Source organism: Sarcophilus harrisii, chromosome 2 (assembly GCF_902635505.1).
Source record: "Sarcophilus harrisii chromosome 2, mSarHar1.11, whole genome shotgun sequence".
Classification (NCBI taxonomy): Eukaryota; Metazoa; Chordata; class Mammalia; order Dasyuromorphia; family Dasyuridae; genus Sarcophilus; species Sarcophilus harrisii.
In genome coordinates this window covers 553,169,588-553,241,676 of record NC_045427.1, presented here as the reverse complement: position 1 = coordinate 553,241,676, position 72,089 = coordinate 553,169,588, and positions in this window count along the sequence as shown.

The following is a 72,089-nucleotide window of genomic DNA, read 5'->3' as shown; positions in this document are numbered from 1 at the left end:
CCATACATAGGAGGTTCCACCTGCTCTCCACTGCCTCTTGGAATCTCTAGCATCCTTCAAGACTCAACTCAAGAATTGCCCCACATACTACTGTCCTCTCCTCTAAGGATGTTTTTATTTTGCATATACTTATAGATGTATATTTTATTTATTTAAACTCTTTGAAGGTAGGAATTATTTTCTCTTTTCTCTTTGTATCCCAGTACTTAACATAAATCTTGGAATATAATACATTTATAACAAATTGTATAAAATTTTTAAAATTAATTTTAATTTAAATTAATAAATGCTCATTGATTGATTGGGTGAGAAAAGGCAGAACATGAACTGGACTTTCATGGACCTCTCTCATTTTATAGATGAGGAAATTGAGGTCCATGGGATTTATCTAAGTTGCCCAAATTCACATAAGGAGTAAATATCAGACTTAGAGTTTGACCAGGATCTCGGGTTCATAATTGTATTCTCTTTGTACTCTGTAACACATTACATAACACTTCAGGTTTACTTGTAGAACCAAAAATACAAGTCACATACAAAAGGATAATGTGATTACCATATTAGTATGCATAACATTAGAGTATTAGCATATAAAACAAAGACTAATATATATAACTAATATCTAGTTCAGCTATAAAATATAATATCACATGTTGGTAGTTAAATAGAAAACATACATTAAATTTTCTAAATCAGGACTTCTTAAACTGTGACCCCACGTATAAAAGTATATAAAACAAGGATACGAATCAAACATTTATTGATAATAAATCATAATTTCATTGCCTCCATATTCAGTTATGAGACCCCATATGGAACCATATATGGGCACAGTTTGAAAACCTTTGTTTTGAATAAAAACTGTCGTCTGACTATATGACTATATGAGTAATCATTTTCCATTTTACTAAATTAACTTAGCTGGCTCTGACCTCTGGATGGATTAATCCTGTCCAAATATTCTGTTATTCCACTCTGGCCTGCCGTCCTGATCTTGGATGCCATACTTTATGGATGGTCTGGCTGGGTATTGCCATTTCTGGGCAGTGTGGATTACCCACTAGTATCCAGGAAAGGGGTATGCAGACTCAGTCTTCTCCATTTGTTTTGATAGTTTCTTTTTGGGGTAGGATTGACTCAGTTGGTATCTCCTGACTTCTGGTAGGCACAAACACTTGTTTTTCTCCTCTTATGAATCAACTTGTACTAACTTATTACCAAGCTATAAGGGGCTGTCTCAAATTAGTGGAGAGGTTGCTTTTCATAGTTCATTTAATTAGCCCTCCATCATTCTTGTCTTCCCTTATCTCTTCACTAGGGAATGGGGGAGCGTTGGGGGTTTCAGAGCCCTAATCATTCTCTATTCTATATTCTATAAATATTCGATTTTATATTCTATTCTATAAACTGGCAATTTCCCCAATTTTCAGTTACTTGGCAAGGGAAAACTAATACTCCAAAATGAGATAAAAGTTGTCCATCATCCCACAGCTAGTAACTATCAAAGATGGGGCTCCAAAATCAGTACAAAATTCAATGGAAACAATATTGCACAGCCCTCTATTTACCTTGGGCAGGGAGCAATTGGTTTTTAGAATGAAGGCAGCAAAATGAATTGTGGATTATTATTACCCACTGCATCTGAAACAGATATAGCCACAAAGAAACATGAATGTTATTTGTTTTGGTTCCATCTGGCAGTTACAAGGACACAAAGGAAAACTGTGGAGAACATGGTTAATCAATTGGGGACCATTTAATTACAATGTATACGGTGGGTTAGAGGGAAAATGTTGGAGGGCAAAATCTCTTCATTTATTTCTAACATTGTGCTGAAATCCAATGGCCAGTAAGTCAGAAGCTAAATGAATTTTTGTTCTCATCAAACACGATAAACTGCTGGTTTTTATTGATGCTGCTGCAAAATTGTCCAAGAGACAGCTGACTGTAGTGGATCTGGGGTTGTCCTGAAAGATGGAAGAAGACATGGATTTGAATCGGCTCTGTATACTTATTAGCCACAACTGAGAACAAATTGACAATTTCTTGGGGCATCCATTTCCTCATTTATAAAATGGGAATGATGATACTCGAGTACCAATCTCCTGGGAGGTGAGATTCAAGAGCAATAATGCACAAAAAGTGTTTTGTAAACTTCAGATCGCTCTGTAAATATAAGTGATTCTTGTTTTTATTGGGAAGAGTGCTGGACTTGGAGATGGAGGACCTGAGTTCTAGGATAGTCCCTGGCATTTCACCATTTAACAGCTCTGAAACTTAGCAACTATAGGAAACTTAAGGGCAGCTAAAGCTGTAGCACCGAGACCAATGTAAAACTGTGAAGTCAGCAAAATCTGTCTACATTTGCTTTGCACCCTGTCTACTTTTCTGTCCAGTTATATAATTTCCAATGAACCAATGTAGAAATAGTCACCAGAGAATGAACGAATAAATGTCTGAGGGCAAAGGCAGCAGGAAAAAGAAAGTGAGAATAAAGGGAATGATTCTTCCTTTGCCCCATATTCTTTTTTTTAAATAAAAAAAAAATTAACTTTTTTGCTAAGGCAATTGGGGTTAAGTGACTAGCTGTCACATAGCTAGGAAGTGTTAAGTAATTGAGGCTAGATTTGAACTCAGATCCTTCTGACTTCAGGGCTTGTGCTTTGTCTATTACACTACTTAGCTGTCCTTCCCCATGTTCTTTTAAAAAAGAGATTTAGAGATCAGTTCCCTTATTTTACAGATGAGGAAATCAGTCAAGTCTCAGTTTCTTGTGCAAAATAAAATATTGCTATAAAATTATACTTATATTTTGAAGAGTTCAGAGGAGAAAAGCACTCTGTATGTTATTAAGATTGTATGTGAATGAGAACTGTTCAGTGTCCCTTTTTCTTGGTTTTGGAGAGCTCATTCAGCTTCAGCACTGTGCTTGATAAGTCACCAGATAATAAACTGCCATCCTGTCAAAGTTCTCCAGCCTTCCAGCACACTTTCCATTTATAGTCTAAATATAGAAGCTCAGCCTCAGTGATGCTGTTTGACTCTTCTTTAGGATCATCTGTACCCTGCAGCTTTGACAGCATAGTTTTCTGCCAGATGGAAACATTCTTTGGTCCAAGAGAGCTGAGGCTGAAGCAGAGAGAGGGACAAGTTGTGAGTAATAGGTATCATTTAAATTAACTGAGTTAACAATCCCACAACCAGAGTTGGCCCTCACCAAAAGTATGAAATCAACAAAATCTGTCAGTATATCCCTTGCATTTCTCTTATGTTCCCAATCCAGGAAACTTTTTTCTAATGAGCCACTCTTCTACAAGTGATTTAGAAATCAACTCTCTCATGTTATAGAACCCAATTTCACATAGACACATTTGTGTTCTTACTTTTTGCCTGTAAAGATATCTCTTACTCCTCTCTCTCTCTAACTCCCTATTTGATGTTGACAAATTATCTTACCTCTTTATATCTCAATTTCCTCATTGGTAAAAATGAGGAGGTTGAACTCAATTACCTCTACTTTAGGGAAATATGATACATGGATGTCAGGATGGGAGTTGTCAGTCTCATTATCCCTTACAGCTCTAAACATAATCCCATAAATAGGCAGGATTTATGCTTGGACTAAAGAATGTTAGCAGAAAATAAAAGCTAAAATTTGAAGACGAGAACTGTTTTGGTTATTAAATTATACTTATCCTAAATGGGGGTATAGTCTTAGTTATAGCATTATCTTTTCCTTGAGTACCTTGAGGATCCTTAAAACTCCCTTGCAGAAACTCTTGTCTGTAATAGGAATAAGTGGATATGGAAGTTAGTTCTGAACCTGCTAATCTAATCCAAAAACATGCATTAAGCATTTTCAGCGTCAAGGCACTAGGTGCTGAAACACACAGACAGAACAAAAAAGCTTCCTGCTTTCAAAGAGATTACATTCTACTTGAGGAATACATGTTGATAGATAAATGGCACTGACAATTAAGAGTGTAGGGTTAGGCTTGAATTTTGAAGAAAACTAGAGATTCTAAGAATTGAGTGAGGGAGAAGGATAATTTTTTTTTACTATCTCTAGTTTTATTTTTTAAAAATTTTCAATAGTATTTTATTTTTCCAAATACATATATAGTTTTCAACATTAAAAAAATTTTTAATAGTAGCTTTTTATTTTCAAACATAGTTTTCAATATTCACCAAGAAAGGTGAACTTAACATGGACAGCAGATAAAAAGAAAAAGATGGGAAATAGGATGCTGAATTAAGGTTAATAGACCAGTTTGGCTAGAAAATAAAGTCTGTGATATAAAATTAAAGTTTGGTAAATCTAGGAAACTTCTTTAGGAGGCAACTGATTGACTTAGTGGTTGGAGCTCTAGGCCTGGCATCAGGAAGACCAGATTTCAAATCCAGCCTCAGATACTTCCTAATTGTGTGATCCTGAGCAAGTCATTTAATCTCTATTTGTCTTAATCCACTGGAAAAGAAAATGGCAGATCTTTGCCAAGGAAACCTCATGGATTCTATGGTCCATGGGGTCACAAAGAGTCAAAAATGACTGAAAGAATAAATAAATAGAAATGCAGTCTAGAGCTAGTCAGTAAAGTACTTAAAATGCTTAGCCAAGGGATTTCTATATATCCTGAATATAGGAAACAGGTAAATAATGGTGGTAAATCATGTGCTTTAGGAAGATTATTTGGACTGCTCTGTAAAAAAAAGTTTGGATAGGAAAAGACTACAAGCCAGGAATCCAAGTAGGAGGATATGACACTTAGGTGAAAACTGATGAAGTCTTTAAGTGGTAGCCACGTGAGGAGAGACATGACTGTTAGTGATGTGGGAATAGAATCTATAAAATTTGATAACTGATTAGATATAGGGAATAAGAAAGAATAGAAGAATGAAGGGTAATTTAGGGATTACAAATTTGAGTGACTGGAAGGTTGGTGTTGTTTGTACTAGGAATAAAATAATTTGGAAAAGGGATAGCTTTAGGAATGATAAGAAGATAGAGAGTTTAATTCTGAACATATTGAGTTTGAGATGCTTGTGAGACCTCTGGTTAGAAATGTCCTGCTGAGGAATAGATTAGTTGATCAGTGGAATAGATTGGGTTCAAGGGATAAAACAGTCAACAAATATAGCAACCTAGTCTTTGTCAAACCCAAAGATCCCAGCTTTTGGGATAAGAACTTACTGTTTGATAAAAATTGCTGGGAAAATTGGAAACTAATATGGCAGAAACTAGGCATTGATCCATACTTAACGCCGTACACCAAGATAAGGTCAAAATGGGTTCATGACCTAGGCATAAAGAATGAAATTATTAATAAATTAGAGGAACATAGGATAGTTTACCTCTCAGACCTGTGGAAGGGGAAGGTCTTTATGACCAAAGCAGAACTAGAGATCATTACTGATCACAAAATAGAAAATTTCGATTATACCAAACTGAAAAGCTTTTGTACAAACAAAACTAATGCAGACAAGATTAGAAGGGAAGCAATAAACTGGGAAAATATTTTTACAGTCAAAGGTTCTGATAAAGGCCTCATTTCCAAAATATATAGAGAATTAACTCTAATTTATAAAAAATCAAGCCATTCTCCAATTGAAAAATGGTCAAAGGATATGAACAGACAATTCTCAGATGAAGAAATTGAAACTATTTCTAGTCATATGAAAAGATGCTCCAAGTCATTATTAATCAGAGAAATGCAAAATTAAGACAACTCTGAGATACCACTGCACACCTGTCAGATTGGCTAAGATGACAGGAAAAAATAATGATGATTGTTGGAGGGGATGTGGGAAAACTGGGACATTGATTCATTGTTGGTGGAGTTGTAAACGAATCCAACCATTTTGGAGAGTAGTTTGGAACTATGCTCGAGAAGTTGTCGGGCTGTGCATGCCCTTTGGTCCAGCAGTGTTACTACTGGGATTGTATCCCAAGGAGATTATGGAGAAGGGAAGGGGACCTGTATGTGCACGAGTGTTTGTGGCAGCCCTTTTTGTAGTGGCTAGAAACTGGAAACTGAATGGATGTCCATCAGTTGGAGAATGGCTGAATAAATTGTGGTATATGAAAATTATGGAATATTACTGTTCTGTAAGAAATGACCAACAGGATGATTTCAGAAAGGCCTGGAGAGACTTACACGAACTGATGCTGAGTGAAATGAGCAGGACCAGGAGATCATTATATACTTCAACAACAATACTAGATGATGACCAGTTCTGATGGATCGGGCCATCCTCAGCAGCGAGATCAACCAGGTCATTTCTAGTGGAGCAGTGATGAACTGAACTAGCTGTGCCCAGAGGAGGAACTCTGGGAGATGATTAGAAGCCATTGCATTGAGTTCCCAATCCCTATATTTGTGCACACATGCATTTTTGATTTCCTTCGCAGGTTAATTGTACAGTGATTCAGAGTCTGATTCTTTTTGTACAGCAGGGTAATGTTTTGGTCATGTATACTTGTTGTGTATCTAGGTTATATTTTAATGTGTTTGACATCTACTGGTCATCCTGCCATTTGGGGGAGGGGGTGGGGGGGGTAGGAGGTGAGAAATTGGAGCAAGAGGTTTGGCAGTTGTTAATGCTGTAAAGTTACCCATGTATATATCCTGTAAATAAAAGGCTATTAAATAAAAAAATTAAAAAAAAAATAAAGTTATAGCAGAAAAAAAAAGAAAAAAAAAAAAGAAATGTCCTGCATACACAGTCAATATATAACTCTAGACTTTCCTCTTAATTGTAATCAGGTTTCTCATCTGTATTACGAAGATAGCATACTGGGAAGATAAAATGCATTCTCAGCCAGATTTTTTTGATGTTGAAGGTTAAACTTGTAGGATCTTAGAGGAAAAAAAAGCTCATTGAGATGAAGCTTATAAGCCCTTTATCTTATAGATGAGAAAATAGAAGATTCAGAAGAGGAGAATAATTTGCTTGAGATAAAGTCAGAAGTCTCCTCTTGGACCAATTGTGACCAAAAGTCACCTGCCCCGTGTCCACTTCTCTCAGGGTTTTAGACAGTAATACAGATCACTGTAATTACAGTCATTCTTTTAGAGCTCTCATGAATCACTTGATCACTTGGATTCTGGAGTTACCAAGAAGCAAATCTGACTTAAAACCAGTTGTGGCTGGGGTAGGGTAGGTGTGGTAGGGACTTCCTAATAATTAAAGGTAGGGGTAAAGCTGGAACTTGCTATTTCATTGAGATAGACTTCCAGATGATGAAGCTGCTTCTCCAAATACAGGTCAGCATCTCCTTGTCTACAGTGTTACTTTAGGCATTGAGAAAGTAAATAATATGTCCAGGATCACAGAGCATAACTTCATTGAGAGACTGGAACTCATTGGAAATGACTTTTTTCTCCCTAAAGGTGAGACAGCAAAGGCTGAATGGTCATGTAGTGTGCTTTGAAATGTTCTTTTCCAGTTGTGAATTGGAATAGATGGCCAAGAAGATCCATGGGCAGCTAGGTGGTACAGTGGTCAGAGTGCTGGATCTCAAGCCAGAAAGATGTGTTCAAATCCATCCTTATATACTTACTAGTTATATGACACTGGGTAAGTCACTTAAATGCTGCTTGCTTCAGTTTCCCCATCTGAAAATGAGAATAAAAATAACTTCTACCTCCCTGGGTTGTTGTATGTATCTAATGAAATGATAATTAATTATAAAGTTCTTAGCACATTAATAAGTAGTATATAAATGTTGACTATTATTATTATTCCAACTCTGAGAGGCCAGTATCCTGGGTTTCTGAGAAAATTTAATAAAGAAAATCTTTCTCAGTGGAAAGGTAGGGCACGTGGGAGTACTCAGGAAACATGAACTGTTCTAATCTGCTTCTAAATAATTATGGAGATCCTAAAAAAAGTTATTTCATGTTTCTGTCCCTCAGTTTCCTCATCTGACAAATGAGAAAGTTGGACTCAATGGTTTTTTAAAATAATGCTAACTCTGTATTTCTAAGTTGATGATCTCTATTTCTGTGCTTTTTAATTAATTTCACAAGAGTTACTGTAGTTTCTGAAAGAGACCAGTTCCCAAACTGACTTCTAAGAAGTTTTCATTCTGAGAACTTCTGGCATCATAGCTCCAGAACACCATGACTACCTTTAGGAAGAATGCAATGTAAGTATTACCACATTTCTCCCCATTATGTAATCATGTTATAGATTATGTAACCTTTTACATGTGTTCTGATAGTAAATACAACGATTGAAGAAAAGAACTAGGATTTCCAATTAGCTTCACTTTAATCAAGTTGTGGATTCTGAAGGGAATATACTGGCATGTATATTTGCCAAGATCTCTGTAGTCAATCACCATGGGTGCTCCTGGGAATACAAAAAAATAAAACAAACCTTCATGAAGTTTATTTATGTTTTAAAAAATAACACTTCTTGAAATCTCATTCACTAAAGTCCTTTACTTTGGTCATGATACTTCTGTTTTTTAAAGCTTGCTTTTGAAAATGACCTGGGAATTAGCATGCTTCGTTATTTTAATGCCTAACATCAGAGTATGTTCGGGAACTATTAATAGAAGTTAGTAACCTCAAAGATTTTCAAACCATTGGCTTTCCATAACTGCATTTTTATAGCTTGGAGAAATGACTAATTACACTTCAACTAAATGCCCCTTTCTTTGACAATTGCACCTGTCACTTTACTTACTTTGTGTTAGTTTTCTTCAGCAGAAAAGGTATTTTTAAAGATCACTTATTTCTCTTTCTACAGCTAAAGGCCCTTTTGCTACTTTTTTTTTCTTGCTGACATCTGCATTGGTTCTCAAAGCCCCCTCAAACACCGTATGCTGTGTTTGAAAGCTGCAGGTTATTTTCCCCTTAGGATCTATGCATTTATTTCTCTGGTCTTGTAATTGACTTTAAAATGCACATTTACTTGTGCTAATAAAATTTTCTTCCAACTAGATGTTTTCCTGCATTACATCATATCATTAAGCACTTGAATCCCTGAGCTTGAGTTTTCCCCAAGGATTATGGGAAATTTGTGGCTGGCTCCATGAAGTGAGCTATTATTCTGCACAGGGTTTAAAAATAATTGTACAAAACCACAGAAACAGCTTGCAAGTGATTTAGACCAAATATACAAGTTTTCCTCCTGTGTCAAGGAGACTGCTTTACAATAAGGAGAAAATATGAAATTTTGCATTTGGAGAGTTGGTGTGAAGATAGAGGAAATGGTCTAAGCATTGACTTACTCCTTTGTGGATATGAAAGGAGAAAGGTGGGAAATATTTGAGAGAGACAGACAGGAAAAAATAGGAGATGTTTGATTGTTTTCTATCCTGATACAGAATGGTCAGAGTAAGAGAAACTTGAAAAGATTGTTGAATTTGCAAATGAATAGCTGGTAATATTATTGTTGCCTGTCTGAGCTTTTGGCTTGCAGTTTCAGCATTTGAATAATTCTAATGCCTATCTTTCCAAAGAGCAAAACCTGCAATTATAACATACTTACTATTACTAACTGCTTTGGTCATGCCTTCATGTTCTGAACAGTTGGTATTGATTAACTAAGAAAAAGGCAAGAAGTAGAAATACTTTTCTATCAGTATGTATTTTTAAAAATAACATTTCTTTATTAAAATAGATGAACTCAAGTAATATTAACAAATGTCTGTTAAATGATAATATAAATACAATAAACTTTTAAAAGATGGAAAATCTAAAGTACCCTTTTGGTACCTCTTACCCAAATCTTTAACTATTATCAATCAGAACAGACTATAGAGGAAAGCATAATGAATTTAAAGTTAGAAAATTGTATTTTAAACCCAGTTGTATTATTTACTATCTGTATGACCTTGAATAAATCATGTCATCTCTGGATCTCATTTTATATTGAAGTCAAAGTGGACAAGTGTTCACATGAAAAAATGTCTGTAAGCTTTGGCTCTGGGCTTGAAATTGATGTCAATGTGAAAAAAGACATAGTATAGGCTACTTGGCATAACCCATCAAAGGCACCTCCTTTTCCATGGGACAAGAATTCATATTGATTTCCAAGGCCATTTCAGAGAAAGAATTTCTTGATTGTGGTAGATTCCTAAAAATAACTCCTAAGTGCTCCTAATGCCTTCTCAAATTTCTGTTAAAATAATTGTAGCTCTGAGCTGCACTTTGATCCATCACACAGATTGCCATATATTCTCATCTCTGACAATCAGTCTGTATTTGTCACTGTTGAAATAAAGAAACATGCAGATAGGAACCTAACTTGAATAGTCTCTCTTGTGCCTCTTCATTCCCTCAAGTCAATGGTCAGGTTGACCAGATGACGCAAATTACTGCACATATATGAAATAAGTTGGTTACAAAAGATTATCTAGCAAGAATTCACAGATAACACATTCTTTTATATTTAATGGGAGTGAGCACTGATGAAATAATAATTGGAGTGATCACAGAATCACAAGATTTCTGAATTGAAATGGACACAGTATTCATTAAATTAAAACTATCCCTATCTTTCCCCACAAGAATTCCTTCTACAACACAACCAACAAGTGGCCATTCATCTTTTACTTGAAGAACCCATTCCTTCCTGAAGCACTTGCAGATAGTTCTCCTTGGTATGGAGATTTTCCTAATCGGTATGAAGACATTAAGTCTCTTTGAAACTTCCATTTATTATCTCTTTGAGGACCAGAGTAAGTTTAATTCTTTTTACATGAGAGATCTTCAACAGCTTGGAGACACTGATTACATATTCCCCCTAAAACCAAGGTTAAATATCCCATTTTTCTTCAGCTAATCCTTACACGGAATTAATTTAAGGCATTTAATCATCCTTGTTCTTCTCAAAGTCTTTGTGTCTTAACATTTATTTCTCCTGTTTTCATCTCAATGCAACATTTTCTGGATGCTGCTCCATCTAACTTCCCTTCAATTCTTTTAAACCACAAGAGTTAGACTTTGTGAGGAATTATAGATTTGGGCCCAGATGGTCTCTTGCAATTAAGGTTGTAGGGACTATCATGTAATGTACAGAGTACAGAGGAGGAAATGTGACATCATCACATCCATCAATTATGAAATGGTTTTCTTCAAGGAAGGACAGCATTAGCAGCAGCCTCAGAGGCATTCTCTCTAATGCCATATAGCACTGACCTTTCAGATATACTTTTTGAGGACTCACTAGAACCATGAGGTGCAGGAATAATGGTTCTTCCTTGGGTACTACAAATGCTGAAGTGGAACCACCTGCTATTTCTGCACCCACTGGAATAGCCCAAAGGCAGTCTCATCAATGGGTGATTTCCTCTTTGATGGTTAAAAGGTTTTGTCAGCAGAGATAGTCAGTGGTGTTTTGTACAGATCTTGAGGTAGTGCTATAGTGTAAACTCAATTATTTTATTTCCATTGGATTTCTTTGCATTTCTATTTTTTTTTGTGTGTTACTAGGCAGCCATGCTAGGGATTGTTAATTAGTTTGACAAAAACACACCATTAGGAGAAACAGGGTCATGGGGATAGTTTATGTCTTGGATGATTGGCTGAAAGCATTATAAGCCTGTGTGCATTTTTGCCGATTGCTAACACAAAAGGTACTATTAGAATGTAAAGATATAAAATACAGTCAGAAAGACTATAACTTCTTCAATCAGAAAGATTGAAGAAGAAAGCAGATTGAAAAAGATTTGCATGTTGCTATCACACTGATCTTAATTCTTTAGTCAAGCCCTGATTTCATAGATATAAATGTTTCTTTTATGGGGTCAGATCTCCAAATATCTGTAGCTTCACTTTCTATGCAATTCTTTTCCATCCATTTCTTCCCATAAATCTTTCATAGTCAATCACTGAACATTCTAGAGGATTCCCTTTAGGTATAGGTACTGGAGTACCACTTGAACTATTCACCATTATCCCTACTTCTCACGACATGATCACTTCACCTCCTTTGTCAACCACACAGTTTTGAATTTCACCTTTTATGCACCCTCTTATATGCAAATTGTCACTAGAATTATATTGCAGGCTGCCAATATTCACCATGAATATGCCTTTTAGTAGCACCTGTTATTTTGATTTTGTGGAAATTATGATGTTTTTTGATTTGCAATCCTTTAGCGTCACTGAAAGAATGTTAATGTTTAAAAGATGTGATTTTTGTGTCAGGGAATAGCTTGGAAACATGAAAACATGGTGCATTTCTCTCAATACAATCCATTCCAATCCATTCTTCCTATTTGATTTTAAACTCAACTTATCATCTACAATATGTGTGGATATTTGTGTATGTTGATGGGTTAACTTGATGAATGACCTATCTAAGTATATATCCTTCTCTGAAAAATAGATATGTTTTAGTTGTTTATTTTTCCTTTATGTTAGAGTAATTTTTTTGAGTGATCATGGATGTTGTTGAGAAGATCCTAAGTATTCTGGGGCCAAAGCTATGGACATACTACTATCTGAAAATAGTAGTATCTAGAGACTATTGCCAACTGTGGAGAATCCTCTTCCATTTAAACTTTACCCAGAATATTCTCCATGACAGAAGCACTTTCAGAAGAAATTTTTGGAAATAATACAGTGCCTTGTCTTTATTTTTTATTTGATATTGATTGGTAAAGGGTGATTGAAAAACTCATGTTTGTGATTACATCTCTCAGCTGTATCCATCTATTTAGGAGGTAACAGGTGTTGCAGTGGATGGAGCACTTTGCCTGGAATCAGGAAAACCTGGATTCGGATCTAATTTCAGCTGCTAATTATTAGGATGACTCTACGCAGGCCACTTAACCTCTGCCTTAATTTCCTCAATTATAAAATGGGGATAATAATAGCCTCTACTTTAAAGAGCTGTGATGAGAATAAAATGAAATAACATTCGAAAAAGCTCTTAGCACAGTACGTGGCACATAGTAAGTTCTATATAAAATTCTTTCTCCTCCATCTAGGGATTCTATATAATATTAACATATTTATGAGAAAGATTTTATTTTAGAGGTGATTCTGTAAGGCAGAATTTTGCCTGATCAAGTTAAATGCTTAAAAAATTCAATAAATGATAAATATAGCAGAATCTGTATTCTGTACTCTGTTCAGCAATGTTAGGGTGATATGATAGCTGTCTGCAAGTATTTTATAGGTTGTCCTGTGAAAGAGCCATTCTACTTGATCTTAAAGGGAAGAATTAGAAACATTGGTTGGAAGCTACAGAGATTTAGGTTTGATTTAAAAATCTACTAATAATTAGAATTATCCAAAAATAGAATAGGCTATTTTGGGTCATAATGGATTCCTTCTCAATTGAGATCTTTAAGCAAAGGCTGAATTACCATCTGCACATGTTCTTGTAGAGGGAAATATTAGTCTGGTATGGATTGGTCTATGAACCTTATAGCTCTGAAATTTCTTATGCAATTGTGAAGAATTATTCTTACATAGAAAATCAATTATGAAAATTTACATGTTCATATTTCACTTCTGTTAAGGATATCTTGATGCATGTATTCATTCTCATGAAGATTTTAAAGAGAAAATAGGTATATAGATGGATGTTATTGATTTTGTCAGTCTCCTTCTTGGGATAGTAATACCAACAATGACTTTTCATTTATTTAATATGCCCTTCTCCTTCTAGATATCCAGAAAACAGAACTCTCAATGTATTCAACACTGAAAGACCCTACTCTCTCACATTGCCTCCTTACTCTTAGAATGATGTTTTTCTGTGTACGTTTCTGGTTCATCTGGTCTTCCTGATTTCATTTCTTTAGTTCCATTTTCTTTTTACACACAATGTTTATTAATTTATTTTGTAAATCACTTTTATTTCCATTTATATTCCTGTCTCTCCTCACCACACCAGAAAACCATCTCTTATAAGTGAAAATAAAAAAGAAAAAATGAAGTTCAACAAAACAAACCAACAATCAACTGAGTATGACAGCATATCCAATATTATGCATTCGTGGTCCCCAGTCTAACTTCTGGAAAGAATGAAAGAGTACATTTTATTCTTCTCTCTCTCTCTCTCTCTCTCTCTCTCTCTTTTTTTTTTTTTTGGATCAAGCCTGATCTTAAAATTATATAGTAATCAAACTTCTTTCCTTCTTTCCTTCCTTTCTTCCTCCTTCTGATTTTCTTTCCATTTGTATAATTATAATCATTATGTATATCTTTTTCTTGATCCCTGATTTATTTGCTTTACTTTGTACCTCTGCAATAAATATTTCTACTTTTTCTATTCAATTTTACTATTTCTTATGGCGAAATAATAATATTCTATTTACATTCATATACCATAATTTGTTTAGATATTTTCCCTGTAGTGAACCTTGTTTTGAAGTCTTTGACTACCAATATGCATTTTGATTTGATTTGGGGGAATTTTTCAAGTTCTTCATAAAATTTTATTCATTTTCTCTTCATTCTCTAGAGCAGAAGTTGGTACATAAACTGCAATTATTATCATGTGTACTACAGAAAGAGGTGACAAATATCCTATAAAACAATGTTTGTTAATTGCTCTTGATTGAACAGTGGGAAAACCTAAAATAAAACCTTACTAGGTCCTTTATTTGCATCTCTGTATAGAACTTATTGGCCCTTCTTGTATTGAATTAGAACTTTCTAATGTTGGCTTATTATATGAGTTGCAAAAATAGGTGTTTTTAGTTATTACTGTTGACAATTTATTTTTACTATTTACTTACTTGGGTGAATCCATGATTTCATCAGAGTGGGTTCTTTTCATTCACAAAATATCATCTATTGAAGTCTATGAAGACCACGTATTTTAAAATCAGCCAGAGTCAGGAATTCAGGTTAGGGGAAAATCGTCAGTCTTTATTCTCAGTGAAGAAAGGTCAGAGATGGAAGAGAATGGGCAGTAGCAATGTGTGTAGCTGAGTCAAGAAGCTAGCTAGACCAGCAGCCACACGACCAGCAGCTACAAGCAGGGAACCCAGGCTCAATCTCTCCCAGCCTTTCTTCCTGTCTCTCTCTGCCTCCACCCACAAAAATCATCATTTCCTATACAACACATCAGGACTTGCATGGAGAGTGGGCAGGGGTCATTCTTTATCCAAGCATGTATATTAATCGAGTATAGCCCAATTACTATTTAGCCTCACATACTTGGGACCTCAGTGCATCAACTCAAGCCTCAGCCCATTACAGAAGTTTTTTCATCCTGTTCTATTTTTGTTATATATAGTTTTTGCTATATATAGTTTTAGTTATGTCAAATGCAAAAATCTATAGCTCCTTAGGTATAGTGATAAAGCAGATAACAAAGTATCCCTAATGCTATTTCCAATGATAAAACCAAATCTGTTTTTAATATTACATCATAATATCATGCCAAGGACTTTGGTAGCAAGAATTTTCTTTTCTCTCTTCCTGTCCAAGTCTGTTTTTCTATCTATTTCTATTATACTACCTAATTGCCTCCTATTCTTCACATTAGTTATGTCATAGGTATACCTTCTTTCAGTTATGGATGTTCTTGATAGCTTTCATGTAACTCGATAAATAAAAAGTATCATTGATAACACAATTTAACCTACCTTTACCTTCCATGAATCTTTTCACTTTATTTGGTAATATTATGAGATCAAGAGTGTCACTACACTTTTTACCAATCTTTTAACCAATAGACTTTGCAATGGCAAGAATTTTGGAATGGGTGAAAGCATTGCAATATTTCCATTTTTCCTATAATTAATTTACATCTGTAATTTTATCATGATTCAGAGTATCGTTTCTGGTATACTGCTTAATAATAATCTATAATGTTTCCCACTTTTACTAGGCAGTAAAGTGACTTGGAAGAGTTACCTTGTCTTGTTCCAAGATAGCAATACTACATATAGTTGGAGAATGCAGACAGGGGATCGTGTGGCTCAGTATGAAATGGTGGGATAGAATCAAAGTTGTTCATTTTTGCCAACAACATAATGGGATAGGATCACTTAATCCCCTGAAAGCTATTGTACAATGAATGAGCATCATGGGGCAGAGAGTCTTTTGCCTCTTCTCTATGTCTGTGGGCCATAGTCCTGGAGTGGAATATTGGGAACTCTTTCAAAGAAAGATCTCAGTAGGATGTACTCAGCCTTTGAGATAATGAAAATGTAGCAGACCAGACATCCAGAAAGATCAAATTGGGACCATCTGTATAGTGAATTTTCAGTTATAAGCCAAACTTTACATGAAATCTGAAGTTCAATTCAGAGTTTCCTTTTTCCTCTAAAGAAAAAGCATTTTAGAACACTCAATCTATGATCTTTCTAGATGAATTGAATGGACACATTTCTCAGAAAAAGCCCACAGAAATGCACCAATCAGAAATGTCATTTACTGTCTTATTTCCTTTATTATGTTATAGAAAAGTAGGAAAGAATGCCTCCAGTTGCAATTTCTTTGTCGTGTGACACCTTAGTCTCTTTAAACCAAAAGGTACTTTATTTCTTTTGAAAGTAGAATGTGATTATGGGCTATTGAGAACCACATAGGTTTTTTATTTCATACCCTGTTCTAGTATATTTTTAAATCGCAAATTTCATACTTTTCCTTCCTTCCTTCCTTCTTTCCCTCCTTCCTTCCTTCCTTCCTTCCTTCCTTTCTCCCTCCCTCCCTTCCCTCCTTCCCTCCTTCCCTCCTTCCTTTCTTTTTCTAACATAGTTCTTTGGATATAGTAGACCCTAGAAGAAAAACAGTAATTGATGAATGAATAAGGATTCTTATGAGCTTCTAGTAGGGGACTATGTTATTCTTATTTCCACTTTACTCACTTATCATGATGTCATTAAAAAGAACAAAAGAAATCATAGAATCTGAGAATTGGAAGGGACCTTTGAAGTTAATATTCCAAACTCTTCTCTAATTCAAGACTATTCTCTGTAATATTCTTGACAGATCTTTGAGAATCTCTGGTTGAAAAAAGTGATGATAAATAATTTAATACTTCATACTTACTCTACTATACCAGATAACTTTAATTATAAAAAAAAACTTTTCACAATGAATCAGTATCTGTTTTTATGAAAATTCCACTTATTGGTTTTACTACTTCTCTCTGGAGCTAAAAATCTTAGAAATTGTAGCTAAAGTAAAAGAGAGAACATACTTATAAAAATACTCTGTGATATTTTACAGTTGTATCTCCTAAGTTTTCTATTGCAGAACTTGGGCCATTTATTAATTAATCCAGTTAATTCTTGCTTATTTATTCATTTAAAAACTTTTTTTGGTATTTACTTTTAGTGATCTTTTCATTTACATTATTATAGTCATTATGTATATTGGTTTCTTGGTTCTGATTATTTTTGTTCTGCATTTAATATTAAAATGTTTCCATTTTTCTTTGAATTTATTCTACTTATCATTTACTTATCTACAGTAATGACATTCAAATATCATAATTTCAGCCATTATTTTGACATATTTTGAGTGTTTAGTTTCTTTGATGCATATATTCAGTGGTACGATTATTGGCCTTGCCAAATGCAGTGGCAATTTAACAAATTTGTATAAATTATAATTAAAAACCAGAACATTTAAAGTATTTCACAGTTTGAGAAATAGTATATTAGCATCATTACCTTTCCACAGTCTCTCTAATGGTTATTTTCCCCATCTTTACCAATTTGCATGTTGCAAAGGGAAATACCAGAATTCTTTTAATTTGTATTATTCTTACTAGTAGTGCTTTCAATCAGCCAGCATTTATTAAGTGTATACTATGTGCCAGATACTATACTAAGTACTAGAGAGACAGAAACAAAAGTATAACAGTCCTTGATCTCAGGGAGCATATATTTTAATGGAAAAGATGAGTAAACATACACACACATGTAGAACATGTGGAAGTAGCTTGGGAATGTGGTACACTCAGAGAGCTGGTGGGATCAAGGAAAATTTCATGAAGAAGCTAGCACTTGTCCTGTCTTGATGGAAATCAGATATTCCAAGAAGCAGAGATCAGAAAGAAATGCCATTTATGCATGGGAGATAGCCAGTGCAAAGGCATAGAGATGAGAGATGTGGGGAATGTCTAGAAAGCCAGAATGACTCTTTTGGAAGAAAGGACTATAGTGTAAGAACACAGGCTGTGAAATGTTAAGCAGAAAAAAGTTTACATGTCATCTTTTATGTAATAGGGAGCCACTGTAATTTTTTGAATGGGGAGGTTGAGGTGACAGGATCAGACCTTTGTTTTAGGAAAATCACTTTGGTGCCTATATGACAAATAAATTGAAATTAGAATTATGATTGAAACAATGGTCAAATAAAAGGCAACTGCAAAAGAGCCCAGGTGAGAAATTATTAAGACCTAAATTATGGTGTGAGGGGAGAGGAGAATTGTATATTTGAAGAGATGTTGTGAAGATTAAAATGACAAGATTTTGCAAATGAATAGATATGTGGGATGAATGAGTTTTAGGATTCAAGGACAACACCAAAGTTGTAAACCTGAGTGACTAGAAAGATGATGGTTCCATTGACAATGAAAAAGCAAGTTTAGAAGAGGAATAAGTTTTATACATTCAGGAAAATGATAACATTTATTTTGGCCATGTTGAATTTGAAATGCCTATAGGACATCCATTTTTGAGGATATTTTCATTTTGTAATTTTCTTATTGAAAACTGTTCATATACTTTGACCAATTATCTCTTAAAGAATAACTTCTGATTTTTTTGTGTCAATTCACTATATATCTTGGATATCAGACTTTTAGTGACATGTTGCAACCCTGCCCCAATTATTTCTCCTCTGATTCTATCTTTATTTATTTTATTAATTCAAAACTATTAAATACTTTATGTAGTTAAAATTATGTATTTTACTTTTTATTATTCCATCTAATTCTCATAAAGAATTCACATCCTAGCCAGAATTGTAAAAAGTACTTAATCTGTTCTTTAAAAAAATTTTTTTCAGATGTGCCCTTTTATTTTTAGGTTATATATCTATTTTGAGTTTAATGTGGCATATGGCATAAGATGTTTATTTAAGCCCAATTTCTGCCAAGTTGCTTTCTAGTTTTCCCATAAGTTCTTATAAAAATATAAAATTTGTTATGGTGATTTGTGTTTTTAGAAAAAATACTATTTTTAAATTGTTATTTCTTGTTGAACCAAGCTGTTTCACTAATACTCAACAATTTCTTGATTATTGCTTTATAATAAGGTTTGAGATGATGACAGTATGTTCCATCATTGTTTTTTTATTTTTTCCCTTTTGATTTCAACTTTTTTTTTCTCTAAATGAATTGCGTTATTTTGTCTCATTCCATAAAATATTCTCTAAATAGTTTGATGTAGAAGTAAATCTGAAAAGTAATTTAGGTTATATTTTTGCTCTTACTATGCTGGTCTAACCTGAAGAAATGAAAATCTATTCTATAATTTAAATATTCTTTTATTTCAATAATGTTGCATTATAGTTACATTTATATAAATCTTGTGTGTCTTGATAGGTTATATTATAAATGTTATATTTATTTTGTTATTGTATTCGGTGGTATTTCTCATATTATTTCTTTCTGGTTTCTGTTAGTAATGTATAGAAATGGTGAGTTTTTTGATAGACTTTTTTTTTTTAATTCTGCAACCTAAATTCATATTACCTGAGTTTTGAGTTTTTTTTTTCCTTTGGAATTTCCTTATCTGCTTTCTAAATTTACTTCCCTATTATTGAATAGAATGATTTTTATATCTTGATTTGTTAGTTTTAGTAGTTTATGTTTTTGTAGATGTTCATCAATTTCCTTTGAATTGCTTTTGTCAACATATAATTGTGTATTGCTATTTAAATTATTTTCTTCATTCATTTTTTTGGGGGGGGGTTGGATTCAGAATACCATAATGTTACTTTCAGAAAGGAATAATTTTGTTTCTTTTTTGCCCACGTTGATATTTTAAATCAGTACCCTTGTCTTTTTGCTATAGCTAGCATTTCTATATCTACATAAAAAACAATTTGGCAAGGGGACATCCTTGCTTTATCTTTGTTGATATTGGAAAAGTTCTCTTGTTTCCTCATTGGTAAGAATACCAGCTCTCATACATACATACATACATACTTATACACACATATTATATATATAATATATTTGATTTTATTGAAGGAAAATCTATGCATGTCTATGCCTTTCTGTTTTTGTTTTTGTTTTTTTGACATAAATTAGTGCTGTACTTTTTCAGAGACCCTTTCTGTATCTATTGATTGGTTTTGTTATCATGATTGCTTATATGATCTATCATGTTAATTTTTTAAAAATGTTGAGCCATCTTTAAAATCCTAATAAAACCCCAATGCAATATTCAATATTGTATTGAATTATTTTTTTAGATATGTTGTTTGAGCATTTTCGTGAGGCATAGAATTAAGCATTTTTTCATCAGTATATATTAGTGAAATACAACTATTGTTTTCTTTGTTTAATTTCTTCCAAGTTCACATTTATCTCATAAGAAAATGTATTATACCAATCAATTTTTTATTTAGAAAATAAAAGTTTACAGACATTTATTGCTCCTTAAGTATTATATATAATGTACATGTATTACTGAATATATTGTGTTTGTAAGTTCTTTGAAAGCAGGTCCTTTGAATTTTTCTCCCTATTCTCTATTGATTTTGTTATTTTAAATGCATTTGACCTGAGTTTTTTTTTTTTCTTCTTCTCTTTGGAATTTCCTTTTCTGTTCTCTAAACTTACTTCCCTAAGATTGAATAGAATGGAATCTTTATATCTTGATTTGTTGTTTGGGTAGTTTATATTTTCGTAGAGGTTCATCAATTTCTTTTGAATTGCTTTTGCCAGTGTATAGACTTTTCTGAAAAACAAAACAAAACTGTTTTCTCTGATTTGGATTCACCTTGTTCATTTTTATTTTGGTAATTCAATTCTCCTATCATTTTTCTTAATTAAGTTAGCTAGATTTATTGAATGTGTTAGTCTTTTTAAAAAAGCCCATACTGTTTTTTTTTAAAGTTCTATAACCTTTTAATTTTCAAGATTTTTTACTTGTGTTTGTTTTATGCTTGCTAATTTGTTCATTTTCCAGTCTTTTAAATTTAATGGTCAGTTAATTGAGTCTTTTTCTATTTTGGTAATATAATTTTTTAGAGATCTGTTTTTCTCTGAGGACTGCTTTAACTATACCTCTCAAGTTTTAGGATACTGTTTCATTGTTACTATTTTTTTTTTACATAAGCGGTTATAGTTTTTATTATTTGTTATTTGATCCATTCATTATTCAGAATGCCATTACTTATTTTCCATTTAGATCTGTATTTGGCTCAGATTTCCATTATTCACTGAATTATCAACAACATTTATTAAGCACCTATTATGTGTATATATATATATATATATACATATATATATATATAGATAGATAGAGAGAGAGAGAGAGACAGGCAGACAGACAAAGAGACAGACAGACAGATGGAGACAGAGAGAGACAGAGATAGAGAAAGGAGGCATAGCAGACTGGCCTTAGAATTACAAATACTTGGTTCAAGTTTTGCATGTCATACCTCCTAATCTGTGAACATCGAGGCATACTGGTTAACCTCTCAATAAAGTTGTTTGATGAGAACAGGCAATTAATGGGATCATTGTACAGGATTTGTGTCAGTGTAGCCTTTTCAAATGCTCAGTTGCCATGTTTCTATGGAGGCTGGTGGTTTCATGACCAGAATCTCATTGGTTGGTTGAGGAGTTTCAAAAGGAGATGCAGGGGGTGGGGAGGGGAGCAGGGAGGGCAGCTAGATGGCACAATGGATAGAGCACCAGCCCTGAAATCAGGAGGACCTGAGTTCAAATCTTAATACTTCTTAGCTGTGTAACCCTGGGCAAGTCACTTAACCCCAATTGCCTCAGCAAAAAAAAAAAAAAAAAAAAAAAGAAGAAGGAGATGGGAAGTTGTCCATCCTTGTTCAGAGCCTTGTTTCCATTGTTCTATAAAGGGAGGAGGTGTCAGTCTAATCTGAAAGCCTAGTGAAGAGACTGGATGTATTTTTTCCCTAATCCAGAAGCCCTCCAGAGCAAGGTCTGGCTGAATTGCACATGAGAGAAGTAGCAACATTGTCCCATCTGGAAGCTCCAGAAGCTATAAATGAAAGGATCAAAAGATTTCGTTTGAATTCATGCAAGTGTATTCATAAAGTGACAAGATTTGGAAACTGTCTGGTTAATTTAGACTGTTAAGCCAGCCATACCGATTAAATCAGAATTTCTTTTTTGGTTTGCATGATCTGGATGGATTGTTGCCAGGGATTTGCTTTGATTAATGTCTTTTATCTTTCAGTCACTGAAGAACATTTCTAAGGAATCCTTGGAAAGTACTGGCTTGGGAGTCGGAAAACCCAGCATGTAGTCTCTACTCTGCCACTTACTAGAAATGTGACCTTGGACCAATCACTTAATGAATAAACATTTATTAAACACCTACAATGTGCCAGGCACTGAAGTAGGACAGTAGCATTCAGACTTTTTCCTAATCTGCAAATCTAATATAATGGTTGGGGGAATGGCACATAAAAATCCTTTGTAAGCAGTAAAAGACTATCCCCATATAAATGATGCATGTTCCTCTTTTATACCATTTTTGAATGACGATTCTGGAGCACTGCACCCCTTTAATCATGTTTATTTCAGAATCATCTTTTCCAGTACTAGAGCAGGGGAACTAGACTAAAAGGCAGGGCTAAAATAGGTTTAGCAACATCTCATTGCTTACTGCTAATTACTTCTCTAAGCAAATGTGAACTTTTCAGTTTGTCATTTAAATCTCTTCTTAACCTACTTCCTGTTAACCTTCAGGGTCTTCTTACACATTATTTCCCTCCATGTACTCCTTGATCCAACCATACTGGATCTATGTGTTATTCCCACATGTAGAACTTCATTTCCCATCTCCTGGCCGTTGTATTAACTGTCCCTTTGGTTGGGTTCCTCTTTACTTCACTTCTCAGAATCTCTGATTACATTTAACACATAGTTCAAATACCCCCTAAACTTTCTTGATTCCACCTCAAATTATCTTCCTTACATTTTGCATGTTATGTATAAATTTACACTTGTTCATTTTGTTTCCCCCATTAAGATGTGAACTCTTTGAGGGCAGTTTACTTTTGTCTTTGAATCTCTGGTACTTAGCACAATAAGTACTAGGTCGTTCAGTGGATAGAGCAGTGGGTTTGGAGTCAGAAAGATCTCATTTTATTTGTGTGACTCTGAACATGTCACTCTCTGCCTCAGTTTCCTCATCTGTAAAATAGGCATGATAATAGCATCTCTCAGGAGGGTTGTGAGGATTAAATGAAATCATTTATAAAGTGCTTAGCAGAATGCATGGCACATCATAGGTGCTATATAAATGCTAAGTTGTTGTTGCTATCATTATTATAATTGTTATAACATTTATACAATCTCTTGAAGTTTTCAAAGAATTTTATATGTTTAAATCATTTGGTTCTCATGGTGGTAAGTATTATTATTATCCCTATTTTACAGATGAGAAAACTGAGGCACAGAGAGGTTATGTCTTGCCCAGAATAACACAGCTAGTAAGGCCTATGATGCAAGATTTGAATTGAGCTATTCCTGGCTTCATGTCTTGAGTTGTTTCCACTGTTCCACCAAGCTGCCTAAATAAAAGATCTGCTCTAAACATATTATTTTAGATATGAGAAACATGAGACTCAAAAAGTGGAGTGATTTAGTAAAGATAATAGTTTTTCCTGAATATTTTAGGCCCAGAATTCAGATTTTTTTTTTGAAGTCCAATTTCAATTGCATCAAGTTGCTTTAAATGGAAGAACTGAGGAAAAAGTGTAGCAAGGTTTGGGGAGAAGTAAGGGAAAAGAGAGAAAATAAAAGAAGAAAGGCTTAATAGTTGTGGAACCTGGGCAAAGATGGTGATAAGACTAAATAAAATGATCCTTTTAGAACATACTGAATGAATTAATAAATGATAAAGACAATGAAACAAATATAGCACCTTATTTTAGAATGAATTCCATGTAAATTTCTTTTTTTTCAATCGTGGTTTTTTTTTTTATTATACTGGTATGGGAATGCTTATTTTGTTCCACAAATTAAAAGTAAAATAAATAAAAATTTTAAAATGAATTCTACCATATTAATGTTCACATCTACTTATTAGTTACATTCTCAGTGTGCCATTTTTCTTTATAGAAGCTACATAAAAATATAGGATATGTCCAGACTTAGCCAGAATTGACTTGATGCTAAAATAAACAAAAGCCAAAAGGAAGAAGTTAGGATTGGAGGCTTTTGTTTGGTCTAAGGCCATCACTGGGTTGGGCTCAGTGCCTATTACTAGAACAAGATTCTCTATTTTAAAGTCAGTCTCTTAATGATGTTTCTAGCAGAAAATGAAACTTATGAGGATGATATTGTCTTCATGTATTTTTGATTGTCTTTCCCTTCAGTGGTAGAGTTTAAGATCCATTTTGCATTTATTAGGAAACACCATAGTTAATTGAAAAAGAATCAATATGCAATCCTATTGAGGCATTTTTCATCCTCTTAAAATGCTGACGGAAAATTTTATTTCTGGAATAAAAAGTGGAGCTATTCATGAAGTTGGGTGAATTCTAAGAGATTGACTACTGAATGCTACCCTCAGTATTGTAGGAATCAGTCTAGTGTATAGAAAGAAGAAAATTCATGTTTTTTCTTCCTCACATCACCTTAGACCATTAAGATTACCTGTCTTCCTCCAAGTGCTAAAAAAACACACAAGTTGAGAAATGACTAAATGTTTATTTTACTTGGTGGAAAGTAGAATTGAAGTTCTGAAGCTCTCATACTTCTGGAAAACCTACTCATATTGGGAATGGGTTCAATAGGCAACACAACATATATACCATGAAGGATATAGCACTTTCCAAAATCTATAAAGAGATAAGGGAGGTGGGGTGGGTGCTTAAGGAAGCAAAGGGTGAGGGAAGAAGACAAGGGAGGGATCCCTGGATGGAGGGAGGTTAAATAATAGTAAGTCAGGTTTTGGAGCAGAATTTAAAGAAAGAGTTAGCAGGGATAGGAAAGACATGTGTATATCTGGGGCAGGTATCTGAGAGTTTGTGTTTGTATGTATATATCTACATATGTATACATAAATATATTTTATTTTATTTTAACTGTAGCCTGCTTGAGGGTGGGAGGTAAATGAAAGGGGGGAAAAGAATAAAATAAAAAAGGTGTGCAGCAGAGAACAGAAGAACAATTTACAAGGAAGTAAAGAAAAGATGCATATTCCTGAATATAATTTCTTGCCTATATTTGAATCCTCCATGATGCTCTGATGGGCACATGATTATGTTCTCTTTTGATTCGTTTCATTTTGTTGTGTATTGCTTTTCTGTTTTTCTTTTTGCTTATTTTCTTTCTTCAAATAAAATAAATTTGGGGAGAAAAGAAAGTAGAATTGTTATGGGGCACTAGCACAACTCAGAAGACAGCCTAATCACAGTGCAGCTAACTGGTAAAAAGGGTGGTCCTTTTGTTTTTAAAACAAAGCAATGAGTACAATATACATCACAGATGAAATTTCACTTTCTTCTGAATGGTCATTTAAAGCTCCTTTTATCTTATAAAACAAACTGTACACCTTGTAGAAAATTTAATTAAATTCAGCAAGTATTGGAGGTAATTATGCAATGAGGCAGAGGCTGGCAGAGGAACAAAAGGCAAAAGTCAGGAAGAGATTGTTAGTGTCATTCTTGAAGAGGACCTAGGGAGGAACCATGCCCTCCTGTGAACAAACTGGGTCCATTAGCCCACATGCAGGCACCCTGGAACAAAGTCTTGTTTGTCTCTTGCTAGTTACAACCTTGTCTTTGGAGCACTTTATTAGGAATAAAGGGACTTGGATTCAAGTTCTGACTTGCTAAATTGGACAAATACATTACATATCTGAGTCTCATTTTTCTCATCTACAAAATGGTGGTTGGATTAGATGATCTCTAAAGTCCTTTCTAGCTATCAATGCTCCAAGGAGTCCAGAATAATTTTTCTGGTAATGAATTTTTAAAAAGACCAAGTTCATCAAGGAAATGAGAATTTAGTAATCACCATTTAGAATTATCACCTAACTGGACAGCTCTTCAATCATCACTGAAGTCACTGATTTTTTGGACAGACTTATCCTGTTTCCTCTTGTTGAAACGACTGTTCAGACTCTACTCCCACTTCCTTCCTTGTCATAGGGTCATGGCTTCTCAGTGAATTAACGAAGGTCTGCTTGCATTAAGCATTGACCTCACCCAGCAAAGGAAAAAAAAAACAACAACTTTTTTCTTGGATTATATTTCCATCTGACAGTTGTTTGTCCTTTGAGTATTTAGTCAAAGTGAATGATTAATGCTGGACTTCAGAGAGTTATCTCATCATGCCTCAGTTGTATAGGAGGAAGGGGGAATGTAGTGGAAAGATCACTTGATGAAGAACCAAAAGGTCTGTTGTCAAGTTCTGCCTCTGCCTCTAATTTGCTGTATGACTTTAAGTGAATTATTCATCTTTAAGTTTTTTTCATCTATAAAATAAAGGGATTGTAGTAGATCAGAGGTTCCTAACCTGGGATCTATTAACTTGTTTCAAATCTTTTGACAAGTGCATTTCAATACAATTGGTCTTTTTTATAATCAAACATAATTTATTTTATGTATTTTAAAATATGATTCTGAGCAGTACATAGATTTCACCAGCCTGCTGTGTCCATGCAAAATGGTGGTTGTATTACATGATCATGATTAGATGAACCCTGAACTAGTTGGTCGCTGAAGTCCTTTCCAACTAACATTTTATATTCTAAGGTTTCTGACAGCGCTGTTCTAAGCTTCCTCCCAATTTTGCCATTCCTAGAGTCTCTTATTTATTCAAAACACTGGTTGCCTTCATTTATGAAAACAAACAAATGTAGGAAGTAATAGAAAATATCATTCAGAAAGTTCTGGCCTCCTCCTTAGATTTAATGAGTAAAATGGAATCCCTAATTGTAATACATCAAGTGGGCTGTTAACCTGAAATCTCCCTGAATCAGAAGCCAGTACTTGGAGAGGGTGCATTGTGGTCTTTCTGGTCCTTTACAGCTGTGCTTGTCAGAAGTTGAATTCTCTGAAAAAGTATGAAAAATGCAATAGTCCCGTGCTAGCTTGTAAAAACAGAAAGGTTCTGGCACAAAAAGACCTGTCATCATCATTTCCCTCATGCTACAAATCCTCATTTAACCCCATCTGCTTATTGCACTAGACAGACAGGCATTTGGAGCTGCCAAGTGAAAAAACTTTGTTGTTTCTAAAGGTAAGGACTTGGGAAAGGAGGTGGGCACTACCTTCTGAATGTTGCCCAAAGTCCTTCCACGTTGGTAATTCCTAACAAACAGATATCAATAAATTACCAGATACCAAATGTGTTTTGACATATAGATATATAAACAAAGTTAACCTTGGCCCCTGAGGCTAGCTCATTCATTTCATGTCTCAGAATGGTTGGTGTTTTTCTTCAGTGCTGTTAATTAGACTCTAAGGGGAAATATACAGAAAACTCATTTTGGTGAAAAAAGCTACATTATGAAGTTAGAGACCATGAAGTTAGAGCTACGTTAGAGAAGTTAGAGACTCTCTGGATCTTAACATGATGTCAATTTTCTATAAATTACAAATGACAGTTTCCATGGGCACTTGAAATCAAACAAGAAGGAAATCTTTGCAGGATGGTGATGTCAGAAACTAAGGAATTAAAGAAAAGAGCTGCAAGAATGTGGATGAGATACTGCAAAGAACCTGGGGAGGAATAACAGTTCCTTTATAGTATTTGCTGGGCTCCAGAAGGTCAGCTGAATCACCCTCTATCCAACCTGACCCCAGGTAGGCCAGTATAAGTGTGAATTTGATTTGTCTTAACCAAGGCAAGAAAGACTATGTCTTTCCCCTCCTCCTTTCTTACTTTATCGCTTTTAAAAACAGAGTAATGAGTGCAATAAACATCATAGATGAAGTTTTATTTTCTTCTGAACAATCAATTGAAGCTCCTTTCATCTTATAAAATAACTGCACACTTTGTGGAAAATTTAATTAAGTTCAGCAAATAATTGACTAAGAGCCTACTATGTGCCAAATTTTCAGTTAGGTTCTAGAAATGTGGTGATGAATGAAGTGTTATCTTATGTTGGGTTAGGATTCAAAAGATCATAGGAGATCTAAGGCCGATTTCAACAACCTCTAGTCTGACTCCCTCTTATTTTTTAGAAGAGAAAATGAAGGCCGGAGAGATTAATTGATTTATTTTCCTCAGGTCAAAGTTTAGGAAATGTCTAAAGTAGTTCCTCTGATTTGAACATGTTGTCTTTTGATTGTAAATCTCAAAGTATTGATATTATATTACATCTCATAGGGTTCTTTTGAGGTTTACATGAAATCATTTATGTAAACTCCTTGAAATAATAAACCTTTAAATTGTTATTTATAATAATCATTAGAATGAGCCAAAGGAACTCATGATCCAAGTAGAGAAATGTCAGTTCCACAAATAAGCATGATTCTACTATTTTGGCTTATTATAACTTTAAGAACATGCTACAAATTGTTCTTTTTAAAAAAAACTATGTAAAGCTCTTTTTTAAACACTATGTAAAGTTCTTTTTTAAACTATGTAAATTCTTCACTTGCTCACACCTGGATATATTGTGCATTTCTCTGCCACAGGTCTATGGATGAGGTAGATTAACAAAGATGTCTCAGAGTAATAACAAAAATTAAAAGCAGTTTGTGACTGACTTGGAGATGTGGTAATAATTTAACACAGTTTGGAACCAGACATGACAATGCCTTTATTAATCTATGCAAGTAGTTACTTGAGGTTAGTTCGCTAGGATTGGGTGTACAAAGCAAATAAAGCAACACAAGAATGATCAGCAACAATGAATACTGCATGAATGAATGAATGAATGAGTGGGAGGAGAGAAGACAAGCAAAATATAGGAAGAGGATAAAGGGGAGAAAAATTGAATGTGCTCTGGACTTCTTTGCTCATACCCTCTTCAGGGAGGTGTTGCGTCTACTCCTACACACTCACAGCTGTTTCTCAGGCTGAGAATGCTAGCAAGTGGGAGCTGTCCATCACAGAAGCTCATTCAAGGCAAAAGCAGTTGGGCTTAGCTCCAGGGAACAGGTGCTCAGGGGACCTACCACCTCAAAAAGAGTTAGGCATACAGAATTCTCTCTAGATGAGTCAGATTGTCAAGAGAATGCTTTTTATAAGGTCTCATGTGCTTGAACCTCTTGTTTCTTAATATTCTGCCTGGCCCACCATGCCTCCTGGATGCCTGACCTTCCACCATGCCTCCTGGATACAATCACTATCAAAAACATGTTCTTATGAATCTCACATTTATCTCCTGCTTCCATTATCTATTTCACCCCTCCCATGGTTCTAAATAACCCCCATCTTGCTTTTGTCCTCTCCTTAACTGAAACATTAACCCTGCTGATTAGGTTGCCCAGATTAGGTGGGACTGCTAACTCAGCAATGTGTGATATGGACATTTCAAGGATATCACTTCTGGTCAGTCTTGTGCCTCATCATACACTTAGACAGGTCCAGCGGGTGAGCTTAGCATGGGTTAGCATCAAGTGTGTGCTGATAACTGTTTAAAAACTAGGCCGAAGGGAGGGAGAAAATACAACTTTTAAGTTGAATCTGCACTGTTAGTATTTTCTTAAACCTAGACAGGGTTTGTAGTGATTGTCTTTTCCTGGGATGTAAATAGTCACACTGAAAATTTAGCAATGGTGCATGTGAGCCGTATAGAACTTGGAACTGTGCTCCTCTGCTTAGGACTTGGAACCATGTTCGATCATAAGATCTCATCATGGGCTCAGAGAAGCCATAGATATAGACCTGGAGGAGACTTTGGAGTCTTTGAGATCTGACTCCCCATTTTACAAATCTGGAAAATGAGGCTCAGAGGGTAGAGGTGATTTGCTCCAGACCTTACAGGTAGTCCTATCAGCATCAGGAGCTGAACTAAGTTCTCTGTCTCCAAATCCTTTACTCTATTGTAGCAATCTATCTCTCCAGAAGATTATCATTTATAATTTTATAGATTAGGAAATCAAAGTCCAGAGAAGGGAAAATACTGTTTCTAATCCAAAGCTGTAATTAGAATCCTGAATTTTCTGACTCCAAATCCTGTATTTTAAAAAACATATTATGTTGGATGAATTTAAGTAAATCGCTAAGCTACTCACCCTCAGTCTCTTCCTTTGTAATATGTAATGAGAAAGAGAGAGAGAGAGAGAGAGAGAGAGAGAGAGAGAGAGAGAGGGAGAGAGAGAGAGAGAGAGAGAGGGAGGTTTGTAGACTAGGTGATGTCCCAAAGCCTTCCCAATTTTAAGTCAGTGATTTTCCCAACACAGTCATCATAAGAGCAGAGTGAAGGGGCAGAAGCAAGATCTGGGACATTTGAGTCAGAAGGGTCAATTGTCATGAAATATGAAGGAAACGGATCCTAGAGATAAGAGAGTGTGAGAGTGTGAGGCCAAAAAACCAGAACATCATTAATCTTACTTTTAAAGTACTTTAAGGCTTATAAAGTGGTTTGTGCAATTTATTTCATTCCTCAAAATAACTGAGTTAAGTGCTATGATTATCTTCATTTTATAGATGAGGAAACCCAAGGCTCAGATCTTGTCTAGGAACATATAGTGAGAATTTGAAGTCTATATGCTGGATCACCTGCATTCTAATCCAAAAGACAGTCAAAAAACTCATCCAAGGCCAGCCAAGAAAATCCTAAATCAGATTGTCCATAAACTTAGACTAAGTTTTTATACAACCTACCCTTTCTTTCATCATGGCAAATGTGCTGGTATGTTTATGAATTTCTGGCATCAGGTGCTAATCCCACTTTCCTTTTGCTCTGAGTGAGCCTAGCTGTGGACAGCTCCTTTCTACTGATAACAGTAGCTGTTATATCTGTAGCTATGGACACAATGATTTGACATAGTTTGAAGAGTAGATAGGATTGTGGTGGTGGATGGAATTAGCTGTGGGGGAATCATTTTAGCAAAGGGAAAAATGTGTGATCAAAATTATGGAAAGTGGAAAGTTAGTATGATGTTCAGTATCTTCTAGTAACTGAAAAAATTAACTTTATTATATCATTTACATAAATGGAAGAGGGGGAAGAAACATAATGTTTCTTTTGGATAACAAATTGACTTTATATGTAGGCCTGTTGTCTTTCCTTATGGTTTCTTGTGAGGTTCCAGTCAGGGTTAGAGAAGCTGCTGGGGGGAGAGTGGGTCACAGCTGCTTAACAGGTGTATGTCTCAGCCTGAGGCTAAGAAATGAGGAAAAGCAAAAGACAAAGCACAGTGATCATTAGGGGTAAACAAATAGGCACATCTTGTAGTTGGCGATCAAGAAGAATGCACAGTCAGAAGTAGCACTCAGCAGTTTATAGAACAACCAAATGGAACAAATCAGGTGGGAGGGAACCAGGTACAGGAATGGAATAGATTGAAAAGACAGTTTGCATCACTCAGGCTCTTGCCTGCAGGACTATCTTTTCTGCTAGGTTGATGTTCTGGCCACACAACCCATCTGTGCTCCATGCAGAGCAATTGTTTTCACTCCCATGTGACTCAGGCACTTTCTAACATCTAGATATTTCACAGCTCATTAGCCTTTCCATCAGTGAATGAGCCAGGGGTAAGGGAATAAGGAAAAGCAGATATAATTTAGAACAATTAATATTGTTATTGGTTTGCAATTCTGGCAAACAGGGTGGCCAGGAAAGGGACAAAAGCTGTTTGCAAAAATAAGAGCCAGCCTAGTATAATTACAAGAGTCCTGACTTGATCACACTATAATTATAGAATTTTAGAGTCTGATGGTATCTCACGGCTATCTAGTCTAACGCCCATCGGTGACATGCATGACAAATGACCATCCAATGTTTTCTTGAAGATTACTTCCTGATGCAACCAATTCCATGTTTAAATCCTTGGTTTTATGCAAGTATTCTAAATCTAACTTAGCCTCTCTGTAATTTACACCCATTGTTCCTTACTTTACTCTTTGGAATCATAGGAAACAAGTCTAATCCTTCTTCTACAATATGAACAACAAGAAAAAAGTATTTATTAAGCACCTTTTGGCCAATCACCGTACTAGGCACTGAGAATGCAAAGACAAAACGTTAAAAAAAGTCTTTGTTTCAGAGTCTACATTCTATTAACTGAAATATTTATAAATTATAGTAAATAATGAAACAATTCTAGATACTTTATTATATATTACACAATTTACAATAAATAAGCAAAATGATTATAACAAATAATAGATAATTACAAGTCAATAAAATGTAAATTCAAGACAATTTTGGGGTGACAGGAAACATGAGCAACTAGGAAGATTAGGAAAGGTCACATATAGAATGATGAGCTTAACTTTAAAGTGAATTAAGGGATTCTAAGGCAGAAATGAGGAAGGGAATGCCCTGAAGTCATGGTACTCAACCTTACACAAAGGCACAGAGATGGGTGATGGAATAGATCAGTTAGGTTGGAAAATCAAGCAAGTAAAGGGGAATCATGAATAATCTAGGTAATCCTGGAAGGTTAATTAAAGCCAAATAATGAAGGACTTTAAGTGTCCAAAAAAAGAAGTTTGTGTTTAATCCCAGAATCAGGAGGGCATTGTTGGAGCTTTTTGAGCCCGAGAAAGATATGATCAGATTTGTGCATTAGGAATGTTATTTGGCAGTTATGTGGATGATGTCAGTCAGTAAATAAATATTTACTGAGTCTATAACTATGTACCATGCACTACACTAAACACCAGGGGATAGAAAAAAATTAAAAATTATAGTCTCTGATTTCAGGGACCTCATATTCTAATGTAGAGACAACATGCAAACAGTTATGCACTTCCAAGACATTAGTCTATATTCCTTTGTGCTTACAAATATGCTGAAAATAAAAATGTTTATTGAATATAATAGTATAAATAACTAAACGCCCTATAAATTATTTATATTTTACACTTAAAACTAAAGAGAAAAATTCCATTTGAAATAGTATTTTAAATAATAGTGACATTTAGATACCACCTGATTTCAAGTGTTTTCATTTACTGTTTTTTCTAATTTTTTTGTTTCAATTTCATGTATCAAGAATTCTCAGACTAAAATGGACATCTTTACTCATAGATTCTCTGATAGTTACATATACTTAACTCTGATGACATTGGGCTTTGGTTTTAATTTTCTTTATGTGTTAAACGTGTTATTTACTTTATTTATTCTAATTACTCTGGAACTTAATATTTGAGGTTCCTAAGTTGCTCCTACTATGATGAAGCTGCCTGTGTTTCTCTTTTATTGTCAATGCATAAAGAGCCCTCTGTACTCATCCCGTGGATTGCATAAACAAAAAAAGTCATCATTACATTTTATAACATTTTCCCCTTGTGACTATATTCTTCTCATCTAAGATTATTGCCATTTATCTTAATTAAATTTGGCAATCTCAGAGTCTGCCACCCTGCTTATAAACTCCTGTTATCAACTTTCTGATGAATAGTTCTTCCACATTTTATAATTCTGCTTATTTGATTTCAGGTTTTCTTTAAAAATCATTTTTAGCAGAACTTTTTTAAAGGGATCATTTCTTTTTTTCTTATGAAAAAAGTCTCTACAATGTAACAGTTTCTTTAAAAAAAGTTACACAATAAATGAGGACTATTATAAATAAATAAATTCATGTATAGAACTATCTCTCTGGGCTCACTTTGCCTATACTTCTCTGAGACTTGTAACCCCTACTTTGGGCAACTTAGGTCCCCAAAGATAATCTAACTTCTTCCTTCAGTGTTCTAGGGACAATCTTGAAAGGTTGGGAGATTGTTTCTTTAATACTATTACTTACAGGACTCCATCTAATTGATTTTTCTCATTGATTATCAATTACATTTCTAAAGTTAATTAGCTCTTAGGAAGGGGTATTTGCTAAGCCAATAAAATGGGATTAATTAGCAAAAAAGTTCTTCTAAAAGTTTGGGACATACTTTTTTCACAAATACCTACAGAGAGGGATGCTACTACATACTTTTCAGATTGGTTAAAAGGACAGAAATAAATAGTGATGGGTATTGGAGGGTATGTGGTAGAACTGGGACACTGATGCATTTTGGTGGAGTTGTGGTCTGATCCAAACATTTTGGAGAGGGGTAGGGAACTAAACCCAAAGGGCTATAAAACTGTACATACCCTTTGATCCAGCAATCTTTCTGCTGGTCCTATCCCAAAGACATCATAAGAAGAAAAGGACCCACATGTGCAAAAATGTTTGTGGCAGCCCTTTTTGTGGTGGCAAGGAACTGGAAGCTGAGTGGATGTCTATCAGTTGAGGAATGGCTGAATAAGTTATGGTATATGAGTGTTGTAGAATATTATTGTTTTGTAGGAAATGATCAGGAGGATGATTTCAGAGAGGCCTGGAGAGACTGACATGAACTGATGCTGGGTGAAGTGAGTAGAGCCAGGAGAGCAACAGTAACTGCAAGATAATGTGATGATCAATTCTAATGGATATGGCTCTTTTCAGCAGTGAGGTGAGTGAGGTGATTCAGGCCATTTCCAACAGACTTGTGATGGAGAGAGCATCCAAAAGAAGGACTCCAGGAGCTAAATGTGGCTCACAACATGGTATTTTTACTTTTTTTGTTGTTTGCTTACTTTTTGCTTTTTTTTTTTTTTTCATCTCCACCCCCCCTTTTTGATCTAATTTTTTCTTGTGCAGCATGAAAATTGTGGAAATTTATAGAAAAGAATTGCACATTTTGAACATATATTAGATTGCTTGCTGTCTAAGCAATGGGGTGTGAGGAAGGGAGGGAGAAAAAATTTGAAACACCAGGTTTTGCTGGGGTGAATGTTGAAAACTATCTATGCATATATTTTAAAAATAAAAAGTTAAAAAACTCCACAAAAAAACAAAACAAATACTTAAAGAAAACAAGGTAAAGTAAGGGCATGTTTAGAAAACATGATAAAGGGGTAACTCATAGTTATAACTTGACTTATGGAAACTTTCATCTCTCTTTCTGGAGCCTTCATGAGGTTTTCCTTTGATATTCTCTCTCTAGTGACATCCAAACATGAGCGCCTTTGAAGAGTTTTGAGGTTGCCTTTCCTTGGTGGTTTAGTTTGTCTTAGGCTTCAGTGGGGATCTTGCAATCAATCTCTGCCATTCCAGGAATACTATCATAAATAATGATAGGAAGCTCAGAAGGTCATTTTCTGGTATAAGAGTGAATGGGAATCCTGTAGGAAGGCAGAAGACAGAAACTATTTTTTCTTCCCAGAAGGCAGAGTTCTGGGATGAGAAGATAAGCGTCTCTGTCCTTTGCTCTGCTAAGTGATTCCTTTTCAAAGTTTAGTTGACTAGCCTTTTATGGGAGTGTTAGGTCCCGGACTAGATTTTTTTTTTTTTAAATCCAAGTGACACATAGTATTACTGATTCTCTTCAGTCAATCACCATTTTTTTCCCCTATGTGTGTGTGATTATCTTCTTTCTGGTTCAATAGATTTGTTTAGGAATTTTTCTGATAGAATTTATTCTTTGGAATGATTGATTCCAAGTATGTAGAACTTATTCACACCTAATTTATATTTTGTTATTTTTATTTAGTATTTTGTTTCCCCCCAGTTACATGTAAAAATAATTTTTTAAACATTTGTTTTTAAAACGGTGAGTTCCACATTCTCTCCCTTCCTCATTCTTCACATCCAACTCTTTGAAAGGCAATCAATTCCATATAGATTATACATGTATAGTCATGTAAAACATTTTGGTAATAGTCATGTTGTGAAAGAAAACATAGCAGTCTTCTCTCTCCCCCCCCCACAAAAACCCCAAGAAAAACAAGTTTAAAAAAATTTGGTTCAATCTATATTCAGACATTATCAGGTTTTTCTTTGGGGATGAACATCACTTTTCATCCTAAGTCCTTCAGGGTTGTCTGTTGAGAATAGTAAGTCATTTGTAGTTGATCATCTTACAATATTGTTGTTACATTATACATAATACATTTCACTTTGTATCAGCCCATGCAAGTCTTTCCAGGTTTTTCTGACAGCATCCTACTTATTATTATTATTTTTAGCACAATATTAATCCATCACAATCACATACCTCTACTTATTTAGCCATTCCTCAATTAATGGGCATTCCCTCAATTTTAAATTCTTTGCTCCCAGAAATAACTGCTATAAATAGGTCCTTTTTCTTTTTTTTTTTTTTTAAATCTTACAATATAGATTTAGTGGTTGTATTGCTATGGGTATGCATGGTTTTGATGGGGTACAACAAGTCATGAAGACAGGGAGTCTTCCAGAAAAAATTCACAGGCTCAGGTCCCTTTTTAATGAAGGGGCAAAAGCATTATTATGATGCCATAAATTAGTAGAGGTCCCTAATGGAACTTGCAGTTTTCAAGGGGAAAGAGTAGGGCTTTTTATAGGAAAGGACACAAAACAAGATCTAAGTTGCTTGCCTCAGAATTAACTGGTAATTAAGGAATGTTTATACAAAATAACTTTGGGGATGGACATCATAGCTAGGCCTCCTGATTGTATTCAGTAACTGTGGGTGTCAGTTCAAGATAATCCTGTCATTGCAAGAAATATAATAAGGGCCCATTTAGGGACAAATAATCTTATCAATATCCCTCTCTTGGGGCCCACGTAGACACTGGGTTGCTACCAGGGACTTGGCCTTTTGCTATCAATTTTATAGTCTTTTGGGGCATAAATTCCAAATTCTCTTACAGAATGTTTGAGTTAGTTCACAACTCCACTAACAATTCATTAATTAATGTCCCATTTTTACCACATCCATTTGTAATTTTCCTTTTGTTGTCCTATTAGCCAATCCGATAGATATGAGGTAGAACTTTAGAATTGTTTTAGTTTGCAATTCTCCAATAAAGAGTGAGAACATTTTTATATGACTATAGATCTTTTATTATTTTATCTGAAAATTATTTATATCTTTTTTATCATTTATCAATTGGGGAATGTCTTTTTTTTTTAAATAGGTTTGACTTAGTTCTCTATATGTTTGAGAAATGCATCCTAGAGAAACTTGCTTAAAATTTTTTCACAGTTATTATTACTATTTCCCTCCATCTTATTCACTTCCTCCCCTTTATTTTATTCTCTCTTCTTTAACCCTGTTCCTTCTCAAATCTTCCCTCCCTTCTATCATTACCTATCTCCCTTCTCTTATCCCTTTCCATTCCTTCTTTCCAGTAGGATAAGATAGGTTTGTATAACCAATTAAGAATACATGTTATTTCCTCTTTGAGACAGTTCTAATGAGAGTAAGGTTCATTCATTCCCCTTCAACTCCCCTCTTGCATGTCATTGTAAAAGCTTTTTCTTGCCTCGTTTATATATTTACCCTTTCTCTTAGTACATTTCTCTCATACCACTTAATTATATTTTATTTTTTAGATATGATCCCTTCATATTAAATTTACACCCCAAACCTCTGTCCATATATACTCCTATATACCCAAATAATGAGAAAGTTTTTATGAGTTGTAAGTATCATCTTCCCACATAAAAATGCTATTATCTTACCACTGGACCCAGATGGCTCTGGAAGAGAATGTGACACTGGTGACTTTGCACAGCCTCCCTAACTTAAATCCAATTCACTTGCATGTCATGACATCAACCCCCTTCTGGGGACATGTAAACTTTTGATTCTTCCAAGGTGGTATTATCTCAGGAGAGATGTATTTACTACTTTCTCACTCTGTGCTCTGGTCTGTGAGTGCCCATAAGCACTCTTTTCTGCCCTGGAAATGAGAAAAGGGTCCCCACTCCACTGTGACTATGGATTCTGCTGTGCTAGTGCTCCTCCTCTCTCTGGAACTGCCATCCAGGATTTTGACCTGGATCCAAGTATGGACAAAGCAACAGAGTTCTGCCTTAGTGCTATCAAAAGAATCTCTATAATCTGCTTCTGACTAGTTGGAATATTGTCTTTTCAAAATGTAATATTGTCTCGCTCCATCTTTTATGGGTTCTGATGCTATAGAATTTGTTTAGAGTTATTATTTAAAGGTCCTTGGAGTGGTTTGGGGGTTAGCTCATGAGTTCCTGCCTTTATTCTGCCATCTTGGCTCTGTCTCTCTCATATCTAGTTTATAAAACTTCCCTCTTTTTGTTAATCTTATGGTAATACAAAAGACAGTCTTCCCTTATAAAGGTTTTAGGTTATAAAGCATTTTGTTTATTGTATTCATCAGAGTTGAAGGATATGGGGTACCACAATTATACATAGCATTATTTAGCGATGGAGATAGTCTGATGGTTGACCATATTTGTATTAAAGTTAATGGAAAGACAAATATGTCTTCTAACTAGGACTATATGTTTAAATCATAATCCTAGTAGGAAGGAGTTGTGTTTAATTCTGTGACTATTTCTATAATAGATGATTCCATTCAGGACTGTGATGATAAATATTTAACAACCAATCAGCTCTCCAAAATGCATGACACTTTTTCAAGTTCAACCTGCAATAATCAACATTTTCTTCATCTCTTTCTTATATCTATACCAAGGATCAGCAAACTGTTCTCCCCACCCCCATCCCAGGATAAATTTGGCTCACCACATGTTTTTGTATGGTTTGCAAGGTAATAATGAATTTTACATAAAAAAATTAATGTTATTGCAAAATTATAAAGAACAAGTATGTTTCAAAAGAAGAGATATGAGAAGACACTCTCAATGCACCCCCTTTGCAGAGTTGGTAAGTATGGAGGTTTTGTATATTCCACATCTTTGGGGACTTTTTTCAATGCATTGATCAGTTGTTCTGGTTTTTTCTTCTTTTTTATTTATTAAAAAATTGCCATTTCTTGAGCAGAACCAAGAGATCATTATACACGGCAACAAGATTATACAATGACCAATTTGGCTCTCTTCAACAATGATATGATTCAACCCAGTTCCAATTGTTCAATGATAAAGAGAGCCATTTACACCCAGAGAGGATAGTGGGAACTGAATGTGGTTCACAATTTAGTATTCTCACTCTTTTTGTTGTTGTTTGCTTGCATTTTATTTTATTTCTCTCTCTCCCTTTTTTTTTTTAATGGTTTGATGTCATTTTTCTTGTGTAGCACAATAATTGTATAAATATGTATACATATATTGGATTTAACATATATTTCTGCTGTGATACATTTTTTCCCCCTGAGGCAATTGGGGTTAAGTGACTTGTCCAGGGTCACAAAGCCAGGTCATCCTGACTTCAAGGCTGGTGCTTTATTCACTGCACCACCTAGCTGCCCCCTTTTAACATATATTTCTACCATGTTTAACATCTATTGGACTACTTGCCGTCTAGGGGAGGGTATGGGGGGAGGGGAGAAAATTGGAACATAAGGTTTTGCAAGGGCTAATGTTGAAGAATTGTCCATGCGTATGTTTTGAAAAATAAAAAGCTTTAATTAAAAAATGGCCATTTCTAATAAGGGATGACTCTTTGGGAGGGAGAGGAATACTAGGGAAAACTATGGTAATGTTAAAAATTGTCAAAAATTAAAACAAATTTTTTTTTTACTGTGCTTAAAATTTTTTGGAAAACCCTCCTTAACTTGTGGGGCAGTATAAAAACAGTCAGCAGGCTGTACTTGGTTCATGGGCTGAAGTTTGCCAACCCCTGGTCTAACAAATTAATAAAACAATCCATTAAGCTCTGATTTGTAGCATTTCCTGATTTCTGAGGTATAAATGTTCATGCAATTAACTCTCCCAAGGCCACACAAAGTGGCCCCTGAACACCCCTAATTTAATTCCTTTCTCTTCTATGAATATCAGTTGATTATGTATAATATGCCAGGCTTGAGGTGGGGGATTACAGAAGAAAATCCACTATCTTTTTTCTAAAATAAATTATAATTAGGCAAAGAAGATTTACCAACTTGAAAAAATCAGAAGAGTACAAGACAGAGCATAAGCAAGGGCCAGAATTTTTTGATAGACTACATGGACTGTGGGAAATCAAGAAAAGGGGAGATTAATGAGGATTGGATTGATCAGGAAGGAATTCCTGATAGAGGTGGAATTTGGGCTGGAAGTTTTAGAATGGGTAGGGTTTGAAAAGGTAGGAAGAAAGGGTGAGGGAAAGTATCTTGAAGTACTTGGTTTCAGATTTCTTTCTGCCCCTATAGCTATGACTGAAAACTCCTAAAGGAGTTTACAATTAAGTGGATTAAATAAGGAAACAAATACTTTATTTTATTTCTAAAGTTTAATTGGTTTATTCATTAGTTTAAAAGTTAAAACAATTATTATAAGGTACAATGCTAGCTTTATTGATGGTGGAATCTATGATCTCAGCATGTATATCAGGTTGAAAAATTTTACCATTAGTTTTTCTGGCCTAGATCTTACTCTCTTTACATTTTGAATGGGGTCTACATCTCAAACCTGGTTCTAGTGCTCTTTAGAGAAATTTTAATATTTGAAAGGAGAAAAATAATGAGACTTTAAAGGGTTATTACATTGTAATTTAATGACTTTGAAGACATACAGATAGGAATTAAAAATTATCAGAATTTGTCCTTAAATATAGACTTTATCTTTATTGCTCCATCTTGAGACCCAAGCATAATATAAAACTAAATTTACCTAAAACCTGCATTTTGTTTCAGTTGGTATGTTGAAGGAACAATTTATTTTAAGGACTCATTTTATTCTCTGGTACAATATACCTTCAGAATTTCAAACACATTTAGTGTGAAGCTTTTCTCATCTTGCAGGGTGAATGGCAGGCTACCTTTATATACAGATGTTTCTTTCTCCTGAAAGTAGGTCATATGAACAGTCATGGACATAAAAATATCCCATTAGGATAGTAACTGGAGTGAGACCATGTTGCATTCATATTTGAAACACCCTGTAAATTTTTCTGTTTAAATGTTTTAAAAATTATTTGTTCTGGAAAAATATTTTCTTTTGAAGAAAACCAGTTCCTGAGGTCAATATCTGTACAGAAAGTTGCTAGTTAATAGTGGGACATTGTATGCAAATCATTTAAAAATACTACAAAATTAACTAAGAATTAGATATCTTTCATTCATTTTTTTCTTTCTTAAAAACTTTGTTGTCTGTTTTTTTTTTTTTAAATCATCATCATGGTTTTCACAGTACTACTCTCCCTCCTCCTCCTCCAAGGGAACCATATTATATTACAAATAGTATTTTAAAAGATTTAAATAGAAAAAGAAGGTGAATAAAATGAGTATTACTGATTAATACATAGAAAACACCCTGAAAAATATGTGCAGGGCAGAATACTTATTGATGTCCTACTTCCACAAAGGGATGGAATAGGAATGTTTTCTCCTTTCCCTTCTTTTAATCTGTGCTTGTTCTTTATATTTACTTTTGCTTTTTCTAGATTTACATTGTTATATTGGCATATATTATTGTCTTTGTTTATTTTATTCCTTCAATTTATGTAGATTATTTCATGCTTTTCTGTATTTATCACATTCATCATTTATTTCTTAAAGCCCAGTAATATTCCTAACAAATGGATTTCTGTTGAGAGTTTTCTTCAACTTATTTAAACAGGCTGTGTTGAAGACATTATAATAATATACAGTATCTTCTCATTTTCATCCTATTTGGTACTGACTAACTTTAAGTGATCAAAAATCTGATAGCTCACAGAGATCTGAAACAGTAAACATTCTCACAATGATAACCAGCTATTTCCAGTTTGCTTAGAGTCAATTTCATTTTGTATGTGCATGATGTTTTTCTATAATTGTCATATTCATCCAAATCTCTTCTTGGTAAAAATATTTAATATATATGCATGTAGCTTCTGAGTACCCCCAGGCTCTTGGTTTCTATTTCTTCAATACATATTTTCCAACATAGTTTTCACTGTTCCTTATCACCTCCTTGCTTTGAAGCTACCAGGTATCAAGTTAAAAATTGATTCAAGTTGATTGATCTTGTCAGTTTCTTTTTAGAATTTTCTCTACTTCATCTCCTGCAATTGATTTTGGCATATGAGTTACAATGGTTTGCATGGGGGTCTTTTTGCCTATTCTCATCATTAGTATTACAAGATGAGATGACCATGTTCCTTCTTAATTGCTTTTTCTTGCTGATGAATAAAGTCATTTCCTTTATTTACCTCTCAAGAAGAATGGATTCAAAATAAAATGCTTTCCACATCCAGATAGAGTTTGAATGCATATTGAAACATACTATTTTTACTTAACATTTTTACGTGTTTGTTTTTTTCTTTTGTTCTATTTTTTTTCACAACATGCATATATACGAATATGTTTTACTTGATTACACATATACAACTTATATCACATTGCTTACCTTCTTAGGGATGGGGAGACAGAAGGGAAGAAGAAAATCTGGAACCCAAAATTTTATAAAAAAGAATGTGAAAAATTATCTTTACAAGTAATTGGAAAAAATTACAAAAAATAGGTTAGCTATTCTTCTATTTAGCTCCAAATCTGTATATTTTCTGGTTTTGTTTAGAGAGAATGTGTCCATAAAGGCTATGTGCCAGGAAACTCTAACTTTAAGTCCTTTCTCTGATACATATTGATTTCATTTTAAAGCATGTTCACAGAGGGAGTGTGATATATTAATTAGAGAGCCAATATTAAAGCCAGGAAGTAATGAATTCAAATTCCTTTGAGATACATACTGGTTTCATTTATGGAAAGCTTGGTCATAGAAGCAGTCTAGTCAAGTAAAGAGAGACACTCTCTCTCATCAAATCTAAGATGTTCTGGATTCAAATACCTCCTCTGACACACACACTGGCCATGTGACCATGAGCAATTTACTTAACCTCTCAGTGAGTTAGGCAACTTTCTGAGTAAGACTTACATTGCTGAGAAGTGCCTACATATCTTGGTAGAAAGAATTTTCTTACTTAGATGTTCCCTGTATCAGTGAAGTCCCAGGACCCTGCCCCTGTGTGATTCAATTCTTTCAATAATTTTTCTCCTTGGGTATGAGAAAAAAGATTTAGAATTCTAATTGTTAAAATAATGATTATATATGATTAAACATCATGAGATAGAGTAACTTGTTCTACCTCTGTTATTATGGAGACTACATATAACTGAGGGTCATTTTGAATTTTTATCTGTTTCATGAGTCATTCACAAGAGACAATTCATTCCCTATCAGCTTACTTCATGGAAATCAATAGACCCCCAGTTAAAAAAAATCTTGCTTTAGACCTTCAATTCAATTCAAAAAAGAATTGTGTAGATATTATGTTTAAATTAAAATTTTAGAAACTGTGAGCTAAACACTGATGGAATATATTCTTTACCCTTGAGGGATTCATTGTTAATTGGATAATTTTCACTTAGTTTAGTTCAGAGAATCATAGAATGTCAGTTTGAAGTTCTTTCCAACTAGTCCAGTCAATCAGGGAACAAGAATCCCCTCAACTACATCTAAAGCAAATGATCAACCTAATATTGTTTGAAGACTTCAAGATGAGGTGGAAATCTTCTCGCTCCTGAGGAAGCCCATACCAGTTTGAGATAGTTTTAATTCACAGGAAGCTTCCTTACATTAAGTCCACATTTGCCTCTTTTGCAATTTCTATCCCTAGTTCCCATTTTTGCCTTTGACCAAGAAGAAAGGTCAGATTCCTTTTCTATGTGTCAGCCCTTCAAATGCTGGAAGCTATTTTATGTTTGTAACCTGAACTTTCACTTGTTCAGGTTAAATATCCCCAGTTTTTTCAAGTGGTTCTTACATAACATAATCTTGAGATCATTCTCTCAATGCGTTTCTTTTGGATGCTCTCTAGCTTATCAACATTCTTGCTAAAAAGCAGTGCTAAAGACTGAATAAAGTGTGAGGATAGGCAGGAGTTTAGTAGTCCTTAATGTAGTCCAAGTTTATGATGGATTTTGAAAATTAAAGCTTTTTATTTTCAAAATATATGCATGGATGATTTTCAGCATTCACCCTTACAAAACCTTGTGTTCTATTTTTTTCCCTCTTTCTCTCCTACCTCCTTCCCCAGTCCACAAATGATCCAATACACGTTAAAAATGCGAAATTCCTCTATACATATTTCCACAATTACCATGCTGCACAAGAAAAATCAGATCAAAAAGGAAAAAAATGAGAAAACAAAAAGCAAGCAAACAACAACAAAAAAGCAAAAAGACTATGTTGTGGTCTACGTTTAGTTCCCACATTCATCTCTTTGGGTGCAGATCAATTTCTTCATCACAAGACCATTGGAACTGGTCTGAATCACCTCACAATGGACTTTTGGAAGTCATATCATAATTCATAGTTTTAATTTCATTTACAATTATTTTATCTCTTTTTTCATTTATTTTTGGAAATTGTAAAGTCCTCAAGGTAAACTGAACTCATCTCAATCCATAGTATTTTTTCATTGTGTTTGTTTCTTTTTATTCATCTCCAGCCTCAGTTTCTAGATTAGGATTTCATGTTTGGGTCAGACTCTGCTCCTTAACATACTTTTGGATAGAACAGTTAGATCCTGCTTGGGTTTGGATCTGGTGGCTAAGACCAGGCCATGTAGGAATCTTTGGGTTTGACTCACTGTCCTGGTGGTGCACAGTCCTCTATATATTCCTCCTCTGTAAAGGTCTAGTTGTGAGTTGGCAATTGCATTAGTATCAGGCTTTCTTCAAGACTCCAGATATTTTGTAGCCCACTTACTTTCTTGGCCCATGTCCTGCTATAAAGGGTTATACTTTCTGGGTGCTGGTCTGGCACTTTCTTTTTTTTAATTAAAGCTTTTTATTTTCAAAATATATGGATGGATAATTTTCAACATATACCCTTATGAAATCTTATATTCTAAAATTTTCCCTCCCTTCTCCCCCCTCCTTTTGATAGCAAGAAATTCACTATATGTTGAACATGTACAATTACTCTATACATATTTTCACAAATATTATGCTGCACAAAAAAATTCAGATTAAAAAGGAAAAAATAAGAAAGAAAACAAAATGCAAGCAAACAACAAAAAGAGTGAGAATGCTGTGTGGTGATCCACACTTAGTTCCTACAATCTATCTCTGGGTGTAGATGACTCTCTCCATCACAAGTCTATTGGAATTGGCCTGAATCATCTCATTGTTGAAAAGAGCCATGTCCATCACAGTTGATAATCACATAATCTTGTTGCCATGTGCAATGATCTCCTGGTTCTGCTCATTTCACTTAGTATCAGTTCAGGTAAGTCTTTCTAGGCCTCTCTGAAATCATCCTGCTGATTGTTTCTTGTAGAACAATAATATTCTATAACATTCATGTATCATAATTTATTCAGCCATTCTCCAGTTGATGGACATCTACTCAGTTTCCAGTTTCTGGCCATTACAAAAAAGGCTGCCATAAACATTTTTGCACATGTGGGTCCCTTTATCTCCTTTATGATCTCTTTGGGATACAGACCAAGTGAAAATACTGCTGGATCAAAGGTATGTGGCCTGGCACTTTCTGTTGTAATGACTCCAGGTTTCTTGCACTGTGCCTTCAGTCTGTCTTGTGTGTAATTCAGATAGGTCTAGAGATTAAAATTCCTATTCAGATAGGACTAGAGAGATTCAACAAGGAAAAAAAATTTTTACTATTTCCCTATTTTCCTTATAAAATGCTTATTAATTTTTTTTGTTGTTGTTGTTCTCTTATCAGATTAGAGTTCTTTCTTCTTGGTAGGGAAAACAGAAGAAAATGAGAGTTGAGAAGTCCTATCATCTGTTCATTCTCCATTTTAAAATTCTACCTGTTAAGGATCCCACCTAGGTGTGAAAACCAGAAAGCCTGTAAATGACCCCTCATTAAGGGGTGGGTCAGTTCTCTGAAAGCCCCCACAGCTGATAATCATAACACCTCTGAAGGAACTGCAAATCAGCCTTTACTGACTCAGATGTTGCTTGTGGATTGTGAATGAAATAAATTGGAGGCAAAAGGGAAGAGGAGAGAGGAGAGAGGAGAGAGGTCAGAGGTCAGAGAATGCAGCTCCCTCTCAGTCTCCTTGTATTGTTATCATCCTCTCACACTGTCACATGAAAGGATCTCTTCTGTTGGTCATAATTAGATCCTCAAGAACTGCTAATAGGTGGCTCCTATAACATCTCCCTATTCTAAGAAACAAATTCATTTTTTAATCTTCTTGTTTTCCCCAAGATATGTAAAAGTACCACTCTTTTTTGTTGTCCTTAGCTAGCTCATTACAAGCTTTAGTACTCCTAATACTGTTTTTATTGGATTGTGGCTTGATTTTGTGTTCATCCTTAATTTTCTTCCCTTCTGATTCTGTCATTAAAAAAATGTTAAAGGAACACATTCATTGAAAAGTAATGTTGTGAAATTATAATATGTTATAGCCATTATAACAATGGTTCTCTGGGAGAAGCAAGGGTTGCTTTGGGAAATATAGGTAATACAATAACAGAAATATATAAATATTATTTAAATAAATCTTACTTAATGAGCTTTTTGTGTTCTCATATCAATCTCATTGGGTAAATCCTACTTTTCCTCCTTATTTTCTATTAATATTCCCAATGCTTTGCACATAGTAGGGACTTAGAAATTATTTTTTCTCATTTATTTATTATTACAATTTTTTTCTATTCATTTTCAGATATGGACTTACTTCCTCTATATGACTTCCTTCAAAAGAATTTTAGTTTTCCTTCAGAAGAATTTCAGTAGAATTTTAATCCATAGCATGCTGTCTATTTTTTCTCTCAGCCAGATGGTTGACACTGTAGATAGAATACCTAAAGTCAGGAAGATCTGAATTCAAATCAAGCCTCAAACATATACTACTTGTGTGACCTTTGGCAAGCCATTTATCCTCTTTTCCCTTCAGTTTTCTGACCATAAAGTAGAGATAAAAACAGCACCTACCTTGGAGGATTATTGTGAGGATCAAATGTATTGTTTGTAAAGCACATATATACTTTTTTCTTTCTTTCTTTTTTGTTGTTGAGGCAATTGGGGTTAAGTGACTTGCCCAGGGTCACACAGCTAGGACGTGTTAAGTGTCTGAGGCCAAATTTGAACTCAGGTCCTTCTGACTTCAGGGCTGGTGTTCTATCCACTGCACCACCTAGCTGTCCCTAGCATATATATTTTATATGGCATACTGCCTGGAACATATTATATACTATATGAATGCTCATTTCTGTCCCTTTTTTTCTTCCCATTGGAAATGTGACCTCTAACAATTTCAAATTCATGTCAGTTTATGTCTGACTTTGAAATTTTCAGATTCTAAGAGGGAGAAGTCAAATCCCTGCAATGTCTTTATCATTTACACTCCAACAATCACTCTCTCATCTTCGTGAGAATCATAAATAAAACAAATACTCTGGTTACCAGTTCCTTCAATCGATGGACAAAATCATTATGACATGATTACTCCTGATAGCTAGATAATTGGGTTCTTCCATTATTAACATGATATCATAGCTTCAATTGCTACCTATCCTTAATCACTGAATGGATTCAGACTCAGGAAAACTGAGCCCTGGTGAAGACCTTAGCTTAAAAAGACCAAGGTCTCCCATTTCATCCAAAGCCATCTTCAATCTTCATCTATATCTTACCTCTGGACCCAGATGCTCTGGAAGGTAAAGTGAGGCAGGTGACCTTGCACAGTCCTCCCTCACTTAAATCCAATTCACTTGCATTTCATGAAACCACCTCCCTGATGTCATGATCCTGTTTGAGAATGAAGGACAAACAACACTTTTTGTGAAATGCTATTCTTTTCTCCCTTCTTCCTCTTATTTATTTTTATCATTACTTTTAGAGTTCCTTTAGAATAAAGCACACCAATACATTTCAGTCATGGGTCACATTCTAGATTTCATTATATTTAAGATTTAAAATTTTCTCCTTTATCAGTATCTCTAATTCTCCTTCCTTTTTACCCATACTTGGTACATTTGGGCATAGATTCAAGAGACTATGAATATGATTTTTTTATTTTTTGCTTTTATCTCCTGAAGTTTCAAACGCTAGGGTAACAAAGCCTAGCCTCTTTGCCTGAAGAGACAAAGGTCATATTTTCATAACTTTTCTCATTTGAAGCCAAGGGACTTAGAAAAGGATGAAAAATTTAAAAGTAAAGAATTGGCTTAGAAAATGTCTTAGTAGGGTATTTGTATTTCTGCCCCAATATTTATTTATTTATTGTTTTAAATAATAGCCTTTTATTTTCAAAATACATGTGAAGACAGGTTTCAATATTCACCCTTGTAAGACTTTGTATTCCCATTTTTCTCCCTCCTTTTTCCTCTCCCCTTTCCCCTATTCAGCAAGTAATTCAATATAGGTTAAATAGGGTCAATTCTTCTAAACATATTTCTACATTTATCATGCTGCACAAGAAAAGTCAGATCAAAAAGGAAAAAAAATGAGGAAACCCCCCCGCCCAGCAAGCAAACAACAACAACAAAAAAGTGAAGATACTAAGTTCTGATCCATATTCAGTCCCCATAGTCCTCTTTCTGGATGCAGATGGCTCTCTTCATCACAAGTCTATTGGAACTGGCCTGAATCACCTCATTGTTGAAAAGAGCCAAGTCCTTCACAGTTGATTATCTCATAGTCTTGTTGCTGTGTATAATGTTTTCTTGTGTACCAATATTTAAAGTATGGGAATGAGAGATTATATATTGGCTAGGGATACAATGCATCCAACAATTATTAATAAGATTGAATTCACCAGGTTTTGAAGATTTACTCCAAAGGGTTTTCGATCAAAAAGTATCAAGGGAGAAAACCACCTATATATTTAGTTTGCTGGACATACATAAACAGTGTTCTCCTTCATGTCTATCTCAACTTATTTTCAATAATATTTGTTTCCATATCAGTTAGCAGAAGTAGATAATAATCATCTGGCTTGATAAGCCATAGAATCACAATTAATTGAGAGTTAGAAGAAAATCTCAGAAGTCTTCTGGTCCAATCCATATATGAAAGATATACACAGTATAATCCACTTGAGAAATGATCACCAACTTCTGAGAGCTTGTTGCATCCACCATTACCTCTTAAAGTAGCCCATTGTACTTTTGTACAATTCTTATTGTTAGGGAAATTTCTCCCCTGATGTCAAAACTGAATTTGGGGTCAAATATAAATTCCTGGGGTGGGAATGGAGAGATATTCCACTAAGAAAACTGCAATGTTGATGTTGAACCATTATTTATTCTTTGAGTCTAGCCATATTACTAGCTATGAATACACTTGATTTCATTTCTGATTAATCTGTATCTTTGCATTTTCTCTGAAAGAATGAAATGAAATATTTTATGAAAAACTTTGCTAAAAGTTTTGTAAATTATATCGACATTCCCATTAACTAGTAATTCTGTAAAAAGGGTAAATGCCACTATACCAAAGTTGGAAGGAAACTTAGCAGCCACCTAGCCTGATTTAAAACCAAGAGAGAGTTTCCATTATAATACATTTGCTAAGTAGTCATCCAATCTCTGCCAAAAGACCTACAGGGAGGGGGATTCACTACCTCCTGAGGTAACCTATGCCACTGTTGGTTTAGTTTTAATCATAAGAAATATTTTCCTTACAACTTCATAAATCTACAATTGGAAAGAGCTTTAAAAACTACCTGGTACAATCAGCTTATTTTACAGATGAAGAAAGAGGGGTTCAGGGAGACTCCAAAGCCAAGTCATAGAAGTACTAAGTATAACATCAGCCTCATCAACTTCTCCCACAGAGAGTACAGTTACTATTATGACATCTTCAAGAAGCAAATGGAATTTTACTCAGTGACTTGTAGTCAATTTAACTCAATCTTTGAGGAGTATTTGAAGAGACTGAGAATTTTTCCGCCAGTCTTAGAGAGACTATTAACAATAATAGTTGAAGATAGGGCAGAGAAAAAGGACTAAGAGAATTTATTTCTCAAAAGAACTGAATTTAACCCTTATCTTGGAAGAAACATGAAGAGAATTATTGAGAAGAGGCTTGAATTAATAATCCTGAGAGAACGGAATATTAGAATTATCTTTTCTGAATTGAGAAGTCAGTCATTGTGATGGTTAAAGATAACTTTGACTTTTTTTCCTTACACCTGATATATTGAAAATAATTATTTGTCTTTGTTTTATTGTTTATTATACTGTTAATAAATAGTCTAAGTTTCAATATCGATGTTTAAGTCCAAATAATTTTGGGATTTGCTACCTAAAGAAAGGAACAAAAAGTTATGAGAAAAGGGGTTTCTCTAATTCATTATGTAAAAGGTATTTAATAAACTGGGGTCTTGAAGCACATTGCTTAATTAATGAGATACCCTACTGATTTCCTTAAAATATAGGATGAGAGAAAATAAGGAAAACAAATTAGTAAAAGGTGGAGATAGGAGTGATCATTCCATCTAGGCTACAAATAGGGGACTATAATCCTCAACCTCAAATTCCTGTTACATAAACTTCAGAGATGAGATTTGGACTTCTGTACATTATTCCTAATTCTGTTTTCTGGAACCAAATAGAACAAGTCAATTCCTATTCTAAGCATCAGATTTTCAAATTCTGGAATCCTTCCCTCCATCCTATTCTCACTTTTCTTCTTCACTTTTCTTAATTGATGTGCATGTGAATGGATTTCTGACCATTTATCATTCTAGTTATATTCCTTTGGACACAGTCTGTCCAACAATATCCTTTCTGAAATAGAATTCCCAGGGCTGAACACAATATTTCAGCTATGGTGTGACCGGGCAAATTATAGCCAGACAATCTTCATCTTATTCTTGGAAGTGATGCTTCTCTTAATATAGCCTGAGATTTCATTGGTTTTTTTTTTTTTTTTTTGACTGTCACATCATACTACTGACTCAAATTGAATTTGTAGCATATTAGGACCCCAAGATGTTTTTTTCCAGATAAATCACTATCAACCACTCAATCAGCAAATATTTTTCATTGCCTGCTATGTGTCACACACTATGCTAGACACTTGGGATACAAATATGAGTCTCACCATGCTTTCCCTATCTTTAACTTGTGAAATTGATTTATTGAACCTCTATTTTGAGCAATTCTCAGTCATCTTCCGAATTCATGCCTCAGTAACATAGATGATTTATTGTTATTATCAGGATGACAGTCTCCCTCAGTAGGGAGTCCTACCCATTCCTTCTTTCTATGACTCTTATGGATATTATCTCACCTAACTGCACCTGTAAGTATATAATATTTTTGTCTTTGAAGACAAAAACCTTCTCTTTTTTTCTCAGAACATCTAGCTTCTTTGGGAAGAATCTCATATTTGTTCTTAGCTTCAAGAATTCATTGATTTTTCTTCCCCTTTCTTATGTGTTACATTATTCTACCTTCAAACTCCTCATACAGGTTTGATTTCCCTTCTCCCCCTTCAGATGCTCTTTTGTCTTTGTTCTTTTTTCCCGTGTGAAACTGTGTGTGTATGGATATATGTATGCATGCATCTATATATATATAAGAAATGCCTCATTCTCTTTGAACATATACTTTGATACTCTGCCAGTTTCCTTTGTATGAATAAATGGATCAGATATTTGTTGTATATCTTCTTTGTGCTTAGTTCTGAGCTAAACAATATAGAATATACAGAAAAAAGTATAAGATGGAATCTTTGCTTTGCCTTAAAGAGGCTTATAATCAAGTAGGAGAGAGAAAATAAATAGACATGAAATAAAGCTAAAACAAATAAGTACTTCGATGAATGGTTCTGGATCTAAGTGTAGAATGTGGCTAAAGAAAAAATAGATTCCTGAATACTAGAAAAGCCCTGGAAAATTACTTAAAATATAGATAAAATTATACTATTCAGAGACACGAAGAAAAGATATTGCAGTAGAGAAGAAAGCCACAGAATCAGGGATGAGTATGATGTGGGGAGACTGCTTGATTAGTCTTGAAGTTTCATTTGGAGAATTGATGGGAAATGAGGCTAAAACAAGATTAAGATGGACCTGGAAATAAACGCCCCACATCTACATCCACTTTATGTTTTGCAGTATTCTCTATATACATGCTCTTATTTAACTTTCATAGCAATACCCTTAGAAAGGTATTAGTATTAACCCCATTTTACAGAGGAAATAACATCATTAAATGACTTAATGAGGTTCATATAGCTTGTAAGTATCTGAGGAAGAGTTGAACCTTTGTTCTAACTTCAAGTCCAGGATTCTCTCTACTATGTTAAACAAACTCTGTGCCAAGGGGCGCAAAATTGGCATAGATTGCAGAAGGTACAGGGATGGAAAAGGATGCATTATGACTACTCTTTGTGTACTCCTACTCTCAGTAGTAGCATTTGGCTGTTAACTTTGACTTAGTTACTGGATCTCAGTTTTCTTATCTCTAAAATGAGATCCTATTTCTGCAGTATTTTTTCTAAAGAAACTCAATATTTGAGTAAAATTTTCATACTTATGTCAATAATATTTACATCTATGAATTTGTCTCTATTAACTTATATTTAAGTTTCAAATATCAAAAGTAACAAGCCGAGTCAACTTTAAATCCCAGAAGCATTTATTAAGGGACCTGGAAAAAAATCTGCATAATAAAATAACTATTCTGTTCATGTAAGCTTTGAAAGAGTTTTTCCAAGTACAAAAAAGGAACTCTCATTAAATAACAAATATTATTGCCTTTGTGGTATTGAAAGTTAATGGTTTTTCCAGATGGGGGTACTATCAAATAGAAGTTCTGTAGTTCTGTAAAGTGGGTGCTTTCTTATCCGAAGCTGGCCCTAAGCTGAAGAATTCCTTTGCAGCCGCCCCAAACTCCAGTTTGTCTGTTTCTGGAGATGGGGTTAACTTTGGATCAGCTGGGGAGCAAGGCCAGACATCATCAGGCCAGTAATTGTTGGCTGAACCCTGCCATGGCCATGTTTTTCTTTTCCTTATTTTCCTGGAGGCCATGGTAACAACCCATTGGTCTTTTCAAATGTTGCACTGAACCCCACTGGTGCCACAGGTCTTGCTAGTAAGTTCTTATTGGGGCAATGGAATATTTACTTTGCCAATGCAGGGAGAGGAAGTTGTAAATACCTAGGTGGAGTTCCCCACATTAGTCAAAGTGAACATTTAAATGTTACAAGAACACACGTGACCAGCATGGAGCATATGGCAGACCTGGCTGGTTTTCCTACCTAGTCCAGTATCTCCTAATGAAATAATGGGTTAGATTCTTAGTCCCCCAGTTGGTCTCAGTGATGATCAAATTGCACTCATTTTTAATTGCCATTTGTCAGATGAATATACTGTGGTACATTTTGGTCAAGCATATATAAAATCTATATACTTTGACAGGAGCAGTTCTGTTTTTGTGAATATTGAGGCTGTGGCCATAGTCATGCAAAAGCATGGAAATAGGCCTGGTTGATAGATTCCTTTTGGCCATTTTAACAGTGGATGCAAAGCTATGTAATGACAGGCCTGGCCAACTGCCTTACTTCCTTCCAGTCCCACAGCTGGAGCCATTTATAATGCATCCTTCCAAGTTTAGCCCTGCCCCAGGCTCTGGGCTGACTTTTAGGCAAGGGATAGATAAGGATCCTTGGATCCATAGCTCAGGCAGCTTAGCATTAAGTTGGCCAGGTTTCTAGCTGCATTTTGACTTTGTGCCTTCTTTCCAATAACTAGGGTCGTGCCTTGTTTATGTGAAAGAGTTCATTACTTATGTGCCCCAGTTCTAGTATCAAGATCCATGCTTCATTCCCAGGGTGTCTGAGTTTCTGTTCTGGTCAAAAAATTTTAAAAGTGTATGCATCCACAGAGAGCTGTTCTTCCAGCTTCTTTACTTTATATATGAGGAAACTGAGGCATATAAGAGGTTAAATCATTTATTAAAGATCACATAGCTACTCAGTGAAAGATATAGGATTAGGGCCCAGATAACCAAATTTTCTTGGCGTACCTGGGTAATGCCATACTGTAAAGAATGCCAGGTCTGGAGTCAGGAAGGTCATCTTCCTGAGTTCAAATCTGGCCTCAGATGCTTACTAGCTGTGTGACCCTGGTCAAGTGACTAAAACCTGTTTGTCTCAGTTTCCTCTTCTGTAAAATGAGCTGGAGACGGAAATGGCAAACCACTTCAGTATCAGATATCACTGAACAACTAACTGCAAGTTTATCAGTCCAATGTAATTTCTATTACACTATTACCCACCTCCTCCTTGAAAAAAATGTGGCTATTTTCTAATAGTTAAGGACTGATGGCCAATGGGGATAGATTTAAGGAAAAAAAGTCTGCTGGTAGAACTGATTACAAGGAATTGATGAAACTTCAGAACAATAATAGATCTGACTAGTTACTTGACAGAAATTTGACAAATGTTTATTAAGCACCTTCTCTGTATAGGGCTCTGTGTTAGGTTCCAAGAAGAAAAAAAAAGTCAAAAAAACTGTCCCTACTTTCAAGAAGCTTACATTCTATTGGGCTGATGGTATGGGAAGTATATCAAAAAAGTCTAATATGTGTGTAAAGGACGGGGAGAGATTTGGTACCCATCCAAATTGCAGAATATAATAAAAAATGTTGAGGTGTTAATGTGTGAACACCTTGTTAACACTCAATGATCCCTATGCCAAGAATAAATACTTCTTTCCCTTTTTAAGAAATCCTCAAAGCTTCCGCTATGCACTCTACTCTGAACATGGTACAATATCTCTGCCAGGGAGGTTGCTCAGCTGGGCTTCCAGTTTCTGCTCCTCTCCACCTTTTTCTGTCATAGCCAGCTCTCTTTGCTCCCTGAAGCTGCTTGTGATCTAAAGTGATTGCCTCTCTAAAATTGACTCTCCAATTGCTCCCTGCAGTATCTTCCAGTACAAAGAGATAGTATGGCATTCTTGAGAGATGATTGCTGAGTCTTAAAACTCCTCTTTATATGGATTGTCAGAGATGGAGAAAAGGAAGGAATGCCAAGTATGGGAAATGGTCTGTCCCAACATATAGATGGAAGTGTTGAGTTCCATGGAATAGCTAATAGTTCAGTTTTGCTTGAAATTTAACGTGTGTGTGTGTGTGTGTGTGTGTGTGTGTATCAGTATAATACTACTGGCCAAAGAAAATTTCTCCTTAGCTAGCTATTGTGGCTATCCTATTCCCTCTCTTGCTTTATTACCTGTACTTAGTTTTGATCCCTTCCTCTCCCACTCCTACTTTCTTCTATGGTCATTTTCTTTCTCTTCTTCCATTTCTCCCTTTTCTAAGTGTCCTTCAAATTGTCATTCTTTAGCACTACAATTTATACGCTAGTACCTCTCTTAATTGTTGAATATTAACATTACTAGTACATTACTTCTGTATAGTGCTAGAAGTCTTGAAAGTTAGGTCAAATTTACATTTCATCACATCCTCCAAATCCTTGGTATTTTGGGTGTTATAGGTGTGTATGTACATATACACATGTACACATGCATGTAAGATATAAAATTTTGCATTTAGAAGGTGAGCTATAAATGTCTGTTGATTAAATGTTAAGATATTGGTCTTTTGTAGTATGTAACAGAAATTGTGGCTTATGAAATTTATTCAATTAGGAGAACTAGGAGAAAGATAATTTTACTGATCTTGTATAAACTACACAGAAAATAAATGAACTGAGCACAATATTAACAACTATGCTCTGGAGTTTATGTGTACATGTGTGTGTATATATGTGTGTTCCACCTGTACATTAGGAAATGATATGAGACCCAGTGAACTTGAGATGTGAGAATTAGAAGAAAATTCTAGTTTTATTCTTTAAACCGAAATTATTTGCATGACATTTGAATTTTTGGCATTCATTGCTTATCATCTGTTTATTTTGATATTCTGGCTCATTTGCAAGTTTGAATAGGGTGTTGTGTTGCTATTTGAATTTTGAGCACCTTTGATTTGGTGATCCCAAAATAGACTGATTATGATAAACAAAATGGAAGACATGATTAATAATCCCACTGGATATTCCAGAACCGTACTTTTTAACAGAGTATTCTAAAATGTCAGACATATTATATCAATGCTTATATGTAATTGTGTCCAATCCAATTCCAACCATTATTTAGTCTTGCATTTGTCTCTTTTTTCCTCCACAGAATTCCAGGTAGAAGGGGCCTCACAGACAATTTAGTCCAACTCATACTTGGACAAGAATTCCTTCCAAAAAACCCCCAACAATGGCAATTCAGTTTTTATTGGAAGACCTCTAATGAGGTCAGCCCACCTCTTTCTGAAGTAATTTATTTCACTTTTGTGTAGCTCTAACTGCAAAGACTTTCCCCCCTTATATTCAGGTCAAATCTGCCTATCTGCAGCTTCTTTCATGACTCCACACCCTCCCCTCTCAATCCAAGCATAATAAGTCAAAATTGTTTTCCATATGACAATCTTTCAAATACTTGATGAAGAGCTTTTATATCCTCTCTGAATCTTTTCTTCTTTATGCTAAATATTTCCAGTATTCCCCATCTCTTTTTTTTCTTCTTCCTCCTCCAATTCCTTCTTTCCATCTTCTTTTACTTTTTCTTTCTGATTCTCTGCTGTCTCTTCTTCCTCTGTCTCCAACATTATGAATTAAGCCTCACTCAGTTCTTGCAAAAACTATCTGTTAGTGTGCCAGAGGCCTCAGAGCAGTTTTAAATTCCAAAAACATTAGCTGTCTTCTTCCATGGCTTCATAGATTAGCCACAGACTGTCTGAAAGGAGTTGTTCCTCACTGACAGAGATGTGACATACAGTTCTCATGTGAATGAAACCATCCACTGTTCCTGTAATGTAATCTCAGCTAAATTGGCTCATGGAAAGTGCAGAGAAGGTTTGGGGACCCAAGGTAGCTTTAAAAGCGTCATACCTTGGAAAATCAAATTACTATTTAGAATAGATGGTAACATTAATTATAGCCATTTCTCTATAAAAAGAATAAAAGCCCCATTTACTTGCATTCAAATGCATAATACAAAAATTGTTTCTTGATTGGAGGGAAAAGCAGCTCAGATTAGTTTCATTTGGTAATGAAAATACTCTAAGTACATGTATGGGTACTCCTTTCTCCTCTGGTACAATTTATACCCATCCATGTCTTCTCATCTCATGTGGTTTTTACACATTTTTTTGATGTGGTAAATTCTCCATAGAAAATCTGAATATTAGAAGTCATTCTGTGGTTCTTCTTCTATTTTATGTAACTAATGTTGCATACAAGTTATCTATATTTTAAACTTGACATTGCCATATGTTCAGTCCACTTTCTATTTTAATCATATATATATATATATATATATATATATATATATATATATATATATATATCTCCAGTGAGGTCTTTATAACTTATACTTTTATACACACCTTTATACATGGATGTGTGTATACATAGATCTCTCTCTCCAGATATATTCATATATGTGTATATATGTACATAAACACGTCTATGACAAGTGTATGTATGCACCTATTGGTACACATATGTGCATATGCAATAGGCACAAACCTATGATTTGATCATAATAGGGAACTTTTGAGGAGGAAACACCTTTTGTCAATGCTGATTGGCTCTTGCTTTGTGCCTTACAGTTTTAAGTTCATAATTATAGACCTAGATACAAGAAAAACTAATTCTAAAAACAAGAGCCTGTGTGCTTTGGTGGTACAGTTCTTCATGATGTCACAAAGCATCCCACATATGCACACATACATGTATAACATGCACATATATGTACAACAATAACACATGCAGGTATTATAAAGACTTCATGTCTATCTATATATGTATCTGTGTTGTCCTATACACACATATATTTCTTCAAATGAGTATATATATATATATGTATATATGTATATATATATATATAAATAAATGTATAAGGATCTTCATACATGTTTTGGGCAGTTTAACAACTTATCATGTATACATGTAAGGTGTGTTTTCTCACAAGTTCACTAGCTGTTTCTTTCTGGTACTAATTATTCTCCAAACCTGGGCAAATACTCAAAAACACAGATATCAGCCAAGCTCCAGATACTGTATTTATTTTCCATCATGCCAGAAAAACTTTGTTTCACTAAATCCATATCCGACCGTGTGTGTGGTTCTCGGGGGCAATAGGCAAAGTCTTATAACAGGTGGCTCTAAGGCCACCATGAAGAAGGTTTTTAGTAAATCAATCTGGCGAGGGAACAGATTTCCTTTTCCTTAGACTTGCTTCTTGATTTAAATGATCTTTTAGGATTTTCTTAAAGCTCTTTAATGTTCTATGAAGGAGGTCCTGAGAAAAGAAGGGCCCAGAACTAATGCATGGAAGAAAGGGCATGTCGAGCAGAATGCTTTTCTTGGAGATGAAAATCTGCCTTGTGATGTCATCTAATTTTAGACCGCATTATACTGCAACATAGCACCAGATCCAAAGGAGATAAGCAGGTGTCAGCGAATCTGCTTGCTGACACTCCAACTTGCAGCAAGAAAGCTGTATTTAAATGAATCTCTAAGTGGCAGGGAAGGTTTTGCATGGCACAAAGATTCTAAATAGAGTCTCTTTGGAGCCCAACAGAGCATGTCCTGGGCTACCCTTCTTGGCCTCCCAGAGTTGGCAGAGCATTACACCAAGAGAGGCAGGGGCTGTCAAAAATCCCTTGCCAAAATCCCTAAAGGAGAGAGGATTGAAATGAAAAAGAGTATCAGAGCAGATTGGGTTGGGGAAGCAAAAAGGGGTTATCTCTTTTCTGCATTCCAAAGACTCACAGAATCGTAGACCATCAGATTTGGAAGAGTACTTAGATAATTTAGTCTACAGCACTCATTTTATAGATGAGGGAGCTGGGAGGAGTAGAAATGTTAAATAGCTTTGCTCAAGGTCACACAGCTAATTCTTGACTGTTCTTATACTAAAACGAGGAGTTTGGATTTGGAATGTACTGTAATTCTGATGAAATGTAACAGGACATTTTTAAAGAGTATTTTTAAAACACACACACACACAGACACTAAAGACAACAAATTAATTTTGATGCTTAAAAAGCAAGGTAAATTTTATGTTTTTCCTTTACTTTGTGATAATTGAATATATCTTTTTTTCTCTGTCCTTATCTCCTTAGTCCCATCCTTTATTTCATAAAAATAATGCTTTTTATGTTCTATTCTGCTTTCCCCCGCACATCCTGAATAACCTCGGAGATATAAAAGATGTTTCAGTAATTGCTTTCTTTTAGTCAATCAATCAGCAGATATTTATTGAGTGTTTACTATATGCTTTGTGGGAAGCATTCAAAATTATCTTATGGATGCTTTTCATCTTTGTGTGATAATACAAGTTATGGTTTCCTCCCATTTCTTCTAGCATTCAACCCTCTAACAAAAAAAAAAAACATACAATACAATGAATTTATTAGATTAGTGTATGGAATATTCTGCCCCCCTAGTCCCTCACTTCTGAGAAGAGTAAAATAATACTTCATTATCTTCTCTCTGGAATAAACAATGGCTTTTGAAATTACTTAGAATTTGGCTTCTTTTTACTGGTTTTTTTTTTATTGATGTGTGCCAGGCAGTTTTGATATTAGTGCTAGAACTGCAGATGTCAGTGATTGGAGAGCCAGGCTTTGGTGTTGCATTTAGGAAAGCCAAAGGAATGTTGAGAGAGAAAGGGGGAAACTAGATGTGGAGAGTATCCAGAATTGGAATAGTTTCTTGGAATTTGAAATCAGGTAAGCAGCTGCCTGAATTAACATAGGTTACAAGTGAGCAATAAGTTAAAACTAGGGAAGTAACATGGTAAATAATTTGAAAGAACTTTAAAGATTATCTAGTTCATTTTGCAGATGGGGAAACTGAGGTCCAGAGATGATGAATTGCTCAAGATCTAATAGGAATTAAATTAAATAGGGGGCTGAACCACGATTCCAGATCCTACTATAAACTGGAGTGCAACAGTATAGGAAGAAAAGTCAAGAAAAAGTAATATCTTGAAGGGTGAGCTGAGTTAGAAACAAAACCACGAGAACTTAAAAGCTAAGTAAAAACAGTCAAAAAGACAGACATGAGACATGAGCAATGAGGAAACATTCTGTTGCAGCCAGTTTGCTTCTGTTGCATTTTGGGCTAGTTAGGCAGAACAGAGAACATTGGGTTTGAAATAGAAGTCATGATTGGAATATTTCTTTTCCTTACTCAAGATCATGGACTTTATCCCATTGAGCCTAATTCTCTCCAACTATAAAATGAGGAAATCATTTCTCAGTTCCCTTCCATCTCTAAATCTTATTCTAGGAAATCCTATTTAATCTCCAGGCATGAGCAATCTACAGTGTAACAAATTGCCACCTAAACTTATAGAATCCAACAATGGAACAAAAAACAAAACAAAACAAAAAATAAAAGCCAGATATGATGTAGTCTCCATCATTCATGGAAGGCAGGAAGAATTATGGGATCTGAGTAAATTCAGGGAAGAAAGGATAACATGAAGTATAAAGTATAAAGACTAATAGAAGGATATCTATGTGTATGGAGATACTGTATTTGGAAAATGAGGAGACAGCTGGATTTTATGCATTAGGAAGAGGGTTGGTTTTGTAAGTTTGGATCCGATCATGGAAGGCTTTGAAGATCAGGCAGAAAAGTTTATGCATGATGTTTTCTTGAATAGAGATTTGACATGGTATGCAGAATGGATTGGGGGAGGGAAGAGAATAGAATTGGGAAGTCAGTTAGAAAGAAAGCTATAGCAGTATATATAGAATAATGAGAACTTGATTTCAGATGTAGTAGAGAAGTAGGAAAGGATTCATATAGGAGGTATTTTGAAGGAAGAATCAATAGGACTTTGTGATACATATTGGAAATGAAGAAAACAAAGATGAGTCCAAGCTTTCTAGTTTGAGTTGTTGGCAGGATTATTGGGTATGCTCAGAAAGGGGAACCAATTGGGGGAGGACAGAAGTTGGGGAAGGGTTTCTTAAAAGCAAGCTTCTCTAGAATCAATGTTATTCTCATCAATATTTTTTCGGTTCCCTCAAATTTATAGACTAGATTGATTCTAGTCCAAAAATCTAGTCTTGTCTGTTTGGCAGAATTAGCTCTTCAAAGCACCAATCTGCTGGAATGGCTGTTTGTTTGGGTGCAGAGTGTGGAAGACCTTTCAAAGAAATGCAGTTCTTACACTGAACAAACATTAAGTAAAAAGAAGTGCATTCCCAGGGCTTGTTGCAAAAATATACACACTCATATACACATATAGACATATATATGCATATATTTATGTTATCTCTATCTACCTAGCCAAACATCATTTTAAACAGATGAGAGGAGATGTGAGTAAAGATCCTCCAGTACAGGGATGTTATATATGTTTTCATAGGCATTTCCTAATTCTAAACTCAAGGAAGGCAGCTCTGCAAAGTGATTGTGAGTCAGGGGACCACACTGGTCCAAGCTCTGTCACAAAGTCATTGTGAGCTTGGGCAAATCATTTCCATGCCCTGGACCTCTTTTCTCATCTGTATTATTAGGGGGATGAGTGAAAGAATTTAAATTCTTTCCCATTACTAATGTGTTATGGTTTTATGAATATGAATATATATGAGAATAGAATCAGGATTTTGTGTTAATAACATAGTTCATATTTATGCAATATTTTAAGATCTACAGAATACCTTGTCAACAATGATCCATTTGATCCTGCCATTAGTCCTTTCAACAAAGCAGATAATCTAAGTATAATTATTATGCAGCGAGACAACCAAGGCTCAGAGAAATAATGACTCTCACACGTCATATTCCATGGGAAGTGATCTCTAACTAAAAGGAAGAAGGGAAATAAACACAGAGGAATTAGAAGTAATTTATTTACTTTCCATGGTCACCAGTCCATGGTCACCTGTTCTCTTTAGCATATTTATAGTATCACTTTTCTTTACCTTAGATCAACTGTCAGTTTCTAAGGCCTATCAATTTGGCCTCTACGACATTATTCACTTCTGTCTTCTTGTCTCCACTGGCATGGCCACCACTGTAGTCCAGGCCAATGTAATCTCTCATCTGGACCATTGCAACAGCTTCCTAATTAATTTCCTTGCTTTGTCTGTCACTTCTCAAATACATCCTTCACAGCTGCCAAAAGGATAATTCAATAAAAATGCCTTTTTATCATCTAGATTCACCAAAACATTCCCCTTCTTATTCTCTCCCAGAAAACCATAAAAATGAGGGAGGAGTATTAGTTTGGCATAAATACAACAGACACACATATGTACATACATATAGGTACACATAGATATGTGTACATATATACATGCATGCACATATATGCACACATGTATATGTATATAGGTACATTTACATATGCTTATATACTGACACACTATATATGTGTATATAGACATACGTGCTCCTGCCACCATATGCTGTGTTTCATAACCATATATTTCTCTTCCCATCCACACACACATATATACTGATGCTAAGAACAAAAAAAAAAATCTTTTTGTTTCTCACTTTCTAGTCAGTTCTATACCATACAGTTCCATACAAAAAGCTATCATTTTTTTTTGTTGTTCTTTCTATTTACATTATTGCTGTCACTGTGTGTTGGTTTCTTAGTTTAGCTTGTTTCATTTTGAATTCATCTAGGTCTTCTCATGCTTCTTTATATTTATTAGATTCATTGTATTATTATTATCATATATTATTAATTTATTATTATTATTATTATTATTATTATTATTATTATTGCAGTACAAAAATATCCCATTATATTCTGCTGGCACAATTTGTCTGGTCTTTACCCAACTGATAAAATCTTTTTAAAAATTTGTTTTGTTTCCAATTCTTTGCTACAAACTGATAATCTCAAGCATAAATCTGACCATGACACTCTCCTGCTCAATAAACACATTTCCTATTATCTCTAGGATCAAATGCAGAGTCTTCTGTTTGACATTTTAAAGTTCTTTACAATGTGGCTCCAATCTTCCTTTCCAAGCTTGTTGTACATAACTCGTTTTTGCACACTCTTTGATCTAGCCAAATTGGCTTTCTTATTGCTTATTTACATATGATGTTCCTTCTCTTGTTCCCCAGACTTGAAATATATTTCCTTCTTGCCTCTGCCTTTTAGAAACTCTAGTTTCTTTCAAAGCTTCCCTTGTACTTATTTGGCATGCATTTTGCTTTCATAAGTTAGCAATTGTCTATTTTTGCCTTATCCCCCTGATGTAAGTATCTATTAGGTACTTAATAAGTGAGTGTTGATTAATTGTCCTTGGCTGAAGGATGTATTTATTTGCATTGGGTCTAGCATAAAGCCACATTCATATCATAGTATTATGGCATCCTAGGGCTGCAAAAGAACTTAAAAGGTCATCAAATCCAACCCACTTATTTTACAGATGAATTAATTAAGGCCTAGAGAAATGCTATAACTTAACAAATTTCATCTCTATTTTGTACCAGAATTAGAGGTAGAACCAAGGTCTTTGGCAACTCAACTATGATCTTTCCAATATAAACTGCTACTGACCTAAGCATGACGCTTCTAAGGGACAAAGATGATTGAAGATTCATATTAAATGTGGATGCTAATAGTAATGAATAGAAAGAGTAGACTGTTAAGACTGTGGAACCTTCACAGATAAGCACATTTCCAAAATACAGAGAAGCTGAGAAAGATTCTCAAGATAAATTTGAACTTTGGACTTGGGGGAGTCTTTATCACAGTGTTATACCTCTAAAAATATGGGTATACATAAAGATGGAGTTTTCTGTACATCATAACTTCCCCTGCAACCAAGATTCATTGATTATAAAAGCCAGAAGGAACTTTAGAGTCATTTAATCCAATCTACTCATTTTATAGATTGGGGAAATTGAGGCCATATTTGCCTCAGTGATTTACCCAAGCTCACTCCGTATGTTAGTGGCAGAGTCAGAAATAGACTGACTGAGACCCAGACTGAGCCTTTGTTCAGCACCCTTTCTCTTGTATCAAGTATTGTCCACAATGAGTAAAATAAACTTTGATGGGGAAAAGTAAAAGGTGATTTTTACTTTAATTTTTCTAAATTCTAAACATTTGTATGCCAGATGTATGTATTTCCTGCACATGATTATATATATATATATATATATATATATATATATATATACACACAGGAGTGCAAAGTACTGACCTGGGTGGGATACTCATTGATTGATTCTGGGTAAATCAACTTAATCTTACTGTGCCTTGGTATACTCAACTTGATTCATGGAATTATAGGATCTAATAAGAAATTTTGGAAGAGAATTTAGAGGTCCTTCACCTCTTTTACAAATAAGGAAACTGAAACTCAGAGAAATTAAGTGACTTGTTCATGATAATCCTGAAAATATGTGATCATGCAAATATTTGAACTCAGTTTCTTTGACTTCAAATGTCATACTTTCCACTGTATTACTCTGACTCTACCTATCAAATGAGGGTAATAATACTTTATTGCTTACTTAATATTATTGTGAGAGAAAAGATTACTTTGTAATCTTTAAAATGCTATATAGTTGTGAAATAATCTTTCATAGCAGCCTCCTGGTGACATTTCTCAAATACTTCCGAACTTAGGAAAACCTTCTGGTTGGCTCTGCTCAAGGTCTGGCGTATTCTTAACTGATTATTCACTTTAATCATCCTGACCTTGGCTTAAGAACAATAGGGCAGACCCTGGCCCCACTCCACCTTTCTTTAATAGTTGGAATGGGAATGGTTTACTTTGGCCTGAATTATGCTGAATTTATTTGCAATTGTTCTTTGATTTGGCGTGTGCCTTCTGTTTTCACCACTGGCTCGATCTTCTGTATATCTAGCTCCTACTTTGTTATTCTCTGTTCCAAGTGGATCTGCCATAGAATTCATCAATCAATACTGGCCACACTGGATTCCTGTCACTAGGGTCACCTTAGCAAAGTCTAGCATACAATAGAACTCATTGTGTATTTCCTTGTGTATGTTTGCATATGTGTATATGTTTTTATGTATGTATGTGTGGGTGTGGAGGAGGAAGGGGCTGAAGTTAAAATCTTTCCTTACAACAGATTCATCATTTCATGTTAAAGGGACTGATCATATTTCTGTTGAATTCAAAGATTGGTCATCAGGATTGTTAAGAGGCTAGCTGCCATGGTATATGAAAATCCAAGGAATGATTAGACTAGAGAAAAGAAGAGCTGGAGGGGTGAACATGATAAACTCAAATATTTCAGTAGAGGGATTCCACTTCTGCTTGGTCCCAGGTAGCAGAATGAGGAGCTGTGAGTGAAGTTATAAGGAGGCAGATTTCAGTTCCATAAAAGGAAAGGCTTCCTAAGAATTAGAGCTGTCCAAGAATTGGATGGGCTGCCTTGGGTGGTGGTTGCATTCTCATTCATTGGAAGTCTTCCAGTAGAGGCTAGATGACCAATTGTTGGGGAATGTTGTACAGAGGATTATTATTTGAGTACACGTTGGACTAGATAATTCCTAAGACCCTCTTTCCAACTTTGCATTTCTGTGAATTCATAAGCATTTTTAGATTTCATGGAGCTTAGTTCTCACCATTACGTATAACTGTGCCTATTTAATGCTTTTGAATTCTATAATTTTCCCTTTGATCATAATCATGATCTTTTGTCTTGTCTCTTCCTGTGCTTCATTCCTCTTAACCTATTATTTATTTTTTTCCTGATTTAAAAAAAAGATTTAAAATTTTCAACAAACCAAAATCTATTTTCTTTTTTTCCTCTCTCTCTCACCTATCACTCTCACATTGGGGAAAAAATGTCTTGTACTAGATAATGATAGTTGAGAAAAACAATTTCTTGGTCATGTCCAAAAAATGTTTCATTCTATACCTTTAGCCCATCATCTCCTTGTCATTAGTCATTAGTTCTTTGGAATCATGGTTAGTCATTTCTTAAATATTTCAAAATTGTTTGTCTTTATAATACTAAACTTATTCTTTGTTTTCATAATAACATCAAGTCCTCCCAATGTTCTCCATTCTTCCAGTCTATCATCATTTTTTCTGGTATCACTTCTATTTACCATATTGTCTATAGTTAACTATTTTTACTATATTTTGCTCTTCACTTTTAATTAATTTTGCAATGCTTTTCTGCCATTTATTTCTCAACAATCTTCAGTGTTAGATCACCTCTATCACCAACTTCATCTGCTGAAGATTCCTAGAGGATCATTGTAAATAGTGAATTACAAATAAATTCTCATGATCTTATCTAAACTAGGACTTCACTGCTATATGGTCAAAATTTTGATTTTTTTTTGATGGACCCTGAGTTATACTCCCCTCAGTTTCTGTTCCAAATACTTTCCACTTTCTGCCTGCCCTTAATACTTCTCCTAAGTCTCTGTCTCCCAGCAGACTTTAATAACTCTGACTTTGCTGACACAATGCCATTAACTGTAATCTCATTTATCCGTGATCCATACTTTAAAACTCCTCTACCTTTCCATTTTTACCCCTTGTTCCTGTTTCTGATTAACAGATAATTCTTTGCCAATGCCAACATGTTTGTGTGTTGTCCTTCCTGTCTCCTCAAACTTCTTCCAGAATCTTGCCTTGTCAATAGTTTCTCTCCCTTTTCTTATCATCAATCTCTCCCTACCCAATAGCTCTTTTCCCATTGTCCATAAACATACTAAAGTATATACCATTAAAAGAAATTCACTTAACATCATTGTCATATCAAGCTATTGTCCTATATCTTTCTTCCTTTGCATTGACAATTGAGACAGCTGTCTGTATTCATTACCTTAACTTCCTCAGTATCAATTCACTTTTCAATCCCTTGTGACCACATTACTCTATTAACATTCTCTCTAAGATTGTTAGTAATCTCTCTCAGTTTTTATCGTCCTTAATCTTTCTTTGAGTTTTGATGTTGTCAAGCATTCTATCTTCCAGAATATTATTTTTTCTGGATGCAATGATGCCACTTTCTCATAGCTATCCTATCTATACGATTGCTATTTCTGGTCTCCTTTCATCATATATGCCCTGTGCATTAGAATAGAAATCTCCTGAGATTGTCTTGGTTTCTCTTTTCTTCTTTATCTGTACTTTCTCCTTTGGTAATCTCCTCTGCTTCCCTAGGCTTGAATATAATTTCCACATAAATAAATCAATATTCATATGTCAACCTTTAACTCTCTAGCACTCTAGTTAAATTTTTCCAATTGGTTGCTGGGCATCTCATAGGTGGCCATAGGTATTTTCACCTTAATGTATCTAAAATATATCTTATTATCTTTTCTCTTAAACATATTTTTCTAAACTTTTCTATCTTTTGATGATACCATCATTTTCTTGTTCACCTGGGTTTGTAACCTTAGAGTCTTCCTTGACTCTACTTTTTAAAAACTTCTGTATTTGCTCACTTTTAAAGTCATTTCAATTTAATTTCTACAACATTTTAGAATTGGAAGGAACCTCAGGGACCATGGAGCTTAACCTATACCTGAACAATAGATCATTCTATAATAGACGCAATAAAGTCATCTACATTTTTCTTAAAATTTCCATGAGAGGGAATCCATTACTTTTCAGAGTATCTTACTTTACTTTTGAATATTTACTTATTATGGAGTTTAAAAAAATATCATTCCTAAATTTGCTTCTTGTAATCTATCTGAGTAACTCCCTATCTCACACTGACATTCCTATTGGTAAATTAGGTCCTTGGGATGCTGTGGTGACTTCTAATCCATATTTAATGTACCCTGTGGGTCTGTACTCCTAAAATTATAGCCCATGAACTTTCACTTGTGTGCTTTTCCCTTAATAGTTATCTAAATGCAATTAGCTCAAAGTAAAGGTATTTACTGAGATGGCATGCTAAGAAATATAATGGAGAAACATGTGTCCCATAAATTTGGGCTTCAAATACATACTCACAAATATATAAATTGATAATATGAAGGGAGGGGAAAGTATTTATACAGCACCTACTATATTCCAGGCATTGTCCCAAGAACTTTATAAATATTATGTGATTTGATCTTCCCTACCAACCTAAGAGGTATGGACTGTTGTTGCCCCATTTTACAATTGAGGAAACTAAGGCAAACAGGTAAAGTGACTTTCTTAGGATCACCTAACTAGTAAGTATCTGAGGCTGGATTTGAATCCTGGTCTTGCTGACTATAGGCCTAGGGATTTATCCACTTTGATATCTACTGAAGTAGACATATTCTTGAGTTTCTTAGTGGTGAGTTATAAATATGGACATCCCAAATTCTTGACTGGTATTGCAGAACCCAGCCTCCTTTCTCTTCCTGCATTGTTCTTATACTTCCAACAGGGTGTATTGTCTCTGCTGGTTTGTATGTTCAGCTGGATTCTGGGGCTTTTTTGCTTCTTAATTCTTAATTTTCAGAATTAATTTTCCTTCGAATCTTTAGTTGGCTTTCTTCTTTGCTCAAGGTCATGTCCTGCTTTGATTCTTTCTCATTCTAGAGGTTCCTGTCCTGCTAAGATGAAGTAAAAAAAAATCAATAACATCTCAAAAACTGGGCTCTTTCTCCATAGACGACTCTTCTTTTTGGGGTCAGGGATTATGCTCCTCAGAACTGTCTTGACTGACCTCCAAGTGCTGGAGAACTTTCCTTCTGAAGGCTAATAGAAGTATGACTGATCTTTGGCCATTTAATGCAAAATTACTTCATTCTGTCAAGTTTCATTTCAAGAACTTCATTCCTTATAAAGAGATACCAGAGAGTGATGCACTTCTTTATATGGTGTTTAAGCTCTTCTGCTCTTCCCATATAATCTTGGTGTCATCTGAGAGTGCATGACTCGAGACAGGGAGGCTCAGCTGAGCCGACTGGGGGAGCCCTGTAAGTAGGAGAACTCCCTGCTTCTGATGAAAGTAGTACTGCAAGGCCAGTTTAATGGGATCAAGATAGAAGAGCTGGCTTTTTAATCACTTATAGAGAAGGGGATGGGACGACCCATTCTTCACTTCTAATAGAAGAACTAAAAGATATCTTGGTGTGGTAGACAATGAAATGCCCATCAATCACACTGAATTGCAGCTAAGCACAAAATACCATGTTCAACAAAAGAAAGAGAAGGAGGAGAAAGAAGAAGAAAAGGAGGAGGAGAAAGAAAAATCTTATTCCTAAAGGAGAAAGGAAAAAAAAATCAGGATTTGGTTATTTATTTAAGTTCATTTTAAAATTCAGAAATTTTCGTTGTTCAAAGAAACCATTCTAGTTCAATCATTATGGTCTGATAACAGAGAATGAAGAATTCTCAGAAAATGCACTATTAATGTGACACCATAGCTTAATAAAGCCTTAGAATTTGAGTTAAAACAAAAACCTAACCAAGGGTAGAAAATTTAAGGTTCTATATTTTAACATTGTAAAAAGATCCTATTTATATGTTAGGCAACACACACACTAGAGTTAAACTCCCTATGACATTCTATTGAAATATTTATTTATTTGCAACCAGAATAGTTTAAATGTAAATCAGCTTTTCAAATTTTTCTAATGCATATTGATAATTAAAGACATGCTATAAAACTCCCCAGGGCAGCTAGATGGCACAATGGATAGAGAGCCAACCCTAAAGTCTGGAGAATGTGAGGTCAAATGTGGGCTCAGCCATTTACAAGGTGGGTGACCCTGGATAAATTACTTAACCCATCAGTTTCCTCATTTGTAAAATGAACTGGAGAAGAGCAAACCACTCCATTATCTTTGTCAAGAAAACTCCAAGTGGGATCATGAAGAGACAATTGAAATGATTTAATAACAACAACAGAATTAAACTCCCTTGTGCATAGAGAAAGGATATCTTCTAGGTTCTAGAATAAAATAGATGGAAAGGTGAAGAAAAAGTTTAATGAGATTTAGCTTCTCATATAAAAAAGCACTAGCTCTTTAAATACCACTCTGTGAAGCACCATAATGTAGAGCACATGATAAGCTGCTTGGTGTGGTTATGATGATATCTTAAGTTGAGTAGTAGACATTGTAGTCAAATGTGGTCAGAATAAATTTGAGGTAGAAATGTCTGCTAGATACCAAAGGAAAAAGGCCAAACTAAGTTCTTGTGAAAATAGAATTCATATTGTAATGACAAAATTGGATCATTTAAAATTCATCTTTAAAGAAAAGTGCCATATTTTTCAAAAAATGTCTTAGGAAAGACATGAATGGCTATTTTTACAATAAAGATTAAATGGCTAAAGAAAAAAAAGAATCTTAACAACTCTTTGTCTTTACTAGGTACACTTCACTTTCTGTGATTACATCAACTGGGCTGGACTGAGTGATATAAATACAACCATTTGATTATATCTGAGTCCTAATCCCTTTCCCCTCACTTTCTTCACTACACAACTTTTACTTATTTCTCTCTCTTCTTAAATTAAATTGAAATTTTATTTTTGCCAAACAGAGCAAGTCTATTGTTTTTTCCATATGAGAGTTTTCCAAATATTGGAAACAGATATCATGTCCAGGCTCAGGATTTTTTTCTCCTGGTTAAAAATTCCCAGATCTTTCAAATGATCTTCGACTGGCATATTCTTGAGGTCCTTTATCATGTTAATTGCCCTCCTCTGGATAATGACCAGTTTATCAATGTCTTTTAAAAAATGTACAACATGGTACTACAGCTGTGTTCTGAAAAGGGCTGAGTATTGTAGAATGATCACATCCTAAATCTTAGATTTTATTCCTCTTTTAAGTTAGACTAAAATCACATTAGTTTTCCTGATTGCCATATCACATTAGACTCCATATTGAACTTGCCATCCACTGAAACCTAGAGATACATTTCACATCTGTCCCCTTGTCTCCACTTGTACAATTACAGCCCTAGATCAACTCTTATTTAGATTACAAGAATATCCTCCTGATTGCTCTCTCTGCCTCTTCTCCCTCTCAAATCCATTCGACACACAGCTGCCAAAATAATCTTTCCAAGGCACCAGTCTGACCATGCTACTTCTTTAATAGACTACCTTTTGTACCTTTACATTACCTACAATTTAGAATTCAGTTTTCTTAACCAGTGATTTAAAGTCCTCCACAATCTAACTCCCATTCTTTTCCAGCCTTGTTTCATACTACTTTACTTTATGAATTCTATGTTTCAGCCAGTATGGACTACCAGGACTAACAGCTGCTCTCTGAACTTGATACTCTATCTCCTATATATTTGCATAAACAATCCCTATCCCTCGAAAGCACATTTCTCTCATGTCTGCTTAGAATTCTTATTTTATTTCAAGGCTTATTTCAGATGTCACTTAGGTGAACCCTCCATTCATTCATTTACATACTATTGGTATTTCCCTCATCAGTTTCCCTTATATTATATTTATTTGTGTATAAATTGTATTCTCTGCCTTCCACTTCTCACTCAGAATATTGTAAATTCCCATCCCCTTCTCTATAAAATTTACAAAATATTGTAAATCAGCACCTGATTTTCTCTCTCCCTTTATTCCAGTTCTCAACATAGCTATTTATTTATGGTCGGTGATAGTTTGTTAAATTGAGTTAATTTTATATCATTAGACATAATAATAATTTTATTTTGATTTGCTTCATGGGCATTGCCATTGTTAATAATTGATAATGACACAAAAGCCATTCTAACACTAATATTTTTCTGTTGATGCTACAAGTCTGTGAGTCCTGGGACATCATAGCATCATCAAATTTCAGAATTAGAAGGGACCTCAGTGGTCATCTAGTTCAACATATAGTTAAAAGGAATCACCATACTTAAATAATAATATTATGCTTAAAAAGTAGCCATCCAGCTTGAATATTTAGGAAGAGTGAAGGAAGACAACTGGACAGCTTGTGTACAGCATGGTATCCAGTGAGCATTAAAAGACCTAGAAGTCTTGTTGACTAGATCCTTCATGAAAGATTTA